At 39.8% G+C, this 68189-nt stretch overlaps 12 protein-coding genes across 16 annotated transcripts; 7 read left to right on the top strand and 5 right to left on the bottom strand.

Annotated features, from left to right (window-relative positions):
- Positions 1-27409: 27409 nt before the first annotated feature.
- LOC115760704 (pickpocket protein 28) lies at positions 27410-29661 on the bottom strand. Its single transcript, XM_030702169.1, has 7 exons — positions 29522-29661; positions 29265-29465; positions 28917-29207; positions 28751-28866; positions 28602-28690; positions 27764-28349; positions 27410-27705 (listed from the first exon to the last, which is right to left on the bottom strand). Exons 1-7 carry the CDS (start codon positions 29659-29661, stop codon positions 27410-27412), a joined length of 1719 nt encoding a protein of 572 aa, XP_030558029.1.
- A 1196-nt stretch (positions 29662-30857) lies between these two features.
- Positions 30858-32129, top strand: LOC115760910 (probable palmitoyltransferase ZDHHC24). Its single transcript, XM_030702481.1, has 2 exons — positions 30858-31092; positions 31160-32129. The coding sequence occupies exons 1-2, from the start codon at positions 30861-30863 to the stop codon at positions 31789-31791; spliced, it is 864 nt and encodes a 287-aa protein (XP_030558341.1). The 5' UTR covers positions 30858-30860; the 3' UTR covers positions 31792-32129.
- Positions 32130-32430: 301 nt separating this feature from the next.
- On the top strand, positions 32431-33518 carry LOC115761003 (probable palmitoyltransferase ZDHHC24). The gene is made up of 2 exons (XM_030702614.1): positions 32431-32718; positions 32780-33518. The coding sequence occupies exons 1-2, from the start codon at positions 32487-32489 to the stop codon at positions 33370-33372; spliced, it is 825 nt and encodes a 274-aa protein (XP_030558474.1). The 5' UTR covers positions 32431-32486; the 3' UTR covers positions 33373-33518.
- Positions 33519-33755: 237 nt separating this feature from the next.
- On the top strand, positions 33756-34827 carry LOC115761002 (probable palmitoyltransferase ZDHHC24). Its single transcript, XM_030702612.1, has 2 exons — positions 33756-34090; positions 34142-34827. The coding sequence occupies exons 1-2, from the start codon at positions 33841-33843 to the stop codon at positions 34744-34746; spliced, it is 855 nt and encodes a 284-aa protein (XP_030558472.1). The 5' UTR covers positions 33756-33840; the 3' UTR covers positions 34747-34827.
- Positions 34828-34836: 9 nt separating this feature from the next.
- On the bottom strand, positions 34837-35403 carry LOC115761004. The gene is made up of 2 exons (XM_030702615.1): positions 35169-35403; positions 34837-35110 (listed from the first exon to the last, which is right to left on the bottom strand). The coding sequence occupies exons 1-2, from the start codon at positions 35349-35351 to the stop codon at positions 34910-34912; spliced, it is 384 nt and encodes a 127-aa protein (XP_030558475.1). The 5' UTR covers positions 35352-35403; the 3' UTR covers positions 34837-34909.
- Positions 35404-35826: 423 nt separating this feature from the next.
- LOC115760638 (28S ribosomal protein S29, mitochondrial) lies at positions 35827-37331 on the top strand. Of its 2 annotated transcripts, XM_030702095.1 has the most exons (2): positions 35829-35965; positions 36047-37331. In XM_030702095.1, exon 2 carries the CDS (start codon positions 36076-36078, stop codon positions 37189-37191), a length of 1116 nt encoding a protein of 371 aa, XP_030557955.1. In that variant the 5' UTR covers positions 35829-35965; positions 36047-36075; the 3' UTR covers positions 37192-37331. The 2 variants fall into 2 exon arrangements, with proteins under 2 accessions (XP_030557954.1, XP_030557955.1); XM_030702094.1 differs by having other exon boundaries at positions 35827-37331.
- Positions 37332-39256: 1925 nt separating this feature from the next.
- Positions 39257-41192, bottom strand: LOC115760637 (KH domain-containing, RNA-binding, signal transduction-associated protein 1). The gene is made up of 4 exons (XM_030702093.1): positions 40425-41192; positions 39733-40306; positions 39565-39665; positions 39257-39504 (listed from the first exon to the last, which is right to left on the bottom strand). Exons 1-4 carry the CDS (start codon positions 40651-40653, stop codon positions 39266-39268), a joined length of 1143 nt encoding a protein of 380 aa, XP_030557953.1. The 5' UTR covers positions 40654-41192; the 3' UTR covers positions 39257-39265.
- LOC115760635 (KH domain-containing, RNA-binding, signal transduction-associated protein 2) lies at positions 39412-44020 on the top strand. 4 transcript variants are annotated; one of them, XM_030702090.1, is made up of 6 exons: positions 39412-39441; positions 41326-41701; positions 41764-42268; positions 42587-42688; positions 42745-42929; positions 43655-44020. In XM_030702090.1, exons 2-6 carry the CDS (start codon positions 41437-41439, stop codon positions 43798-43800), a joined length of 1203 nt encoding a protein of 400 aa, XP_030557950.1. In that variant the 5' UTR covers positions 39412-39441; positions 41326-41436; the 3' UTR covers positions 43801-44020. The 4 variants fall into 4 exon arrangements, with proteins under 4 accessions (XP_030557950.1, XP_030557952.1, XP_030557949.1 ...); XM_030702089.1 differs by lacking the exon at positions 39412-39441 and adding an exon at positions 39982-40028; XM_030702092.1 differs by lacking the exons at positions 39412-39441; positions 42587-42688 and adding an exon at positions 39980-40028.
- Positions 44021-44123: 103 nt separating this feature from the next.
- LOC115760924 (DNA polymerase epsilon subunit 4) lies at positions 44124-45448 on the bottom strand. The gene is made up of 2 exons (XM_030702499.1): positions 45186-45448; positions 44124-45110 (listed from the first exon to the last, which is right to left on the bottom strand). The coding sequence occupies exons 1-2, from the start codon at positions 45385-45387 to the stop codon at positions 44824-44826; spliced, it is 489 nt and encodes a 162-aa protein (XP_030558359.1). The 5' UTR covers positions 45388-45448; the 3' UTR covers positions 44124-44823.
- A 164-nt stretch (positions 45449-45612) lies between these two features.
- Positions 45613-47804, top strand: LOC115760923 (KH domain-containing, RNA-binding, signal transduction-associated protein 3). The gene is made up of 6 exons (XM_030702498.1): positions 45613-45769; positions 45831-45952; positions 46007-46371; positions 46438-46524; positions 46681-46766; positions 47020-47804. Exons 1-6 carry the CDS (start codon positions 45613-45615, stop codon positions 47157-47159), a joined length of 957 nt encoding a protein of 318 aa, XP_030558358.1. The 3' UTR covers positions 47160-47804.
- Positions 47805-49814: 2010 nt separating this feature from the next.
- On the bottom strand, positions 49815-54631 carry LOC115760736. Its single transcript, XM_030702211.1, has 3 exons — positions 54378-54631; positions 51108-51302; positions 49815-51034 (listed from the first exon to the last, which is right to left on the bottom strand). Exons 1-3 carry the CDS (start codon positions 54436-54438, stop codon positions 50724-50726), a joined length of 567 nt encoding a protein of 188 aa, XP_030558071.1. The 5' UTR covers positions 54439-54631; the 3' UTR covers positions 49815-50723.
- Positions 54632-58803: 4172 nt separating this feature from the next.
- Positions 58804-67883, top strand: LOC115760645. Its single transcript, XM_030702107.1, has 3 exons — positions 58804-59448; positions 67123-67344; positions 67402-67883. Exons 1-3 carry the CDS (start codon positions 59379-59381, stop codon positions 67713-67715), a joined length of 606 nt encoding a protein of 201 aa, XP_030557967.1. The 5' UTR covers positions 58804-59378; the 3' UTR covers positions 67716-67883.
- The last annotated feature ends 306 nt before the right edge of the window (positions 67884-68189 follow it).

Genomic DNA, 68189 nt, shown 5'->3' with positions numbered 1-68189 from the left:
CTACATACGAATTTTGGGGTAAGATTTGGACATAAATTTCGACTAAAAAATCGGTGTTCAGATTTGAATGCCAGATTAATCTTGAGGAAAAACCATGAAGAAAAAGCCAAACTTCGTGAAAATCGGATGAGATTTGGCCGAGATATGGGGGTGGTAAATTTTCACGCATGTCTATATACGAATCTTGGGGTAAGATTCGGGCATGCATTTCGACTAAAAAATCGGTGTTCAGATTTGAATGCCAGATTAATCTAGAGGGCAAACCATGAAGAAAAAGCCAAACTTCGTGAAAATCGGATGAGATTTGACCGAGTTATGGGGGTGGTAATTTTTGACCCATGTCTATTTACGAATCTTGGGGTAAGAAGATTTGGACATGAATTTCGACTAAAAAATCGCTGTTCATATTTGAATGCCAGATTAATCTAGAGGGAAAACCATGAAGAAAAATCCAAACTTCGTGGAAATCTGATGAGATTTGACCGAGTTATGGGGGTGGTCATATTTGACCCATGTCTATATACGAATCTGGGGTAAGATTTGGACATGAATTTCGACTAAAAATCGGTGTCGAGATTTGAATGCAAGATTAATCTAAAGGGAAAACTATGAAGAAAAAGCCAAACTTCGTCAAAATCGGATGAGATTTGACCGAGTTATGGGGGTGGTAATTTTTGACCCATGTCTATATACGAATTTTGGGGTAAGATTTGGACATGAATTTCGACCAAAAAATCGGTGTCGAGATTTGAATGCCACATTAATCTAGAGGGAAAACCATGAAGAAAAAGCCAAACCTCGTGAAAATCGGATGAGATTTGGCCGAGACATGGGGGTGGTAAATGTTCACCCATATCTATATACGAATCTTGGGGTAAGATTTGGACATGAATTTCGACTAAAAAATCGCTGTTCATATTTGAATCCCAGATTAATATAGAGGGAAAACCATGAAGAAAAATCCAAACTTCGTGGAAATCTGATGAGATTTGGCCGAGATATGGGGGTGGTAATTTTTGACCCATGTCTATATACGAATTTTGGGGTAAGATTTGGACATGAATTTCGACCAAAAAATCGGTGTCGAGATTTGAATGCCACATTAATCTAGAGGGAAAACCATGAAGAAAAAACCAAACTTCGTAAAAATCGGATAAGATTTGTCCGAGATATGGGGGTGGTAATTTTTGACCCATGTCTATATACGAATCTTGGGGTAAGACTTGGACATGAATTTCGACCAAAAAATCGGTGTCGAGATTTGAATGCCACATTAATCTAGAGGGAAAACCATGAAGAAAAAACCAAACTTCGTAACAATCGGATGAGATTTGTCCGAGATATGGGGGTAGTAATTTTTGACCCATGTCTACATACGAATTTTGGGGTAAGATTTGGACATAAATTTCGACTAAAAAATCGGTGTTCAGATTTGAATGCCAGATTAATCTTGAGGAAAAACCATGAAGAAAAAGCCAAACTTCGTGAAAATCGGATGAGATTTGGCCGAGATATGGGGGTGGTAAATTTTCACGCATGTCTATATACGAATCTTGGGGTAAGATTCGGGCATGCATTTCGACTAAAAAATCGGTGTTCAGATTTGAATGCCAGATTAATCTAGAGGGCAAACCATGAAGAAAAAGCCAAACTTCGTGAAAATCGGATGAGATTTGACCGAGTTATGGGGGTGATAAATTTTGACCCATGTCTATATACGAATCTTGGGGTAAGATTCGGGCATGCATTTCGACTAAAAAATCGGTGTTCAGATTTGAATGCCAGATTAATCTAGAGGGAAAACCATGAAGAAAAAGCCAAACTTCGTGAAAATCGGATGAGATTTGACCGAGTTATGGGGGTGGTAATTTTTGACCCATGTCTATATACGAATCTTGGGGTAAGATTTGGACATGAATTTCGACCAAAAAATCGGTGTCGAGATTTGAATGCCACATTAATCTAGAGGGAAAACCATGAAGAAAAAACCAAACTTCGTAAAAATCGGATGAGATTTGTCCGAGATATGGGGGTGGTAATTTTTGACCCATGTGTATACACGAATCTTGGGGTAAGATTTAGACATGAATTTCGACTAAAAAATCGGTGTTCAGATTTGAATGCCAGATTAATCTAGAGGGCAAACCATGAAGAAAAAGCCAAACTTCGTGAAAATCGGATGAGATTTGACAGAGTTATGGGGGTGATAAATTTTGACCCATGTCTATATACGAATCTTGGGGTAAGATTCGGGCATGCATTTCGACTAAAAAATCGGTGTTCAGATTTGAATGCCAGATTAATCTAGAGGGAAAACCATGAAGAAAAAGCCAAACTTCGTGAAAATCGGATGAGATTTGACCGAGTTATGGGGGTGGTAATTTTTGACCCAAGTCTATATACGAATCTTGGGTTAAGAAGATTTGGACATGAATTTCGACTAAAAAATCGCTGTTCATATTTGAATGCCAGATTAATCTAGAGGGAAAACCATGAAGAAAAATTCAAACTTCGTGGAAATCTGATGAGATTTGACCGAGTTATGGGGGTGGTCATATTTGACCCATGTCTATATACGAATCTGGGGTAAGATTTGGACATGAATTTCGACTAAAAATCGGTGTCGAGATTTGAATGCAAGATTAATCTAAAGGGAAAACTATGAAGAAAAAGCCAAACTTCGTCAAAATCGGATGAGATTTGACCGAGTTATGGGGGTGGTAATTTTTGACCCATGTCTACATACGAATCTTGGGGTAAGATTTGGACATGAATTTCGAACAAAAAAATCGGTGTCGAGATTTGAAGGCCACATTAATCTAGAGGGAAAACCATGAAGAAAAAGCCAAACTTCGTGAAAATCGGATGAGATTTGGCCGAGATATGGGGGTGGTAATTTTTGACCCATGTCTACATACGAATCTTGGGGTAAGATTTGGACATAAATTTCGACTAAAAAATCGGTGTTCAGATTTGAATGCCAGATTAATCTTGAGGAAAAACCATGAAGAAAAAGCCAAACTTCGCAAACTTGCAGCAAACTGGCCAATACCAAAACGCAACTAGGCCAACTGCAACTCAAGTCAGCCGTCAATCAAAATGCAAACCCCTCCAGTAGTTCCACACCGACCTTAAATCAATGGAAAGGCATATGCACTTCGGTGTTCGGTTGAAAGAATTTTGACCTTGTTTTTTCACTTTTTGCACTTTTTGCTTTGGAATTTCGTGCAGCCGCAGAAAGAGAAAACATTCGGCTTTACACTCATATTTTTTTCATTGCATTCAGCATGAATTGAAAGAAAAATAAACCAATGTATAAATACAAACAGGGCGAAAAATCTGCGGTAAGTCCAACCTGAGCCTATTTGCGCCGATTGCCCTTTTAATTGAGAGCCTCGCTCAAAATTGTTAACAACAAAACACTTTATACGAACTTAGAATAATTGCTTTATAATTGAAATGAATTTAGATATTTTATATTAATATAATTTTTACGGGGAAAACATAAACGAAAGAGTTTATACTTAGTTAGTTAGAGACTATATCCTTATCAGCTAAACTAATGAGAAGGATCTCATCTCTTGTATTGATTTAAAAATTATGTACAGTAGCTATTAAAAAGGCACGAAAAGGGTTTAATTAAGTGCTGCAAATATGTATGTGCATCAGGCATATCTCCAATCTATATATCCGAGTGCATCAGTCTGGGTGTTCTATCAGGTCTATGACTGGAAATTTCCTTTAATGAATATTTCTAGTCCTTTTAGATGATTTTCTAGTCCCGGTTTAAGAATCACTGACTTGCTGTTACAGTTCTAGACTCACCAAACTTAAAGGAAAAGAGTATTTTTATAATTAGTTTTAAGCCTTTGTTTCACTGTAAATAGTTAGAGTATTGCACAATCGGTTTCGCTCGACTTAAACTGGTTTTAAAATTCTTTTGTCTTTACATTCAAGAATTTGTATAGCATGAATACCTCGTAAAGAAACAAAGCTTTCAAGTAAATAACCCACATATGCTGAATGCATCCTAGTTAATTTATCATCATTTACCATTAGTCATGCATTAATTTTATTGTTTTTTTTCAAGTTAATATTTCCTTTAATTCATGCTTAAATATCGCGTTTACGACATGCTGGCGCACATCTAGAATTTCAATTTTTAGAATCCATAATTTACGCTCACATTTTGACTTGGTTTTTAGCTTGCAAACATGTAAAGTCAGCAGAATGAATGGACAAAGAATTCTCAGTATTTCCAGCTCATCAATTGCCATTGAATACATTTAGCTATGGCCAATATATGGAAATCGATTCGCCGTCTCATTAAGCTGCTGCTGCCAGTCGGTTGACTGAGCCCTGAGCCATTTATCAAATGTGCATTGGATGCACTGTGCTGTCCGTCCCGCCCATGTACAAGACTCAAATAACTCCGATGTCGCCGCAGGCCGCAATTGCTGCACGTTGGGCGTCTGCCTTCAATTGCAGCCAAATGGGGATGTCAATTAAAATTGTGGCAAACTCAAGTGCCACTCACACACGCGAATCAGTTATGTTACAAATATAAAAAAGTTGTAGAAACACGCCAAGCCGAAGCTTAAATGCCCTACTAGACAAGCGGGTTAGAAATGATTTTAAACGGAAGGTTTTTGCAAGAGTTGGATTTGATACAGCTTGAGAAGCTAATAAAGCTTATTATTACAAAGTTTGTTCAAAATATCTTGAAAAAAAAGGTGGGCTGACCAGTGTGTTCCTGTGGAGCTATATGTTACAGGATCATATCGGATGTTGATAAGATGCTGTTCATTTGTGGCTCTTTGTCAAAATCTCTATGCGATATAGGAGGTCGACCCGGCCGACGTCCAAAAGGTATGCCTGAAATAGAGATAAAGGATAGACGTAGAGTTCCCGTAGTGCGAATATCGTAAGATTGACAAACGGACATGACTATATTAATTCGTTTATAGATCGGAATTGTCTGCCCCTGCGTTACACGCTTCATCTCAAGAATATAATACCCTGGGAAAGGGTAAGAAAATATAAAAACAGGCCGCATCCACAGTTGCAGCCAGGAAAGCGGAAAGCATTCACATGCAGCAGCCAAGTGGCATTCACATTCGCATGAATGTGCATATGTAATTGCGGTTATTTGACTGAGAGAGAGACAGCCCGATTCTGCATCATTGCTGTGATATGTGATAGGTACAGCTGAGGGGGGAGGGCTGGGAGGCGGGCTGGTTGTGCCATAATGACGGGATGCTTTTCTGAGCGCACAGCTCTTCAATAATTCAAGCGTTTTCACACTTGTGGTCAGGTATTCCCATGGACATGATTTCCCTGAGTGGGCCGGGCCCGCCCAAAAATGGGTGTGGTCCCTCGAGTGGCCAGTTATATGCAAATTTTGCATTTGCTCCACAGCTGAGCTGAACGTAATCAATGCATGCTTGCGTTTATTTAAATTCCTGCAGGGTAATCAAAAGAAGTGCACTCACAAATATTTACATACGTACGTATAAATGTCCATGAATGCAGGTGTGCAACTATCCTAATTGTTGCACACCTCAATCAATGTTGTTTTCCGATAATTCTGCATTTGTGTAAGGAAGCGTACTCGTAGCATGCTAATTTGCTGCCGAATTTAAGTGTGCTCTACATTTGTTCGCATACTAAAAGAAAATACTTGCATATATGATTATTGATGGGATATTATTTAACTGTGCTGTGCTGTTCTGAATGTTTGAAACATTCAATCGATTGTCGAAGTCTTCGTAGCCGGTGTCAGTCGAGTCAAATGAATACGCCTTGTTTGTGTAACTTGCGGCAATTCGAGCTAGAATTGCAAATGGGGTCGGGGTCGATTTCTTGCCCACCTTCAAGTCGAAAGGACATTTCTGTTAAATTTTCATCTGCCCAGCTCTTGCATTGGTCACCATTAGCCAATCAGTTGTTCACTCAATCAGAACAAGCTCTTTTATATTTATTGAATATATATATATTTGCCCTTCACTTGCCGCAATTCCATTAGGGAATTGCCATTCATTCGAGCTAATGTCCAATTTCCAAACAACAATTAACCACAAAGAGACTCTCGTTTGACATTGAAAACTTTTCAATGGGGAACTTTACTTTTCCAAACGAACTGTGCCTGACACTCACTTAACTATTATTGCTGAATGGACGGAGATTCGGACTCCTGCTGGGCGTCCAGGTCGTAGTGTTAAGTATTACTGCTGATCGCTCCATTGAAGTGACTTTGTAATGCAATTGAACTCATTTTGTTAAAGAATGAACAGCAAAAAAAGAGAAGGGAAACGTGAGTTGCCCCGCAACAGTTTCCCGGGCGGAGAAAAGAACATTTCACTGTGAATGGAAGGGAAACACGCATACAAAGGCAAACGTCAAGTATTCAATACTTGGTCGCGCATTTAACGAAAAATCAGCAAAGAGCACGGCAAAGAGAAGTTGATTTTTCATAGACGACGTGCAGTTCGAACTGACACACCCACACACAGATGCCAAATGGTAAGCGAGGTGCCAACTGGGTAGCCAGCGATACGCCCGGAAAGGGAAAGCTGCTTTGTTCGCTTAGTTGCGTGATATTTCAATGCTGCCTGACTGCTTAATCGTGCGGTGGCACCAGGACGAGCAGACGAGCCAACAGGAGCCGGGCAGGGGATTCCAGCTGGTGTCAAAAGTTAATGCCAATGCGGCGATTTCCATTTGACCTCGTTACACGACTTCCACCACGCAGAACCGTGGATTCAATGACAAAGAGCATCGCAAATTTCATTGTTTGATTTGAACAGTCTTTTTTTCTCCTTCCAGCATTTCCATTGTTTGATTTACAAACAAACAAAAAAATGTTGTTCGCACTTTTTATATCACCTCCGCCAAATGACATCCATGTCCCAGATACATTTATGTGCACCGGGAATGGGTACGTAAATGGTACGTGGCGTGAATTTATGTTTGCGCACTCTGCTGGTCACGAATTTTTCAATGTGGATTTACCAGATGGATGTGCTAAATTGCAATCTTTAATGCCAGCATTTTGACCGGAACTCTGATGGGTCACTTTGATGGGTTTGAGCAGCTCTCAATGCTTACTCGTAACAAGTGCCAAAGTGTTCGACAAGGAGTTACCCTACAATGACTTACTTTTCTAAAGTAAATGTACTTAATCTGCTGAAAGGGGTTTCAGCTGTAAACAATTTGATAACTAAGTTGAGTTTATTACTAAATGTCCTGGGACTAAATATACCCAAGTCGATAGCATTCAAAATAGCTGAGACTTATTCGAAGGTTCAAGCCAATGCCACGCCTTAAGGTTCGTTCCTGAGGCCAGGATTTGGTTCGAGAACATGTTCCTCATAGATATAGCTCACAATTTGTGATCATTTTTCTACTCTTGTAGAGGGTAATAATTGTGCATAATGTGATTATAATATTGTATAGTAATGTCTGTCTGTTCTTTCTGTCTTTTGCCTATGTCCGTCTTTTTGTTGCAGTCATATATCGGACTCGATCGGACCGGACGACTATATCATAAAGCTGCCAAAAGGAAAGATCGGTCGAAAAGTAGGTTCTAGTATGGAAACTCTTTTGCTTATAAAGATATCTTTACCAAACTCGGCATTTATTAGTTTTTACGGTGCTCCCTACATAGTTTTATCAAAATCGGAGCATTATATCATGTAGCTTTCATATGATCCGTCGAAAAGTAGGTTCTTGTATGGCAAAATACTCTGTGCTTCAGATATTTTCGCCAAACTCAGCATCAAGGAGCTTCACTATTTTCACATATCTGCCGAAGGCAAATATCTAGAAGGGTATAAAATTTTCGGCGTTCCAAATATATCTATTCTTTCTCAATATATATTTAAATTTCTTAAAATTAGTTGCTGAATTGTAGCTTAGTTTAACCTTAGAATTTAGAATTTCGTTTGCAAAACGTTTCGTTTCAAAGTCGGCACCTTGATGTGTACCTTAATAAATATTTGCAATTGATTATTTTTTCCTATTTGCCTATTTTTGGTATCTCGTCAGCTCAAGATTATGTGAATGGAATGTAGGCGCATAAGTGAGGCTTTTTGAAAGTCATGGCACGATTCCGTTTGTGGCCTAATGAGTAATCCAGTGAGCTCCAATACCGTCGATATATATATATGTATGTATATATGTTCCTTTTATTCATTTCTTGCTGGATGAATTAAAGATTGCCTGATTTATTGTTACTTACCAATAGAATAGGAGGGCATTGTTGACTGTTGCTTTGATTGTTGGTATGCCATCAAAGACAAATACACATTGTTTGCTCTAGGTAAAGCCAGACAGATCGTGTGACATATGACTGGCGCGTATTATGTTTGTGTTTCAAGTCAGCGCACAGCGCGTAACTCATACGCCCCATGGCATAAGGCAGCTCTGACATTGACTAACCAGCCAAAAAGCGGCCGCGATTTACATTTAAGCTTCAGCACATACATTTAAATATAAAATTTGTAATTTCAAATGGGCGGATTGGACGGGCTGATGAGTTGGCTTATGCATGTGGCAGGCAACTTAAATACTTATTGTGATTACAGAACGCCAAAAGGCAGGCAACAAAAGAAATTAACAAAAAAGTTAGAATGTTTGGGGCGATTTGATGGCTTTATAAGTAATTCGGGGCGACAGCTGCTGGTAGACTGTGGGCATCATTTCACAGTGCACGTTCATAAATTGCTGCTCAAATTGGCGTCACTTTTGTGCTGCTTCACATTACCTGGCGCATCATTCAAATTATTTGAAGTTGCCGTCTGTGAGTTGCCATCAAACTGAAATTTATCTCGTTAGCCCACTTCTGCCAGCTCCGGCTCAGACAGCTGTCACTGCAGGAGTAGAGAAGAGCAGCTAGGTGCCGGGGGCTGGTGGAATTGGGGGTACAGGAAGCGATGAGTTGTTGCGACACCCGGCGACAATTTTCAACGAACACAAATTATGAGCCAGAAACGGCAGTCGATGGCAATCGATACGAGTCTGGGTATAAGTAGATGATGTCATCGACAGATGCTTCGATTCGTTTAATGAAAACAATTTAATTATTTATCTTTTTCTCGTGTCTCATTTGCATATTTATTAAATATAACAATTCGTTAAGCAGAAATATTTTACAAACAATTAAGTTGAAAGTTGAAAGAAACATATTCGCATTGAGCTGCAGGCATAAACGCGCTGCCACGTAAATATTTGGTGTCTGCCAATTGAGGCTTAATATTCCATTTATAAAAATAATTAAAAACTAAATTAACAACATCGCATTACGATCGAGTGAATAGTAAGGTCTATCTGAACTCGAAATATCCCTTGAACTCGTATATTACAAATGTAAGGTATTCTTATGATGATTAAGCTAATTATACCCTGAAAATGGGTAAAAAGGGTATTTTGTTTTCATGCAAATGCATGTTTTATCAGCATCAATAGTCTAGTCGATCCGTCTGTCTGACTGTCCTTAAATATGAACGCCACGATCTCTAGACCTTTGCTAGAAACTTGAATTTTGAAACGTAATCCTCCTACTGCCCTCTAATAACGAATTTGTTTAATTTATGGTAAGCATTTGGTGTGGGTAGCAAAAGGTTCAGGGTATCCCCTAGCTGATCCCCCTAATTGTTTTATTTCAAATAGTTGGCTACAGGGTAACTGTTAGTCGTGTACTCCCGACTAGAGCAGTATATTTGAAATAATTTTTAAATAAGCTAATCAATTCATATAATATTTAATGTTTTTATATTCGCCGCGTAACTCTTGTAATTCACGTAGAGTTTTGCGACGAGAAGTTGGCAATTCTTTTGCGAAACCTAGAGATAACTTTTGACAACTTTTAATGTGACTGATCGAATTTCATAAGTATAAAGCGAAAGCATTTTTAACATTTATATATTGCCATAGCTTCAAGTCCACATCTTATCCACATATTTTCATAAGTTAATATAGATTTTACTCCTCAAATAAATCGAATAATTTCTTAAAGATACTTGTGTACCATGCGAAAATACAATTTATTTTCAAGTCCGGCAAGTGACATTTTCTTTGGAATTAATTTTTTTTTCATGTCCATAAATTCATGTACATTTCTCCAGCCAAACAATATTAACTCTTACTCGCACCACGTGAGATATTTGGCTTGTATTGTGTGTGGGATGTGCCGTAAAAAAAAGGGAAAAAGCAAAAAACCTTGGCTTTTACAAAAGGAATTTCATATGAAATTCCAGTAAACGAATTTGTGACTTTTTTAATGAAGCTAAACAACAATTATTACAACAAATTCACATGGGATATGCGTGCTCGGGTGCGGGGTTCGTATTAAAACAGAATGCTTTATTTCTTTTATGGGCACCGTGAGCTGTTGTTACCTTAACATTTGCCCAGGGCCTTTTGTGGGTGTGCTGTCATCCAAAATTTTAGGTGACAAGTTGGCGCCGCCCTGTTACGTGCACATGTGTGTGTGTGTGTGGCTCTGAGTGTCTGTGTGTGTTTCTGGGTGTGTGGGTGTGAGACAAAAGATGAGGGACAGCTAAAAGTTGGCTTTTCTATCTGTGTGAGCGTGTTGTATATTGCCGAAAATTAAATTTTAATTATTCATGTCTGTGCTGGTAAATTTTAATTAAACGCTTTTATTGCCGTCTGTTTTGAATTTTTCTTCTTTTTTTTTTTGCCAGTCGCGGATTCGCGTCTGTTTTGCAAAAAACGCGACGCTCCGGCTAAGGATTATGCCGGAGCTCTGCCGGTAATTACATGCATGCGAAATATTTATTCACCATGCATGCAAATATTTATAACTTGGCACTTTGAGCACATAATTGAATCTAAAGCTCAAAAACACGAGCTTGTAAAATATGAGCGCATATATGGGCAGCTGCTTTGGTTAGCTTTTGCGAAATAAATTCGTTGCTTTTGCTGTGTTTGGGACTTGGTCTCCTTTCCCCAGTTATTAGGTGGAATAGTACGAGGAGCTGTACATGTGTATCTCGCATGGATTTAAGGCCAGCAAAGATAATTAACCAAGTGGCATTTTATTGGACTTTGTCGCGCTTGCAGCTGCTGCTGGTTATTGTCCAGCTCCAGTTACCAGATTGCATCTCCGCGACAAAATGGCCAAGGCAGCTATTGGACAGTGCGCCTGCATGTTCGTGTTTTCGTGTTGTTCGTTTTTATTTGCCCGCTTTTGTCCAGAGGACAGCAAATGATTCCTAAATTTTAGCTGGCCGCATCGCTTTTGTTTCGCATCGTGTGCAATTTCAATTTTCCGCCAGCGCTTTTCGCCATTTCCATTTCCTTGGGCTGCCTTTTGTGGAGATACAAAGCTAGTTAGAGCGTGTGCCTGCGGGCACTTGTACAGCATAATCTGATTCGACTAGTTAAATTTATTCCGCATTTTTTCAACGTACTCGTAAACTGCGCACAAAATGCCTAATAAGCCCGCACGGGCTCGGAAATGCAGCGAAAAAAAAAAACTTAAATAACTCGTCGAGCTATCCATTAAATCTCAATTATTTTAACTGAAAAAGGGCCAAACGTTGATGCCATTATAATGAATTTGACGCTGACTTCGACTTTGAACCTTTTTATGCGCAAATAATTTAAGCTCATGTATTGCATGTTGAAACGAATTTCCGCATGGCTGCCCGCCCACAAAGCCAGCCCAATAGCTAACCAGCACGGACAAACACATGAGGGCTGCCTCTGGCTTGGCATCGAAGCAGGGCTGGCCAAGATTTGGGTGCAAGTTTTTCTAAAATAACAGACTCGATACAGCCGCAGGCGCTAGAACCGCCAACACCAAAATAATAAACAGCCCGGGCTGAGCTCGACTTGGAGTTAGCCTGGAACGTCGCACTTCTGATCAAAAGTAGTAGCTAGATTGTTACTCAAATTAAAGGTCGAGAATTGAGTAAAATAAATCACAAAATTGTAAAGTTAATATTTTGTATTTATTTACAACATTTTAAGACCTTTAATGATAAGCCTTAAGAAAATGCCAAGTATTTGATTTATTCTAAAATCTTAATTATTCCCTTTTACAATCGATTCTAAGACTTCTTTTCTTTTACTCTTTTTTCAATGGGCTACAAATTGTTCAAATTCGAATATGTTACGAATATACCCAAAGTTCTCGTATACCCAATTTGAGCATTGCTTAAAAACTTGCTTAAAAAGAAAAGTTTGCTTTTGTGTAACTTTTGCGTTGTGTTGTGTTTTAATAGGAACAAACTTGGTTTCTGCCAATTTATTTGTTCCTTTGTTTTGCCAAATGCTGCTCTGTATTCGCTTCTCCACATCTATATAAATATATATATATATATGTATAGAGTATATATATTCCTTGGCCAAAACACCTTCGTGGGATAAGCTGAAATGCATTCATGTGTAGGCAAGGCTGTTGCCGGGGTTTTTGATAGCTACAAATATTGTATAATCCGTGGCCGTGCCATAAATTTGAAAATTGTTTTATTGCGCCTAATTTGGGCAGAACAAAAGGGTACGCTCGTCCATTGATTGTTGACTCACATTGATTCATGTATTTTATTGGCTAATGCATTCACGAGTTTTACGCTTGAATAAAACGATTTTCGGTTTGAGTGTTTTGGTCTTTAATCTTAAATGTGCTGATTTTGCAATGTGCGTAACTTGTTTTTCGCGTTTTCAAAAACACAGCCATAAATAAGAAAAACTTTACTGCACTTGCGTTCTAGTCAAGTAAGTCAGGCTCCTCTACTTGTATTGATAGAATGAAAACTTTCGCAGAACCTTGAAAATTTCCTATTGAAGATTATATACTATATATATACACAATTGTTCCCTTTCGCTGTCTCTGCAACTGATTTCCTACTTACGTCTTAGGTGTTTATCGTCTTTCTTTTGCGCTTTTTCACTTCACTTTCCAGTTTTCCTCGAACGGGGTCAAAGCGAGTAGCCAGCAGCTGGGAGCTGCCTGCCTCAAGCAGTTATATGACAGTCGACTTAAGGATTTACTTTGCAATTGCTTAAAAAAACACTTTTCATCTTCCAAATCCTTTTACTATCAAACCTTAATTAAATAAATTTCAAAGTTCCACAAGAAAGTGAATTGGTATAAATGATAAATTTACTTCATAATGTAGTTTAAATTTCTCTTGATTAGTTTTTTGGATGTTTTTAAATTAACCCAAACATACTTTGCTATATGTGAGCAAACTCTTTTATACATCATCCTATATATATTACAGAAATCTACCGCATATAAGACTTATGTATGTCTACTCTAACGTAGTATACATCTTCGCTCTATCAATAATATTTAGTTCAGAGTCTTGTTTGCGTTTGAATATAATTAAGTCATGTGCTCGGTGTCAATATCAACTAGAAATTAATAAGAAAATTCCAAGAGCCTCGGCGTGCGCAATTCAATCAAAATATATCTTCGTCTGTCCGACTGTAGTTCAAGTCCTCAGAGAAAAATAAATAAAGACTCTGAGAAGAAGAGCGAGCGAGATGTGCAGAGGAGAGGCCGTGAGTCGACTGGACAGCATGCTGTCCATGCCACACACGGAGCTGTAAGAAAAATGTTGCATGCCACTTGGATATTTAATGGCGTTCGGTACAAACACAAATACAAATATAAATGCGCACAAGTACAAATACAAAGCCATAAGTAGACGTGAGAAATCAAAAATGTTGCGATAAGCGCAAGGACTAGCTATGTCCTTTGGCTCGCCTTCAGCTCAGCGACTGCGAATCGAAAGCCAAGTGCTCGTCAGGCATTCGAAAGTGCGAGAGTACTGCAGGATTATCGAGCACGTACACAAAATCGAATCGAATCGAATCGCATCGCACCGAATCGAGTCGAGTCGAGTCGAAAACTTCAAATTTAGATTGAAGTGCCTCGCGCCGAATGGCAACAACAGAAAAAATGACGCAAGCTGGCTAAGCTTCACCTTGTTAGCGGCTTGTTTGCTTTTCAATTTTCGGGCTGAAGCCGAAAACGGCAATAAATCCTGTCCCAAGTGGGCGCACAAAGTACCACTAGCATCCTTCACTGGCGCGTCAACTGCAAGTGCAGCTGAAGTGCTCTAGGAGCGTTCCCTATACCACCCACCTTGCCCCCTTTTCAACCCCCTCCATTGAGCTGCATAAATTAAAATGTGCCACCTGGCATCGACGCCCACTTTGTTGCTCCCAAGATGGATGGATGGGCCCCAACTCAGTGCTTCCCATGCCATAGATCCCAGCTGCTTGCAAGTACCTGCATGCGCGTATTGAGTACGCTTCGCATTTGGGCAACTTGAGCCACAGCTGCAGTATGTACAATATTTAAAACAATTCATTAAACTTTGACGGCATTTCGAAGCAGTTTTGTGTGCTCCATAAAATTCTTCATCGATATAAATTAATAACATTAATTTATTAACCAAATTGCAAACTCTAAATTGATATGCAAACCGAGAAAGTAAGGAAATCTTCGGAGGGTCGAAGATTTGGTACTCTTGTAGACATTTCCCTTTTGTAGATATATATAGAAGCTATAGATAAGAAGCTGCTTTTCGACTTATCTTTCCTATAGTAGCTATATGATATAATGGTCCGGTGTTGATCAGATTTTGCATATATTTAGGGAAGATGGTGAAACTTATGCCGAGTTTGGTCAAGATATCCTGATATAAAAAAAGACCATTCATAAATTAACAACAATAAACTATTAAACGTCTTCAAAATCGACCCAAAATATACAGATGTATATGCAACATGCATGTTTGTTCAATCATGATGCAAAGTTATCTCGTGCTGTGCTACATTCTTTCGAGCTAATCAAACTTGAAGTTGTGGCATAGTAAAAGACGTCCTAGAACATTGATAGAAGTGCAAAAGCTTGAGCTATAAACTATTGCAAGTACATTCCTGTGGCGAGTACATGCTCGTTATTTAAAGTTGGCATTTCGAAGACATTTCGCCAGCTCATGAATGTATGCATTTCCATGGAATCGGAATCGGGGTAATAAAACAGTTAAGAGTGCTGCCAAAAGCCAGGCGAAGTCCATCAATTTGTGGCGATTTGCTGGCTTCGCTATCGATGCCCCAGCTTAGGGGCAAACGTCCATTGAAATCAACAATTTATCCGGATGCCAAGCAGTTGGCACTATTTAAGCCGGTTGGTCGGTCTCGCGCGTCATAAATATTGCATTCTTCATTTGTATGCACAGCCACGTGTTTTTGACTTTCAGCTAGTGTTTGCTGAGAGCTGCGGTGCCGGCATAATAACCAGGACCAGGACCAGGCCAGGGCCTGGTCCAGGTCCGTCGGACCAGACACGAAATAATGTGATGCAAATTTCGTGTAATCATATGCAAAGTCGCCTGCCGCACTGCGTTGTCTGTGCGCTTCAACTGGAAGGGCTTGCAGTAGGATAAGGAGAAGGAGGAGGCGGAACATCGTCAACGACAACGAAAGTTTATGTACTCGACAACTGGGTGATGACAGCTCGTGCTCTCAGAGGTTCACGAGGTCAGTAAGATGTCAAGAGGTCGGTGCTGCGTGCAGACAAATATAATGAACTTATGTGTCCACATAAATATTCATTAATTTGCATCCGAGTCCCTTTATGTTTCAAGCAGTACTTATAGTAGATAAGTAGATTGTCTGCAAATGTGTGCAAAAAGCGCAACGAATACCATTTTTAATTTTTAACAGCCGCTGTTGCTCTGGGCTAATGAAAGGCTCAACGAAGCCAAGCTGCGATGCTTTAATCTTCCATTTGCAATTCACCGAAAATGTTTGCGCACCCATCCAAAATTTACAGCGCATCTCATTAAAATGTAATTTCTCAACTTGTTACTCAACAACTTTAGATAATGTGGGTCAGGGCCAACATCAGCAGCAATTTTGTCTTAAACGTCCGCAAAATCCAGCCCTCCGCCATGTGACACCTTTAAGTTGGCGAACCAACGTGCCGCAATCTGTGGCAGCCACCCTCCGGACCCCTAGATGATTAACAAATTGTGTATGCAATCTGTTAAAATTTGTTGATTTCAATTAGGCCGCAAAGTGCAGGCGTTAAATTTTGATTAAACGAATGGCGTCAACACAATTAGGTCGGCCCTCCAGTTAATTGACATGCAGCTGAACAAACACAACCAATGCAGCAACAGCACCACCTTAACCACCTGCAGCACCTACAGCACCTACAGCACCTACAGCACCTGCAGCACTTGCAGCGCCAACAACACGAACACGAAACGCTGCGGCATCGCTCGAAACCGCAACACAAATCTTTAATGGCGAGTCGACCGCATATGCGATTGTGCATGTCGCACAGTGGGCCACAAAAAAAGATACTAAAGCCAGCTGTTCATCATTTAATTCAAATTCAAGTATTTCTAAAAGATTCCGAAAAAATTGTTGGCCTAAAACATTTGCTGGAATGCAAAAATATCTGGGCTCAAATACGTGCGATTATAATGATACGTTTGTTATTATTATTCATTCGAAAATATTAAAAAAAAAAAAACTATAAGGGCAAACATTGTGTTAGGAAATGTGTTCTACAGTAAATATTCGCATATTTTCATAGAATTTGGGCCCAAAATAATCGTCAAAAGTTGTGCAAAGCTTATATATTCGACCCAGCTTTATTTACTTTCAATTTTCGTTATTTGAAGTACACGAAAAAAGGCAAATTACGCAAAAGTAAGCGGATTATCGGCGAAAAACAAAACGGAATAAAACTTCAGTTTTCTTTTAAATTTGTGCGTGCGTTGCCAACAACCTTTTGCGTACTTTAAACGCTTTCCAATATATTAAGTATACGTAGATTATAACCAAAAACTGTTTGTTTATTTTAAAGAAGCTTTAAAGCTTTCCTCCTCAACAATATAAGGCCAACAGCTAAGAACATCATTTGATTTGAGATAGATATAGACTGATGATAAATGATTCATATTTGTAAGAGCATAATTATCACAGACATCGCTTGCATAAATTACTTTCAACAGTTTTAGTGGAATGCATACTTGTATAGAATATTTAATAATTCTCAAATATTTCGAGCCCAGCTCGATGAGTTGTAATCTGCATAATATTGATGGGAATTTCTGAGAGCATTTTTTAAAATGTTCATATAATTCTTTGTCGTTTGAGATCAACCCACGCCACGGTGCAGTGGGCGCCCGTAACAGGAGGGCAGTCAATTGGACGCTGGCCGCAAAACTGTATTGAAATTTGCGGTCAATGCAAAACAAATCCCAACTCTATTGAACGCCTGGATAAACAGGGAGCATGGCGCTAAGAACGGATGAGGAGGTTGTGCGAAGGTTGTGAATCGCCGTTGAGTGAAAGCCAATTGCGAATTGTGTTTTCAATTGATTTGCTTGAAATTGCATTTGGCATTGCATTGGCATTGGCAAACAGGCCCCGAAACATTGCGAAGCAGCCATTGAGGAGCGTGCCAGAAACCGTATCCTGCCGTCAACTCTTAATCAAAGAGTAGCCCCAACAAACCCAGACCCGGAGCAGTGAAAGGCCGTTGGCCAAATGCAAAAAGACGGGCATTCCTAATTTATAGGCAACATGGCATTAAGTTAATTATTTATATTGGATCCAGAACCGGTTCCAGAATAAATGTCTTGCAGCTAGTCCATCTCGTCTTGTGTACTTTGTAACCGAAAAAAAAAAACAAGGCAGTGGCAAAAGGAGCCTAGCTGACTAGGACTAGGACGACAAGGACAACAAGGAGGAGGACACTTCACTCCCAAGTGTTGTTCTTTAATTTCAAAGTGATAAAAAATTAACACGACAGCGGGCGAAATTCGGTCCGCCCCAAGGGGTGTCCAAAATACACACACACACACACACATTCGCCAAGCTCTGCGATGAGAAATGGGCTCTTATTGGTGTCTGCGACTGCCATTAGTGCGTCCGCCTTGGACGCAACGCCAAGTGTCCCGCATCCGGATCCGCACACTTGAGGTGAAAAAAACTGTAGAAGGAGCCGCAGAAGTCGCAGCCCGGACCGAAAGCTGGGCTGTGTTTGGGAGGGCGTGCTTTCGCTGTCAGCTCTGGAAATGATTTATATTTGTTATTAAATTTGCAGTAGCATTTGAATACTGAAGCCCTGGCATTTGATTGCCATTATTTGCCGACAGAATGAGGGCAATGGCGCACAGTCAGGGGATTTGCCGGCGGTCGTAAAGTGGCCGGCCCGAGTCCATATTGAAAAGTTGCAATCGTAGCAGCCGACCCGACTGACCCGCCCGCAAGTGACATGGAAATTCGCACAAATTTCGTGCCGCTTTAAGGCTGTTTTTTCTTGAAGTGTAAAGAAATCTTCGGCACGGCTTTCTCATTATACATATATGTATATAAAAGACGGTAAGTATGTTGCGGCCAAATATCAATCAGGCTAACAAGTTTTATGCACAGCTGCCAGCTGTTCCACAGCTCAACGGAGCTGTCATCTATCACTTGCCCTTCGTGTCAAGTCGAGCCTAGGAAAGATATTCTCTGCCCAGCGCAAGCTGAAATCATGTTTATTTAGTGGATTTGTTGAATTTTCCAACTGCTAACCGAATAGATTGACCGACAGCTTGATATACTAGAGAGCGCATTTGCCCTCCAAAATTGGGAACGAAATCAATTTCAATTATGCATAATAATATAATTGAGTATTTATATGGAAATGTCGCAGTTGCACAAATTGCTCAGCTCTTCTTCTGGACGTGCAGCGCACGTTTGTTGCCCTTCACATATTTGCATACTAACGTTAGACCTTAATATTTTCATTTTTCTGTATATATTATTTGTATTTTTGTTCCTTTTCCACTTGCCGGCTTCTCTTTCATATGCACACACACGCCCACACAATTTGATGCCTTTATTGCCCAGAGTATTTCACACGGGCGCTCCTTTTATTGATCCCATGGCACAGTAGCGCAAAGTAGTCCAAAATTGAAGGTAAACAAAAGGAAATCCCTTAAGTAAGACTTGCTGTAAGTGGATGCCGTTAAAGGAATTGTAAAATATTTAAAGCCGAAACTAGTTTTGTCTTGTCTTGTGATATATAGCCCAAAAAGTCAGTTCTTACTATACAATCCAATTTAAATCTGAAGTTTCTATACTTTTTTTTCATCTCTCTTTCATTCCGTCTATTAAACAGGCAAAGAGCCGAGGGATATTTATTATTGTTATTTAAAAAAGTTTCAGATTTGTTTAAAAATTTAATAATTTAAATGAAACACAGCTCACTGTGCCAAAAAATGCCAATCGTTTTAACACGGCAATGACTTTGCGCACCATAAAATAGAACGACTTTCAGATGAATTTTCAGTGGAAGTGTTAAGAAATATGTTAAAGCAAATCATAATCGTCTAACAAATCAAACTTATATGCGCTCTAAAGTCCTATTTTATGAGACTCAGCCCAACTGAGCTCTATAAGCCCGTAGCAGAAATCAGGCTACAGCATAAAATACGCACTTTTGGCCATTATTTGATTTGGCTTTTTCGTGCGGCACAAAAACACACTGGGGAAATATTAAGAGGCAAACGCAACGTAAATGGAAAGTCACTATAAATGCTCTTTAATTCTCAAGTCTTAAAGTATGGGTACATTATTATGTGATTGGAACTTTGTTGAATGCATTTAAGTGTCGCTTTCCACGAGAGTAAAGCCCTAATCGCTTTTAAGTGTATAAACTTAATGCTCGTATCTATGGGTTTATAAGCCATTTTACAGCTATAGCAACACATCAATAATAATAATCGCATTCATAGCTGCTCACTACACATGTTTACATGACCAGCTGTCGACACACAGCCGCGGGCTGCTTCTCCGGAATATACGAAAATTGCGCGAAAAAGTTTCCCTATTGCCTTAACATGTAGTACGTGACGTCGCTTAGAAAGTTTCTTATATACTTTTTTTTATTTTTATATCTCTTCCATCAGTAGCTGCAGGCAGTTGAAAAAAAAAATGGCATCAATATGTATGCAATGTCTCAAGTTGAAACAATATCCGACAGACATCAATAGATCAGCCCAGGGGCAAAATGCACAAAGTTGTGCAGCTAATGGATGAAACATATATTTCTATAACTTATAGAGCTTTTGAATTTAACAACTTTATTTGCTATATTCCTAAAACGGCTTGAACAGACGAGAAGTTCCATGTTTGCTTATCCCTGACCAAAAGGGGCAAAGCTGGCCGAAGGCGCAAATTAAATACCAATTAGAAATTTATATATTCTGATTAGACTTTCGGGTGTTTATTTTTCTATTTTTATGCATTACTACTTAGGTTGACCCTCGCTATGTCGAAGGCGACAAAACCTTTCCACTTAACTAAATTGGAATATTCTGCTTTGTCTTATAAAAACTAATATCGTGTCTTGTAAAACCATTTCCTTTCAATCAATCCTTTTATTGCTAATGTCTTAGAAATGAGGAATAGTTCAATTAACCCTTAAGAACTTCTGAGATGCTACCAAACAACTGACACAACATTTAATCTATGACAGCTCACATGTAGCTATGCATACTTGTTTTTGCAGAACCATTTCTAGCGTGAAATTAAGGCATTTGGTCTTGCAAGCGATGCGCTGCAACTGTTGGATCCATTTTCGATTGCACATGCCCATGCATATAAAGATAGGTCAAATGTCGCACAAGCAAGCCAATGCTCATCCGCCAGATATTGTGCAGCGATGCTATGCTCGTAATTACCCAACCAGGAGAAGCACTTCAACATGCCATTGTTGCCAAACTGTCGTTTGACAGATTTTTGCATAGTTTCACGGCTGCCATGGCAGGCATCGCTCTGATACCGAGCCCAGGCCCAGTCCCAGTCACCAGGCACCTAGATTCCAGCTTAGGCTCGGTAGGCAGCCCATTCACTCATTGCCATGTGCCGACAAGCACTCACTACTCGAGGGGCACGGGACTAGCAGCAGGACAAGAATGATGAAGGAGAAGTGGAGAGGAAACGAGGCCTGGCATTTACACAGTCGGATGATTTAGATAAACAAGACATGAGCTGTCACACAAAGCTACAAAAAATCAAGTACTTTTGCTTCAGCTGAGAATGCGCGACTAGCAGACATCCTGTTTTAAATACAAACACAATTCGGATTCCTTGTTTTGGGAAATTCATTCGGAATGTACCTCTTCTGCCTGATCCACACGTGAGTTAAGCTTTATCATTTTAAACAATTTAACTTAATAGGGTATATAGGAATAAAAAAGCAATTATTTAGTTGTCAAGTCTGGGCTTAAGGGATAAGCTGTTCCTAGGCCTAAACCATTATCTGATCTAACCGCATTATTAATATTATTCATGTGTATCTATACAAACCAAGTTATTATATTTAAGATATAAGCCTTTGCCTCCTATATACCCCCTCACTCAATCTGCCTAGAGGGTATACAAAATGGAAAAGGAAGCCGGAGCAACTGAGACAGAGCCAAGCTAAAGTAGTAGTTATTATTACGCAGGATAAAGCAAAGAGATTAGAACAAATCTGTGATTGTGACTGCGATGAAACAGTCAGATTGTAGACAGACGTTTGTTTTTTAGCCTTTTTAGAAATCAAGCTACAATAACCGAAAATACGAGTGATTTAATTTCAGGTTATTTTGCGTATGCCTTTTAATTAACTCTCACATTGGCAACTTTAAGCTAGAATTGCATATTAAGACAAGCATTTTAACTAAATAAATGGCAAAGCTTTTAGTTGGCTATTTTTGCCCTGGATTTATCACATATTCTTATATTTGATAGCCCACTAAACTATGGACAAGTGATATTTGGCCTTAAATAACAAAGAGCCTGTCGTATAAATAGAGCTGGCCGTTAAATTCGGCGGCACTTGCAGCCCAAAAAGATGGTGTGATATTGGGTATATGCGTGGGTGTTAGCATAAAATATGTGAGGCAGATCATACATGTAAGCTGGGAAGAAGAAGAGCTATCAGTATAAAAGGGGCTGCCTATTGGAGCAGAGTCTTAGTTGAAGCTGCGACGCGGTCGGGTGCAGATGGTGTGTGTGCATGTATGTGTTTGTAGAAAAATATGTGAGGCAGATCATGCATGTAAGCTAGGAAGAAGAAGAGCAATCAGTATAAAAGGGGCTGCCTATTGGAGCAGAGTCTTAGTTGAAGCTGAGACGCGGTCGGGTGCAGATGGTGTGCATATGTATGCGTGTGTAATGAGAAGCGATCATGCATATTGAGAGAGGAGCCAGCCGTATAAATAGAGCTGCCCACTTTAGCTAGATTTTAGTTGATGTTGCGACGCGGCCCGCTGCAGGTGGAATGTATGTGTATGTGTGTGTGCATGTCTGCTTGCATAAGAATATGTAAGGCCGATCAAGCATATGAATATGAAAGAATGAGAGGCAGCAATACGCGGCGGCCCGCTGCTTATGGGGTATGTATGTATGTATGTGTGCATAATATTATAAATGCCGACCATGTATGTTAACTTAAAAGAGATAGCAGTATATATAAGGCTATTCATTGGAGCTGGGTTAGTTGCAAACGCCACGCGGCTATTTTATTTGTATAAAAATAAGAAAATATAGATCATAAATATAATATAGCATATAATATAGGACTGCGTTTTAAGTAAAGTTGCATTTAAGTTGAGACCATATTACTGAATTTCTATTCATATAACAATTTGATTTCCGTACATAAATCCAGAGAGAGAAGAGAACTTAAGAATTGTCGAAGATTCTTTGAACAAAGAATCAAATGAGAATAAGATCGAATATAAATAAGAACTTTAAACATCGTCTGGGTATTGACCCAGGACTAAATTAGTTCTGTGGAATTTTAAATAATTTTTGCTAAGTGCTTTGCTTAACTGCAGGAATTGCCAAAAAGTTCGCATTTTTCATTTACAACCTGTTGGCGAGCGACTGTAACATGTGCTCGGCTCTGATGGCATCAAAGCACTGAGCTCCTGTCGTTTCGTATAGCTCGCATTTACCATCCCCAACGTTCCGAAGTTGCGAAGCTTGTGGATGCTGTGCTCTCTTTTGCACCATTTTTCGAGTCTGCGCAATACAAAACACTGGGAACAGTTTGTTGTGCCTTCAAATATTTGTTTTGTTTGAGCAAATGCGACCAATGCAACTGAGATAATTCGCCTGATAATTAAGAGACATGGCGATCAATCTTGTCCGAGAGATAATTACCGTCCCAACAGTTTACACTGGAGCCGATTTGGAATATTTAAATCCATAATAGTGCAAACCAAGAGTCAAATCGTTATAATGAAATATTATGAAGCGCATGGGAAATTGCGTTTGGGCTTTAGCCCTTTCCTTGATTCCTGATTACGGCTGCTGTTGTTCTGGCCCCGTTTCAGGGTGTTCGCCGGCACGTCCGTGCGCTATTGTGGGATTAGCCTAATGAGGTGTGCTGGCCACCCAGTGGCCGTCTGATTGATGGTCGTGATTATTCAGCCTGACAGGCTTACCAGTTGTCCAGCACACTATCCGCAATCCCGACGCCACCTAAAACCCAGCCAAGCGGCGAAACTAACTGCAAACATTGCTGCCCTGCATATTATCTGTCCAGTTGTAACCAAAATACATTTTCAGTCCTGGCCAAATGTAATGCGTTGCCCCTGGCGCTGTTCGCATATGTAAAATTATCCAATTTCAAATGCATTTTGCTGCATTAGGCGGGCCGGGACGAACGTGACGAGCGGTGCGGTTGCGGCGACAAATTTGCATATTTACCGCGGGGCGTCTGTGCGACGCATTCTTGGAACCCTTTTTGGCTTTGGCTCACCTGGCAAATATTGCAGGTGGGCTGACGTTTTCTTTTGGTGGGCGGGATGGCTGTTATTACTGTCAGCCATTTTATGGCCGTGTTGGGGGGCAAACAGCAAAACGCTCGCTCGAAGGTTCCATTAGCCAAATGTTAGATACGAGCATTTGGCAAGCGAATATTGCGTCCTAAGTGGTTGCCATTAAATTCAATGCTGTGATCAACATCTTTTGTGAAAAACAAGTTTATTCACTTAAAAATCATAAAATAGCTGAACAGAGAAAGAAGCTTCAAGATTCTTTGGTAACTATCTCAATTTGAACGAACGCCAGTTTAAGACATAGAAATTTTCAGTCTGTTCAGATTAACATAAGCATTAAAAAGTGACGTTTTCTGGATCCAATTTAAGTTAGTCGACAAGCGGCAGCCTACAATTTATATCAGCAATAATTTCACACAAGCTTTAATATAAGATACGTGTTCTTTAATGCGAATGTTTAACCATGTGCACTAAAACTACATATTTCTCCGCAAAAACAACATTTTAAACATTGTGTAGTCATGTTTATAAAAATACTATGCACTCGCTCTTAATCACGTACATGTATTTGTAGGCCTATACCAATTTTTACTGCATTTTAAATTATTGAGTTGACTGCCGCAAAGTGTTGCGACATTCATGTATGTGTATGTGTGTGTGGGTGTGCATCTGTGTGTGCACAGTCTGGGCGTTCGCACTATCATTATTGAGGAAAACACATCATAAAATATGAACGTACATTTCCGAAGCTGACTAGAAGTTTTAATTGCTTTTCCGTATGCAACTTATGGGCATATGCAGCAGCAGCAGCAACATCAGCAGCACCCAAGTAGAATTTGAGCGAACCCCCGCCCGAAACCAAGTTCAACCGCCATTATTCAGCCTTATACCATTCTGGGCAGACACGTGCCAAATTCTGTTGTTGTGCATTAACGTAAGACATTCTCCCAGCTGCACAACAACAACAACAACTTTGGGGCTCTGTGCATAACGAAGCCATAAAGGAGCTCTAGTTCAGGTGGAATGTCATAAAGTTGACAATGCTAAGGGCTGTCAAGATGCCCCCATTTGGTACACATACCGCAGGACGTAGGATGTGCAGCATAACAAACCAGCATAAATTATTTACATCTTAATCAAATCCGACCTAGTCCTTATTCCTGCTGTGTTAACTGTGCTTGCAGGGGCAAAACTTCATTGCCAACTTGACAACTTTACTTGGAAAATTGGTTGTTAATTACTCGAACTCACGTGCATTCGAGCCCCTGCTCCGCTCTAGCCTATCAAACTTGTAAATTATATTGTGTACATATTCATACAAAATGGCATATTTAATACACGCGTTAGCTAACCAACTCGTGTTGCATCCAATATGATGCTGTAAATCGCCTGCAGTTCGTTTCAGTTTTCTACAAATGTAATGGTATCATTTTTCATTGAGGGCCAAAGCACGGCTGGGACTGCTGGGACGAGCAGCAGTTACTGTCATTGGCTTGGTAAGAACGCCGTAAAGAATTGAATCTTGCTTTGTTCCTGACATTTATGGAGCTGTGCTGTAGATGTACAGAATTCCATGAACACGTCGTAATCATTTGCACCAGTTGTCTTATCGCTGAAAGCTGGGTTGCTTTTACTTAAGCTATATATAACACAACCCAAACCCCTTGCCAGTCATGGCACATCAGTTTCTGTTTCAAATCTAGTCTATTTTTTGTGCTGGTCTTGTCTTGTTCTCATGCCCGACTTGGCCACATTGTTGACTTGCCATAAAAACACCGAGCAGCAAAAAGAAAAAGGAAAGCAGATGCAATGCACGTGAAAGCATCAAGCGCTGCAATTTCGCAAATTGTCTTGAAATGCAAGAATGCATTTCATTCCTTTTTTTGTGCCCAACCAACGGCCACGCCCCCTGCACCTAACCATCCGCTTACACGCCCACTTATCAGCACGCACTGCTCTAGCTGCACCGCAGGCAACTGCTCGCCGGAATTATGAAAGTGGGCTGGGCCACGCTTAGCACTTGCCCAGGCTGAGTTGCCAGCGCAGCTTCTGCAATTCACAGAGACACAAATCAAGCTGCTACGAGGTTAGTTTCAAAAACTCTTCAAATCGATCTCTATTTAAATACGTGCATGCTAGTGCATAAGAATATATATAATATATAATAACCATTCTTTGATCATTATTGATCAATGCCATTTTATGGTATTGTCAGGGCTGCAACTCTATACTCTTGCCTTTAGGCTCGTTTCAAGAACCTCATTTTAAACATCTTTGACTCCAGATTTTCTATATTTTATATCTTTGTATCTTGGTTTGAGACTTGGTCCAACATTTTTTATTTTTAACCAAAGCCTTGTTAAAAAAATGTAAAATTTGAATATTGGGTTCAAGTCGGTTAGATTAGGTTGGTTTACCTTAATCATAGCCATATTATTTATTCTATTCATAATCCTAGTAATGTTAGAACAGCCCTCAAATCAAGTATATTATATACGAACTAAATTAGTCACTTTGTGTGTAGGTCAGCAATTAACGTTGAAGAACAAGTCTGCCATGTCTAGGAGAAACAAGAGCCTTTGCAAAAGATATAAAAGTGTCCCTGCTCCGACACAGTGCCAAAACTGGTGCCACAATGGTGAGCCACAGAAATGCTTGGGCTACGAGTGCCTTACAACTCCAAGGATAACTTAAAGAGCTGCGCAGTTACATACAGTTGGTAGACACTGTATAACGAAAATATTCTTGTATTCTTGGTTACAGAAAAGCAATTTCGCAAAATGCGCTTATATTGGCATAAAATATAATACGAGCAGCTATGTTCTGTGCAGGCACTCGGTAACCAAGGCCTTCTGGCCCTTTTTTGTTGCCCTTTTTTTTTAATAACTGAACTCTTAATTACAATCAGTACTCTCGTCAACATCTGCTAACACACAAACTCACACACCACATTTGTGCTAGTTTTGCTTAGTTCTTGGCAATAACATGAAGCACAAATTAAGCCAAAGTCCGAATATTGCCTTCATTATTGTGCTTGCCTAAAGTACGAGTACTCGCATGTGAAAGACTTTATACTCGCAGCACTCGCAAAATACGCATCTAAGATAGAGATACAGAGAAAGCTTAAGTTAAGTTATACGTTTAATTATCTCGTCACACTCAAGGTAATTAAAGTTTGCATACTTAACTAAGTCTCTGCTATTATAGGTAATTGTCTAATATAGTATTTACTTTTTTTTTTTGGGCACTTGCGTCCCTTTGCATGATATTCCAATTCAAGGGTCCTACTTCGTTGTAACCCAAATAAATATTAAAATGTCATTGTTGGTATTAAATATTGAATATGTCGATGACATAGCAACTCTTGACCAACATGTGGGCTTCCCTATATCAACCTCACCCTTTTGAACTCAATATTATATATTGCAGTTGTGCAAATTGTTAAAGCCTGTATATATATTCTTGTTCAACTGTCTCTGTCTGTCCGATCGGGGGAATTAGTAATCCATATTACAGTTTTTCACGCATGTTCCGCTGGTGACGGTGAATATTTCGAAACATTTACTAATTCTTTAAATATGATTTTACAGAAAAGCCCTTTTATCTAGCCTGTCTTTGATGCGAAGATTCTTTGTAGTTTTCCTGCTCTTTGCTGCGATTCCCTTGGGATACAGTTCTTTGGTATGCCATATATTTTTGTTTTGGTTGAATCCATACGTTTCCGTCACCTCCAATGGATTATGTTTAATGCCATCCAGTTTTTTACTGCGCTTCCATGATATGAGCTCTGAAATTGGTTTCAAAACTAAAAAGTAGAGCACTTCGGCAATTGAGATCACGCTGAAACCCATAAACAATCCCATGACACCGCCAATATTAGCTGCATAGAAAAAGCGAAATGTTATTGTGCATAGATTTTTGCTGAGCCAAGTGCATACACAAGAACTCCGTAAAGCCGATATAGACGTTCTTCATACTGCCGTAATAGGCAGATTCCCGGTAGTACAAATTCATGACGGCAATGTTCTCCAGCACATAGGATTTGTTCATATTGGCCACCTGTTTGTTAGCAATCCGGAAGTCGCGTTTGGCCAGGGGAAAGTATAGCGCATCGGCTGCATATGATATATCAAAGCAGCTGGGCAGGCATTCCTTCCGGCATTTCGACGACTCCGCCCGATTCTCCGGACGCTGGGCGCGACGGATGCAGATCGAATCCCTCACGCTGCAAACGCTCGCATTTCTGTAAATATGCGGATAGGTGTAGGGTATGCAGTTGCAGGACTTGTACAGAAACTTGGCGATGCATTCGTTTTCACAATATTTGTGTGTGTAGATCTTGTGGTAGAGCAGCTCCTTCTCGTTCTTAAAAACACACTGTCGATCGTCGCGTGATATGGAGCGAATGGTCGGCATCGCTTCTGAGCTGCTAACCTCAAGGCGAAAGTTCGTCTCGTAGCCAACGCCCAAAACAAGGCCCTCCTCCTTAACATTTGGCATTGTTATGGGATTGTGAAATAGGATCTAAAAATTAATTTGAATTCCTTATAATTAAGCCTATAAAACTCTAGTGTATACTAATTAAGCTATATTTATGTTGTTTAGTTGAACTTGACGAACATATTGCTAAATCTCTTTGAGAATTATAAGCATATTAACATATTATTCATTTGTGTACGATATGCTATTCTATTCTAAATTATGAGTTCCGTTCCCAAATTGAACCTGTTTTTTACGTAATCCCTTATTAAGGAGCTTATAGATTTATATACAGACCTTGAAACCAATTCCGTTCGTAGAGGAGCAATAATATTCGCTCAGTTGTGCATCCAGAACAGCCGTAAATCCCATTGTTATGCCGGTACCTTTATGAAATTTGGCAGTCATAATACGGTCATAATTATGCTAGAACACAAAGCATTTACCAACGGCCGTTGTTGGATAATATAATCTTGGCAAGTTGTCGGGATATCCGGTTTCTGGGTCCCAAGCGACGGGCACGTGTCCAAGTCTTGATGTTAAGTTTCTGCCACTGTTCGAACTGAGATAAATGATTATATTGATTCATCTTGATTTAGTCAGGCCACTTACTAGGGCTTATATAAAAACTCTGAAGGCAGAAAATTGAATACACAACATAAGCCCTCATCAGTGATAATTTGGCGGAATAATTGGGCGCAATCATACTCCACGGCACTAAATCTGCAATACCGCAGCATTTGTCCGCAAGGCTGGGAATGATTGGTCACAAAGTCGGATATTTTTAAGCTGTTGTTGCAAAAAGAAGTGGACCACATCATTGGGTCAGTATCAACAGATTCCTCAGTTTCGGCCGACTCGGGACTGCAGAGCAGTTTCAGAACATCAAACTCACTCGAACCCCTAGTTTAGGCAGAAATCAATGAGTGGTAATCACATATAAATACTGGAAGCACTCACTTCTTGTATTGCAGCACTTTGCTGCGCTGCACCTGATTCATGTTGCATATAGTTATGGCCGGGAAGGGCACCTTCAAAATCGATGTGGCATGCGGACTGATGCCTATGATAACTGGCGTACTATTCCACTTGGCATAAATATTCGCTATCAGCTGACAGGTCATCACGAATGCGGCCAAGAATGCAATCAAGAAGAAGGATCTGCAACTCGCCAGGACTAAATCGCAGCTGGAGTATTATTTAGTGTAAACTTTTACCTTTCCCAAATGCTGAGCGTTGAGTCGCCCACAAATTTGAGTCCATGCAGTCCAGTTTCCCTTAGAAACACATTCAGGCTTTTCTTGAAACTATTTAAGAAAAATGCCAAACTCTTTTGACTCTTCTGTTTGGCCGCCATTGCGTCTACTGCGTCTATTTGGCCACAATTCGGAGCTACTTATACTCAAGTATGCTCAAAGACATTGAAAATCCCACAGGGCGATTAAGCTTGGTAATTACTTGCTTCCAAGTAAATGGAGCTGGTTGCATAATAATTAAAGCTTATTGATTGCAAGCAATTCACCTGATTAGTTTTGTGGTTTTCGCTGCGCTCTCTAAAGACACTAATTAGATATGCAGGACATACACTCTTCGAACGAAGCGTGTGCTAATTACTGAGAACTTGGTTCACTTCAATTTTGACAAAGCGTGACCTCTATATATAGCCTACCTGTCATATATATACTCAAAATATCTGGCCAATTGTTGGCAAAATGAATCAAATAAAAGGAAGAAGAAAGAACAAGGTTTTATTATAGCTACATTGTCAATTGCGTAGCTTACCGGACTTGGCGCTGGCATACACTAAGCACGAAGTGCCGACGAAATAGAATATTTAAAGAAAAAACTTCCCAAAGCATGTTCCCCTGACTTACTAATCAATTGGGAAGAGAATAGAGTAGAGTCCGAAGACCTAAATATCTATATATATTTCTCAAGTTTTTAAGAGATATGCTTTACTTCTTATTTGTTAAAGACTTGTTTCATAATTTTCAGTAAATGCATTGATATACATTTAAAAATGATTATTTTTTCAATAATTCAATATATAAAGCTATGTGCATTATGGAGATTCTGACAGTCATATCAAAAAATATACTTCTTGGCTAACGTATGCCTTATCCATATGTAGCTTGATAAGATAAAGAAAATGTAATCAATATTTTTCTTGAGTTCTTATCACTTATTGTTGCAACAAATTAAAGCTTATGCATATCAAAAAAGCACAAATATGAAAGATTAGCCAAGTTTACCCGGCATTGCACGACACAGATTGATCATTGGTAGATCAAAGTTGATCAATTGAACTAAATACTTAGTTTTATGTGCGTTGTCTCAAATCTATCATCTATTTATAAGCACATTTATACAAATATCTATAAGTATAATTGTGGTTAATTATGTATATCTTTTACTCTATGGCAAGCATTTTTATTCATTGATAACAAAGCTTTGCTGCTCAGCTAAAAGCTTCTGCACGTGATCACGAACCGGTTATGAGAGGCCGGCCGAAAGTTGTTGGGCCCAGTTAATCAGTTCCATTTCGGTTTGATCGCAATGAGGGTACGACGAAATCCGCTCCCTCGGCGGCTGGTCGATGTTCTGTGCTATCTAGTTATTGGTGTTTTTCTGCCCATTGTATTCATATTTGAAATAATCGTTGTGCTGCCAGCTATACACGAACCTGGGGGCTTTTTGCACACCTTCACCTTTCTAATGGCCATGTTTCTGTTGTTCAACATCAAGGGCAACATGTTAGCCTGCATGGTGATCGACACCAGCGTTGACCGTGAGTGAAGCTTCAACTAAATGCCAAGATTTCCACCTTACTCGTTTGTAATGGCCCTCGTTTTCAGATGAGCATGTCAAGGCGCCGCCAGATAGCGAGGCAGTACGTCTGGGGTGGCGATATTGCACCACCTGCGATCGATTAGCACCTCCCAGATCGTGGCACTGTAAGGTGTGTGGTGTTTGCATATTGAAACGCGATCATCACTGTCTCTTTACGGGCTGTTGCATTGGCCATCAAAATCATCGGTATTTCATGTGCTTCACGATGTACCTGCTGGTGGGCTCGATCTACGCCCTGGCCTATAATTCGGTCTATATGTGGCTGCTTAATGGATCAATTTACTGCAACTGGCTGACGGCCGTGAAACTAGTGTGTCCCATGTTCATGCTCGTGATTGGCAGCTTCTGGACAAACATGCAGCTGTTGTTCTATAGCCTGAACATCTTGGCGCTTTTGTATGCCAGTGTGATATTGGCATATCATGTGCCCATTGTGCTGCGCGGTGAGGTCTGTGCAGAGAGCGGCAAGCAGCACACATATAACAATGGACTCTATTGTAATCTGAAAAGTGTTTTTGGCCAACGTATGCATGTCGCCTGGCTATCACCTTTGGTAAAAAGCCAGCTACCCGATGATGGCTACACCTGGACGACCAACTCTGCTGAGAAGTCAATGGAAACCAAGAAGTCAAATTAAGTTTACTCCGTTGAAGTCAGAATGATGCAAATGACTGCGCAATACTCTTTCTTCTTGTACCTCCGGTGACTCTAAGACTGTAAGCACCACGCAGTCACCTTCAAACTGTGATGTGAGGAAATATGTACATCTTTAGCAGAAGTCATAAGTATTTGGGGACTCTAGCTCTGTATGTTCCAAATATTAAGTCCCTTTAGCTGACTCTCGGACTAAATTAATATACTCCTATTTCGCCTTGCGAACAGAGTATAATAAGGACAACATAAAATGTAAAAGGACTTATTTGTAGACCTATATGATCTATCTATATCTAAAAATGATAAGAATCTTACAAATTTGGAATTAAAAGTTGCCATATAGCATTTTAAATTGCATTTCTTTAAAAGAATGGATAATGCTCTCACGATAAAAGTACTTTGTCCTTTAAAGCTTTTAAGTAAGGAGGTTTGTTTATACAATAGTAGGGAGCATAAGGAAAACCTTTTACTACCCTGGAAGGAATCTCGACTAACTGGAGGCTACTCAAGACCCTTTTGCGAATTCTCAGAAAGACGCTCCGCTAACAAATGTTCTTAGATACAGAACCCATCTTAGTATGCCTGAAATTTACATCATAAGCAAACATATATAAATCTATAAATTATTAGAGAACATTTTTGTATACCTGTAAGAATTCGTAAAAAAAAATTATTCATATGAAGTTTCAACGAAATCCCATGCCACGACTGTTTGGCGACTTGCTGTGTCTCCTAATTATACTCGTACTCTGGCCCCTAGTCTTTATATATGATTTCATCGTGGTACTGCCGGAAATAATTGAGCGGGACAATATTTTACACATATCAGCGGTAGTTTTATTTATATTCTCATTTGTCAACATGATCGCAAATCTAATGGCATGCACCTTGGTTGACACAGCCGTTGACCGTGAGTATAAGTTCGAGCTGGGATTAACCATGAACCCTTAGTTACGTACTTTTACTTTTAGGGGAAGTTAAAGTACCTCTTGATGAGTCGGCCGAGTGGATATATTGCCAAGTCTGCGATTGTGTAACACCTCCCAGGTCGTGGCACTGTAAATTTTGTGATGTTTGCATACGAAAACGCGATCATCACTGTGGATTCACGGGCTGTTGCATTGGCCATCAGAATCATCGATTTTTCATCTTTTTTCTCTGGTATCTTTTCGTCCTGTCGGCAGTCGGCCTGGTCTTTAAAGCAGCCTATATGTGGTCGAACAACGACTTCATGCACTGCTGGAAGGCATCAATGGAGCTGACACCCATCATCTTAATAACTGGTTGCGGTGTTTGGATTCATGTTCAATACATTATAATTGTGCTTAACACTTTCTCATTAATATGCGGATTCCTTGGATTGGCGTGCCAAATACCCATGCTATTGCGCGGCGAGACGTGTGCCGAAAAGGGAAAGCAAACCAAATATAATTGCGGCATCTCCTATAATCTGAAAACTGTATTTGGCGAACGGATGCATGTCGCCTGGATATGTCCATGGATCGAAAGCCAACTACCTGATGACGGTTACACAACCAACCAGGAATTTAACGCAAAGAACTAAGTCGCACTGGAGAAGACTGGACGAAATTATCCCTCCAAAATTATCATAACATATTAAACAAAAGTATATACTAGCTCATTTTATTTGCCCGGGCAAATCCCGTCCTTTGCCCGTGAGAAAATAAAAATTGACATGTTTTCCTCAAATCTCCACGTTTTAAGCTCATCTTTCGACCATTTACTGTTTTGTTGAAGTACATATACTTCATTTGATAATGTTTTGCTGAGTTTCATTTGTGGCAAATGAATCCTTCCTGATACAATCTTTGACTTCCATTTCCCATTCCCGATAAATCAAATATCATTTTTGCTCACAAAATCTTTGAGTACTATCCCTGAGCACACTTTTCTCTACAGCTACAATTTAGGTGAACTACAAATTCAGCTTTAATTCATTCACAACACGTTAAACTTGTCAAAAATAAAAAATAACAAAGAAACAAATTTTTGGTTCTAAAGAAATGGTTCTATGAGTTATGTTTTTCAAATGAAGTTTCGACGCAATCCACTTCCCAGTCGGCGAATCGACATTATATGTTTCTTAACTGTGGGCGTACTGATACCCATTGTCTTTCTATTTGATATCCTAGTCCTGCTGCCGGAAATACATGAACCTGACGGTCATCTATACACTTTCACACTCCTAATGGCCATCTTTCTCCTGTTTAACATCAAGGGCAATATGATAGCCTGCATGATGATCGACACCAGCGTCGACCGTGAGTAGAGCCAAATTCGGAAATTTCCATGTAATACCTCTCCATTTTCAGTTGAGCATGTGAAGGCGCCGCCAGATAGCGAGGCAGTGCGTCTGGGCTGGCGACATTGCAACACTTGCGATCGCTTAGCACCTCCCAGATCGTGGCACTGTAAGGTGTGTGGCGTTTGCATTCTAAAGCGCGATCACCATTGTATTTTTATGGGCTGTTGTATTGGCCAGCAGAATATGCGGCATTTCATGTGCTTTACATTCTACCTATTCATCGCAACGGTCTATGCGATGGCCTATGAATTGTATTATGTATTTGCGAGATATATCGAGGATATATTAAGTGCCTTACGTAGACAGATTTGGGGTCCATTTGTATGGTGTTTCAATTCTTTCGAAATTGCACTCAAAGTTACGTTTTTCCTCAAAATGCTATCGGTTATTGGTGCTGGCATAGCATTAAGTTATTTTGTGCCGCTCGTTCTACGTGGCGAGGTGAAGGCCAACAGGGGAAAGCAACACAATTACAATTGTGGTATCTACGAAAATCTGAAAAGTGTATTTGGCCAACGGATGTATTTGGTCTGGATATCTCCTTTGCTGCGCAGCGAATTGCCTAATGACTGTTACATTTTAAAAAATAACGATCCTGAGAAGATTAAATAACTTGATCTCTTTTGTTTACTTGATATGCAAATAACACGAACATGACCTCACTAGACGATATATGTTTCATTAAAAATATTCAACAAGAAATTCCATCCACTCAGCAATTGTTTTCTTTATTGTACTGTGGAGCTTCATTTTATTCGTCAATTAGTGGTTCTTCCTATTGTTCGATGGGAAGGCCATATATGAGGACAGTTACTTTGGCACTTCTGGGTTCGGCATCCGCAAACTGAGCGCAGCTCAAACGCAATGTTGTATAATTGAAACCAATACCGCCTTGGACTATAGCTGTTTTTGTACCCGATTCCGATTGCCTTTCATCAAAAACCAATATCGAATTTATTGCAAATTTGATATTGTCCTTTAAAATGACCAGTCCATATCTTTATTTAGAAACTAGAATACTTTAAGCTATTTACCCCGTTCAACGCTTTGTCGGCATACTTCATGTAGCGATCGGCACAGTCCCAACTAATCTCGGCTTCATAAATGGGCACTGCAGCTGGATGCATATATCCAAATTGACACGAGTATCCGAAAATTTTGGATATGAAGCCGAATACGTAGATGCTATAAACTGACAGCAGTAATAATGGAGACATGACCTGATTCTAGACAACATTGCCGAATGCCTGGAAATGGTGACACTCTCTTCTAGAAAAGATCTTATCAACAAATTAAATATTATCTAAGTTTCTCTGCTTTTAATGTAATTGATTTTATATTTCTGGTGCATAATAAGCTGATAAGAAAAACTACTTACAATTAACGTACTCAAATTAATAAAAGAAAAAACTGGTATTTAAAAATTTGTACACATTTGCTTTATTGACGATAAAGACTCCTTTTTAAATTTAATATTATAAAAAAATCGGCTGCTATAGAATATCTTAATCCTTTACTATGACAGCTATATCAAAAATGAATGTATAGTTCCGATATATATAATTTTATGAATTAAAAATGAAATATTAAAATATGCCTGCATATTTCAGACATTAACAAATTGATACTTAAAAGTAATTAACGTTATTTACATTCAACAAGAATAAAATTCAAAATGTATTTATCGGCGGTTACGCTAACAGCGATACGTGAATATCTTATCGATTGCTATCGACTATCGCACGCACATGTAATCGGTTTCGATAATTGCCAGCTGATTTGCAGGTCTTATTCAATACACACGCTCGCGAGCTAAAGTTCGATTTGCATGGTAAATTGTTAATGAAAATGCTTCGCAAACAATTTGTTAACTTGTCGCGCGTCTCAACGCACCTGCCTCGTAATGTAATAGCATCCCGTACGGCGAGCCGCGGTGCAGAAATGTCAACAAATGTGGCACCGGCTGAAACGGCAACCGCACCTCCCCCCGTCATCAATGAGTTTCGGACTGGCGTAACCAATCCCGGTGAGCACTCGGAGCTGCATGTGGCTAAATTCTATACCATACCCATGGAAGAAAAGAAGCAAATCTTTGGCGGAGGCGGTTTACCGAAGCAGTACGAGCAACAGATAAAAACATTTACAGAAGCCTGCCTAATGGTGCGCTCTCCTGCCCTGGAGCTGTTGCATTATATCAAGAATGCGGATCTGACGAAACCGGCGGTACGCTATGTGCTATATGGCGACAATGGCGTGGGCAAGACCCTGACCATGGCACATGTTTTGCATTATGGCGCACTGAACGACTTTCTGCTGGTGCATGTGCCTTGGGCACCCAACTGGATGAAGCGGCCCAAGGAGGCAGCCAATTCAGCCAGCCAAGAGGGCTACATTGATCTGCCATTCGATGCTGCCGCCTGGCTCATACATTTTAAAGCGCAAAACTCCAAACTGCTGCAACGCTTACAGCTAAAGACCAGCAAGGAGTACGTGTGGAGCAAGCGTGAGAGCACGCCAGCTGGCGCTACACTGATAGAGCTGGTGGAGCATGGCATTGCGCGAATCAAGTATGCCTCGGAAACGACAGCTGCGCTGATCTCGGAACTGAAACAGCTTGCCACTGCCGGGCAGTGTAAGATCATGGTGGCCATTGATGGATACAATGCCTTCTTTCATCCCATTACGCGCATCTTTTCCGACAATAAGCAGCGTGTGTCTCCGGATCGCATAACTCTAACGCAACCTTTTCTAGACATCACCAGCTACGACTGGACCAATGGCGTTTGTGTTCTGTCCGTTGACAAAATAGCCATGACCGAGGGCTACATGGCTTCATATATGCCACGCTATCTGCTTGGCAAGGAGGGTTTCGAGCATCTGGATCCGTTTGTGCCTGTCCATGTCGGCAACTACACGGACAAGGAATTCATTAGCTATATCAATTACTATTTGGATCGTCACTGGATCTCAAAGACGCAGCCGGGCTTCGAAGAGCAGCTTAAATTTTTGAGCAATATGAATCCCTACACTCTAATGCGGCTCGTCAGAGGCCTATAGTTCAGCCAAATTGTCCTCAACAGCACTGTTGTTAGTTTGTAAAAGTTAATTAAATAAAATACACGATTTCATACAATCTGAACAACCTTTCCTACTATGAAACTATTTGCAATATTTGTCAATATCTAAAAAATAAAACTGTATTTAAATAAGCATTTGTTAAACATGGAGCAGGTTTTTGATTTGCCAAAGTAGTCGAGTAAAGTTTGAAGTGAAGGCAACTGATTTAAGATTTTCAAAATTTGCTCGTTGCTTTCTTTTCATCTCACATAAATGTCATCATAGATGAAATTTCCTCTGGAGCCAATTAATCCTCCTTTGTTGACAATTTAAGCTCAGCCTAGACAAAAAATGTGTAAACAGCAAATTAAAAACGAGTTGTTTTGGATTCAAGTTTATTCAACATATTCAATTCAAATTGTGAATTTATTTAACGATAATCAGCAATATATAATAATGCACTGTAAAATAAGTATAATGTGTAGGTGTGTGTGTGTGTGTGTGTGTGTGTGAATTTAAATGAAAAGAAATGTTTTGTCGCTTCATAAGCTCCCCGTACACACCATCACATGCATAACAGTTCAATTATGAGCGTCTAGTTCGTGTGTGTTTTTTTTGTTTTATAAGAAATGCATTAAACAAAAACAGAAACTCCAATAACTAACATATTGAAGTGTGTAGATGCCGTATCTTAGGTGTACATTTTTTGGCGTGCGGTCTAAAATCGAGAGTACGTCTCGGTCTACGTCTCCTTCTCGGTCTCGGTCTCGGTCTCGTTCAAAAATAATAACTAAAGCTGCAATTTAACATTGTCACCATATTTGTATGTATATTTGCATAATTCTATTACAATTTTAGTTGCTTTTAACAACAATAACAATTATGTGTGGGTTTGCGTTCTTTTCATTTTCATTAAATGTATTTTTATCCTTTTTCTTGTTGTTTTCTTGTATTCTTTGTATGATGTGATAATGCTAAGCTTGTAAGGTTGTCGTATTATCGTAGTCATAATCGCGCTCTCGTCGATATATGTTATAGATTCGTGTTTGCATTGTTAATTGTTGATTCTATAATTTTTTTTTCCTTTTGTGTTTTTGGTTTATATTTTTTTATATTTATTGTATGCTTGATTATATGTAGTAGGTATATGTATTAATGTATGTGTGTACGTGATAAGTCATATACTATTATACTACACGCAAAGTAAAACATGTTTCTGTTATGTCCGACGCGGATTCCAATTAAAGTTTGACTTGTCTGCGCAACGTAACAAATAAAAAGCCTCCTCGTCGTTAACGAACTTGTAAAAAATGGTTGCATTGAAAAAATAATTAAATAAATTGTTAATTCGTACGTATGCATTAAATATATATATATATATATATAAATATGAAATGATAAACGAGCAAATGCGTCAATAAGGATTATTAAAAAAAAAGAGGAAACAAAACAGAAATAAAAATCAAGACACCTTGGGGTCCGTCTGGATAACAGCTACGATCCACAACGAAAAGTTCTTCACAAAACGCTCGCAGAGCAGAACGCACAGTTAAAAAAATAAAAAAATAGAAAATGAAAATACGGAAAGCTTAAAAAATGGCATCTAACGAGTTTCCCGTCATCAATCGAAAGCCCAATCAACGTTTGTCAGTGTGTGTGTGTGTGTGTATATATATATGTATATGTAAGTGTCATTGTGTATGTGTGTGTGTGTTCATTTGGAGCATTCGTCTACTTAGGCTAATTTCTTAAACGTACATTACTCATTTCATTTCGTTTTGGTTAGGTTTTCCTCTTGTTTTCCACTCTCAAAATCTTGTTAGAGTCAATGTGTGAAAATTTAATGTATATGTATGTGGTGTGTGTGAGTGTGTGTGTCTCTATAATTATTACATCTACCTTTGGAGCAGTGTGTGGCGTGATCCGGCTGTGGCCTCAGCCGACCAAAGCCCAATCAAATGGCGGCGCATGCACGTGCACATGCACATTGCTAGGCGGGGCATGCATTTGGATGAGATGATGACAAAATGGTGAACAAACAGCGAGCGGCAGGCGGCGGCGCATTGCTTCTATATTATTTCTTGACAAATTGATATGGGGCAGCGGGACGGTAATGCCTTATAGGCGGCACAGCACCACCAATTCCACCGCCAGCGGCAGCAACAATGGTATTTGCCATTATCCCGCCGCCGGCATTGCCCAGGCCAGCGTTGCGCCCATTAAAACTGGCCGAGCTGACCACCATGCAAGGTGAGTCACGCACAATTCCCTGCGGCGGCAAGGTTGTATGCATTGTATTGCCCCGCTGGGCAGCTGAAAGAGATTTTGGAAACGACACTCAACGAGCTGCACAGCTAATTAGATGGCACTCACCTGGCACATAGGGCTTTGGCTGGTGATAGGCATTGTTATGTGAACGGTAGTAGACAGTCTCGTCGTTGTGATGATAGTGCGATTGCTGCTGATACTTTTGTCTGCAATTGACGAGCATGTGGATTGGTGGCTTGGCGTAAATGGGATGAGGTTTTAAATGCAATTCACCTGTAGTTGCCACCGGAGCGATTGTTGCCGTTGCCGCTGCCACCGGCAGCAGTTGATTGTTGTTGTTGCTGCTGCTGTTGCTGTTGTTGCTGCTGCTGCTGTTGTAATTGGCGCAGGGTCAACTTTTTGGCAGCTTCTGGATCCTCCATGAGCTCCCGGTACTGCTCCTGACGAATATCATCGTGCTTATCGGGTATAAGATACCGCCTGATCTCGGCCAGTGCATAGGCAACACGAGCGTACGCCTCGGCTGGTGGCGCTATGGTGGACACTTCGACGTGGAGCGGCAGATTCAGGTGGGCATATTTGGCGTCCGCAGAATTACGTAGCTCCTCCTCGCGTGTGCGATCCTTCATTGAGAATCGCCCCAGAATAACAATTTTACACTGCGTCTCCTCTTGCAGCCGGCGCAGCGAGTTGCCCTTGGGGCCAAGCAGCTTGCCAACATAGTTGAACTTCTTATCCTTAATCGGCACGTGCACCTTCTGCGACAATTTAATCGTCCGCTGCTGGTACACATCGGCGTACTGGTCTCTCGTCGGGATGCGCCCGTTCAGCTGCACCCTCTCCAAAGCTGTAAGATCGGAACAATTACATATATACACACACACACGGGCAAATTTATGTATGTATGCATCAGTATTTACCAGTCAGTGTGTACATAGGGTAAACAGATTTAAGTTATTTCATACCTTCGTCAATTAGTTTTAATGCCAATGGAAATTGGCTCTCCATGCGCGATCGCTCGCTCATCAGTTCCTGCATATATTTCTGGGCCGATTCGTTTAGACGCGCCGGCTGCACCTTCTCGTTGTCAGCAGCATTGTGTTCATTCTCGTGCTCCCCGTTGCTGGCGCCAGCATTCGCATTGACAGCCGCCGCCGATGACCCTGGGCCGACACGCATTCCGTTTTCCGCCATTTGTCCTGCTTTCCCTAACGGTGCCCGTAGTCAATTGATGTGGCGAATATTACCAAAAGGAATCGGCACAGTGCGTGGCGCGTTTTATCTTAATGGCCCCGTCGCCGAGCAGTCGATTTAATTCGAATTTATCAAATATGTTTGCAACCTCTTTGTGGCCCTAATTTTTTCTCTCTTTTTCCATCAAAGTGTGTACATATTTGGCGAATATAGAAAAAACGCGCTTTCCATCGTAAGCTATCCAGCCCTGCCAAGCCCAAGTGCCAATTTGACCACCACTATACTTGAATTTTTCAGATCGATAGTATCGATTAGCTATGGCCGAGTATCGATTGCTCGCGACCCTTGTTACTTTCAATGGTACCATCGTATGTGAACAAAAAAACCAAAAAGTTATTTTTTGCAAGAATATCTTCATGTTAGAAAGGTTAAAATGTGAAAATGTTGTTAATACACGCTTAAAGTTGCAAAAGTAATAATACGTTAAAAAATAAGACAAAATCAAGTATTTTGTCGCGACAATTAAAAAACTTAAGTAGTAAAGCTGAAGCAAATACCTTGCAAATAATACTGTTTTCAATTTGCATTAGAAACAGAAAATACCAAATAATGTAGGACAACAACCAAAACGGCAACACTGATTACCCCATACATAAAAGAAAATTTTTTCAGGCACATCAATTTTACAATTGAACTTTGAATTTCGCTTTGGCTTAATTAGTTTTACCAAGCGATAATTGGCCATCAAGTTATAGATAATTAAAGTGCTTCAAAACAATTAAAATGCCGCGCGACTACGACAGAGACTACAATGAGGACACCGCGGCCGACTACAAGCGCAAGCGACGTGATGATGAGGCAGCCGGCGCCGGCGGCGCAGCAGACGCTCCCGAAGTAGATGGCAGCCATGGGCACACAACTAGCCACGCCCCGCTGCATGACACGCCACAGCTGAACGAGAAGACAAACGCATACCTGCAAGAGTGCTTAATGGAGAAAAAAACACTCGAAAAGAAAAATGTTATAACAAAGCGTCTGCTGGACGATGGTGCGCACAGTACACGTAAGTCATTCTGAGCACAATGCGTAACCGGATTTGCTTACTTGCAGAGGTGGAGAAAATCTTGGTCAGTGGTCGCATTCCGAAGCCAGAGATATACGCGAATGTGTACAGCGAGAAGCCAATTAGGGTGGCCCAAAAGGTGCTGTTTCCAATCAAAGAGTATCCAAAATTCAATTTCGTTGGCAAAATACTGGGGCCCAAGGGCAACACGCTGCGCCAGCTGCAGGAGGAGACGATGTGCAAAATGGTCGTTATGGGCCGCAATTCGATGCGGGATCACGGCAAGGAGGAGGAGCTGCGCAGCTCTGGCAATCCAAAATATGCACATCTCAGCAGGGATCTGCACGTAGAGATATCAACAGTAGCGCCACCAGCTGAGGCATATCATCGACTGGGATATGCCCTATGTGAAATACGTAAATTCATGATACCTGACGCCAACGATGACATTCGTCTAGAGCAATTACGCGAAATGGACGGCAAGGAGCGCATGTATAAGAAATCTCATCACTACTCCAAGTCGTATGGTGAACATGGCGCCTATAGCACTCGGTAAATATAAACGCCTGCCGCTGCACAGTGTGGCAAAAGTACACTTCTAGCAGAATTCAATATGTTGTATTAAATAAATAGACAAGCGCTCAGCATATCTAGGTAAAGTCTGATACGTCCATAAAAAACTAGTTTGAGACAATCCCAATTCGCATATTTCTCTATTTTAGAAGCATTCGAGTAAGATACTTAAATATATTTCTGTTGTCAGATGAAAAGTTTAGCTTACGCTTCTTTAGACCGCCAGAGATATTCGTTTTTTGGTCTTCTATAATTATTTTCTTAAAATGTGCACTAAATAATTGTATTTTATTAAAGCACACCACCGCCAGCCACATCTAAGCCCAAGGTGTATTCCATTCTCGAAAAGGCGCGCTATGTAATGGACGATCCCAATTATGGGATTGTTAAAGCTCATAGGTAGGTTTACAAATAACAACCAATTATTACATTGACTTAATTGGTTTTTCACATAGGTCACGGGATCACGAGCTATACGATCACCACGGCGAATACGATCGATATGCGACCCCGCCGCCGCCGCAGACGTCGAAGCATTCAAGCCATCACGCCCAATACGACAGCAGCTCATATGAGCGTGACTATCGTCGGGAGTATCATCCGCACTCGTCTTCATCATCGTATGCGGCGGCCTACACAGGTAAGGGTGTTCGTAAATAGATAATTAATGTCTTTCCCGCAGCTGGACTGTTTGCAAACGAATAATAAATAAACCGCGCGCAACTGTTGACAAAAAAAAAAAAAATCGAAACAATTCAACTGCGTTGTAAAGCACCTGAGTCGAACACAAAAAAGAGAACAAGAGAAACAACAAAATACCAAAAAATATATATATCAATGTAAAAACGCGAATCAAAATCATGATAAAACGGAAGTCTCACCCACATATATATATATGAATTTAACAAGATTTTAAATGCACTACGCCTGACAGAAGGCGATCAAACGACCGAAAATCACAAGCTCAAGACAAACTACTAACAAGATTCGTTGAAAAGCATTCCAAACACACATTTAAAGCAAATATTATTTATTCAATTCGCATACATCAAATAAATGCCAATATATATTTACCTACTTCAAAAACAATCTGTGATCAAATATTAATTAGTAAAAGTAATTTTGTATGAAGAAAATAACCAAAAAAAAAAAAAAAAAAAAAAAAAACTGGGGCTAGTGCATTCAAAAACGGTTAAACTACTTCTTTTTATTTTTTTTTTGTTATGTATCTTAAGGCCAATTAAAACAAAACAAAAAAAAAAAAGAAAAACATTTAAATAATGCAGAAAAAGAAATAAAAAAAAAAAAACAAAGAGACAAAAACAATTGAAATCTAAACAACAAATAAAATTCTTTCCAAAATAGCAAAACCAAGCAACGGTCGTTCTTCATCGTCATATAGACCAACGACATCGGGCTCGGGATCACATTCATCGGCACACTATGAAACTGGATCACGGTCTCGTGAAAGCGTGCGTTATCGCTCGGCTCCATATCCAAAAATGCGCTAATTTATTTCCAAATCCAAACCCAATCAACAAAGTTAAGTAGTTTGTATCCATCGACAAGCAAAAAACAACAACCAACAACAACAACAACAACAAAATATCAAAATATATTAAAGTCCAATAATCCAACCAATAATACATCAAATCTATTCATACACTTACTTATAAATAAAAACCAAACAAAATTTAAATGCAAAACCTTTTTATAGTAATTGTTTTTCAAAATATTTAATTTGTGTTAATCCAAACAAAAAACAAAACCCACAAATATTAATAATAATGCAACAAACCTAGCAAAAAAAAAAAACAAAAGATAAAAAACAGCTATATCAAACTTGAAAATATTTTGTAAAAATCGTAAAAAAAAAGAAAGAAAAAAACAATTCACAAAATCAGATATAATATAAGAAAAGAGACAAGAGAACAAAACAAAAACATTATACACACACCTATATGCAATCGTAACAACCAATCCCTAATTATTCTTAACAAAATGTTAGCGTAAGTTTTGGAATTATTTTTCAAATAAGTTTATGAAGATAAACAATACAAATAAAATAAAAAAAGTAAATGCAAAAATAAAATAACAGAAACACCCAACGACAAAGTAAGTATGAGAAACGGCTTCAATAAATAAAAACAAACATAAAAGAAAAAGCACATCATAATTAATTTTCCGGCTTCGTTTCCATTCAAAGCTTTCCACGTTATCCATGTGAATGAGAATGAAAAACATAATTGTCTAATATACTTGATTATTATTTATATAATTATTAACAAACATGTGCGCATTCAAAATAGAATGAATCAAATATAATACTTAAAATCTACTTCTCTCTCTGTTCGACGAACACTATCCCAAATAAATACAAATTATAATAGAAGCATATCATAAGCGTTTTCTTCATACTGTGGAGGAGCTGCATAACAACGAGTGGATATACAGCTGCATATATACACATATAATAAAACATAATCAGAAGTAATTGTAATATCACAATAGATGCAGTTTATTATTTCCTGTTGTTAAAAATTCAATGCGCCATCCAAGAACATAAGGCTATCCACAGCGGATATGGCTAGATCCACGTCTCGCTTCTGTACGGTCTTCTTCTTGGCCTGCGCCGTATAGGTGAAGGCCTCGCGCGCTAACGATTCTATGAACAATTCCACGGCCTTTGTTACGGCAAAAACAGCCTCATTTGAGGCGATTTGGAGATCTGGATCCAGTTTCATTATATTTCGAATGCGACCCATCGGCAGCTGTGTGAGTTTAGCGTCATGTTCGTGCTCAGATGTCTTGTTGGCGTTGCCTAGAAGAATATTAACAATTTCAAACAAGTTACAAATATCATTCGGTGAATTGAATTTAAGCGTAAGCTACTAACTTGTTTTTGCCTGTTCAGTGGTCGTGGAAGCCGAAGGATCAACATTCGCGGAGCTCGGTATGTTAGTTTGTTCAATCGCCTGCTCAACCTGTTCAGCGCCGTGTTCAGCCGCCTCTATATTCATTTCTTCGCCTTTATCAAAGTCCTGCCCCAGATCGGGTTCCTCGGAGTAATCATTTTGAAACAAATCCTCACTTGCCATGGCAACTTTTGTTTTTCCGCTGCTTTCTGGTAAATAATGCGTTTTGCTTTATCCAACAGTCTGCCGCCGCCAAAAAAAAGTATCGACCTACCGCCATAAGCATCGATAACATTGTCGTGTCAACTTGCAATCGCCGACAACTTGACAAGTTTAATCGAAGAAGAAGAATAGCGTTGCAAACTATTATACACAATTTTCACGAGAATTTAATTGAAAAATCTTAATATGGATAATTCGAATAGTGAATTTAGCGAAAAACCAGCTCCACATGAGCATCAGCCGCGCTTAAACGAAGTAGCGCAGAAATTCTTGGCCGATTTAGATGAGGAACGCCAGCGCCTGTCCGCCGAGTTCCCATTATGCGCCTTGCTAATTGACGAAGGTATAGAAAAAAAACTAACATATAGCTTGCATACTTTACCTACATATGTTTTTAATTGCAGCCGTGGATCGTGTGTACTGCACAGGTCGCATACCTGGCCGCGAGTTTTACGCCGACGTTTACAAACAGAAGCCAATGAAAATAACACAAAAGGTGTTCGTGCCAGTCAAGCAATACCCAAAGGTAATACCAACAGAATATTTAAGTGCGGCTTATACAAATCGGTGCTACTTGCAGTTCAATTTCACTGGAAAGATTCTGGGTCCCAAAGGCAACTCACTGCGTCGCCTGCAAGACGAAACACAATGCAAGATTGCCATTAAAGGGCGCAGCTCCATACGTGACCGCAGCAAGGAGGAGCAGCTGCGAAATTCTGGAGATCCGCGCTATGCTCATCTACAAAAGGACCTCTTCCTAGAAGTCAGCACTGTGGCCACGCCAGCTGAGTGCTATGCACGCATCGCTTACGCCCTGGCCGAGATCCGTAAGTATCTAATTCCAGACAAAAACGACGAAGTCTCACATGAACAGTTGCGCGAGCTCATGGAAATGGATCCGGAGTCTGCCAAAAACATTCACGGGCCTAATCTGGAGGCATACAGGTACGCACCGGAATTGCCCAAATCTTATTTGTACACATTGAAAATGCAATCAATTCTTAATTGCAGATCCGTTTTTGACAAGAAGTTCGGTGGCAGCAGCGGCGCACCGAAATACTTGAATCTTATCAAGAGAACAGCGGAAAATCCGCCCGAGTAAGTTACTTGTAAAGTATAATTTTAAATTAAATTTTCTGTAAGCATCAAATAAGCAACGGATACGAATCAAATGAGGCAGCGTATAACAAATTTGAGCTTTAAACTTGTTGCTAACATATTCACTTCGTTTAATATAATGCCATCCATTTTTAGAGCTGAGGAGGCTGAAGAGGTGGCCTACGAGTATGATCATCGCATGCCCAAGCGTAGCGCACCATCGGGCTATGAATACACCAAACGTAAGTTGAGCCAACGATTTGTAGCTAGAAAACCCTTTAAACAACTTAATTATGGGGGGTATTCTTTTTGGGTATTGGGGTTCAACAAAATAAATAATATCGATTGCATTGATTGTGCAATTAAACTATTAAAATAAAAACAAGCATTTGAACGATGACTAATTTTTAAAATAACAAATTTTCTATTTATAACTTTATATACCTACTGAATATTTACGTACATATAACATATTAAAAATGAATAATTTTATAGCACGCCCATCAATAATACCAACAAACGCAGCTGCATATAAACGGCCTCAGCCATACCAAACTGACATGAAACGTATGCGCGAACCTCCCATCAAGTCTTATAAACCGAATACGTACACCATTCTGAAAAAGTATAAATAATACGCAAATTCTCTAAGAAAATATAAGTTGAAAATACATATACATATAAAAGGACAAGCGAAGAAGCGATGTAATAGTTAAAAAAAAAAAAGAAAAAACTTCAAGAATAATATTAATTTGAAAATCAAGAAAACATTTCAATTTATTTTGGCCTTGGATGGAAAGACACTTTTGAAATTTCCAATGCTAAATAAATATGAAATATATAATACATTAATTAAAGGATAACAAGTTTTTAATTTCTATTATAATGTTCACGCCTTATCACACTCCCTGTAAGTATTCACATAATTCGGCACGTTGAAGGATGTGAGCATTCCGAAGGCCAACCAAATTATTCTTACTTTCGAAATATATTTAACTAAGTATGGAGTGAAAGAAATAAACGAAATAATTTTAATAAACTAAAAGCAGCTGATAAACATTTGATTATAATAGATACAATACAAATAACGCCTTTCCAATGAGTTTGTCACTAGCAATAGAATTTATAAATAAAATAAAACTTTTATAACAGCCAGAGTGCTTATTAAATCAGCATCAAAAAGTACAGTACCACTTTGTTTATAAACAATTAAATTTGGATAAATGCATATATTTAAATATCAATGAAAAGTTCAAGTTTATAACAAAATATGCGCATATTTCAATAAGATAATAAAGACTATCAAATAAATTTATAAATTTTTTAAATTCCATTAAATAAATAATATGCTCAGCACAATAACAATTATTCGACATTCAATGTAAAATTTGAACCAAACAAATTACTTTTACAGCTGGCTGAGATCATTTCTTGAGCCGAGCGAGTCTCTATGGATGATCTGACCTCAGATACCATTGAGTATTTTCCACATAAATATCGTTGTCATGTTGCAATTCCATGTCTGAGGTATGTACATATATATATATATATATATATATATATATATATATATATATTTGAATGATTTTTGATTATAATACAATGGTTTTAATAAATTCAATATTTAAAAAAAAAATAAACTAATTTATGCATATTTTTTTTCTTAACATATTAATCAATTTGAAGGTTTCATGTTAACGTAATAAATGTAGCAATTTTTTTTTATATAATCAACTCGTTTTTTTTAAGGGCAAGAAAAGCCTTCAAGCCTTTACAAATTATTTAAAATTCTCAGCTTTTGATAACAAAACGATAAGCCACGGACTAATTAATTCAATTATTCATATCGGTATATGATGTCATATTATAGGTTTTAGAAAATTGATCAGTCCAATATGTATATAATTAGGTCCCTAAAAATTGTCAGCTTCATTTAATATACTTAATGTGTATATTTTATATTCTTGTAGGAGGAGACAGCTGCGAGCATATAAACATACAAGTGTCGGAGACTGTCGTAACGGACAAGTATAGTGTATTGCCATAGGAATAAACGTTCGAAAATCAAAGATCTGATATGAGCAACTCTTTGATTTGATCTTAGCCTGCTTGTTCCATGCTTATTATATAGGCGCCAAATCTTATGAATATCGTAAAGATATATCATCGAGGTTTAAAGAAAAAGCCGGTCGAAAATGTGATTTGATACTCATATTTTTGTAAATATTTCACAATATTCCGCATACTTGCAGACCCGAAAGCCACCAAAGGGTATTTTATATGCGTTCATAGCCGTTCTTTCTTCTTCGAAATTAATTCTTAACGTATCGGGCTACGCGCGATAGTATAAATTGCCTCCTGTAAAGGCTGCAATCCAAATTTGTTTCAACACCTCGTCGTACGGATTTTGTGCATAGTTGTAGGCTTCTTGGCAGGCTGGTTGCCTTTGCATATGCTCCAATATTCTGTGATAGACATCTGCCGCTGTCTGGAGCCGATTGCAGCGGCTTTCCTCGCATAAGTTTCGCTCGCTTGCGACAGCCTCACAGCTCTCCTGCGCCGTGGCAATGGTTTCTGTGTTTGGAATCATCTGAAGTGAGAGAGAGAGATCTGAGATCTGAGATCTCAAATTAGTATAATCCTTAATTTTTTGCTATAGGTTTTAACTTACTTTCCGGTATGCAGCAGCACAGATTTGATTCGATGACTAGATGTGTCCTGGCCGCGTTGCAGTTGTCGACTGCCGCTCGCAGGAAGCTAAACATGTTTCTGAGCCGCGCTTGGCTTGTGTCGCATGTCGGTTCCACCACCCTGGCCTTGGTGTGCCACTGAGTGGCCCATTGTGTTGTTTAGCCTGCCCTGCCATATGGCCTGCATGTCCTGCGCACATTGCGGAATTCCTACCCACAAGCTGCAGCTGGTCGGCTGACGCCCGGCGAGCTGCCTGTGCGAGACAGAGCCCGCGTGCATTGTTTGTCCCTATCGCGCGGCCCTCTACGCCGTGCCGTGCCGTGGCGGGTGTTTACTTCTTCAGCCGCCCCTATCCGCTCCACTATTCAATTCGAGCTGTCGAGCGCAGCCAAGCAAGCGCTCACTATGGCATTCTGTATGTCTCCATAAGGGTGGGTTTTACAGCATAAAAGGCTGAAATTGAAGTTTTAAACGATATCTGCATTGATTGCGCCGCACAATTCCTTCAGTTCTGTGCAGGCTGCATTTTCAGCCATTGTCTTAATGATTATATCATTAAAGTAAAATAAACAATTAGCCTTTGTGTGTGTTTGGTACCTCCAATTTATTTCACTTTCTCTGAGAGTTTCAAAATATTTATTTTCGTTTTTGTATCAACTTAAGTCACTTGTCCTCGTACATTTCATGTATTTGTTTAATTACTTTGTTCAACAAAATATAATAAATATAATTTGCACATATAAAATTATATTTTCCATATGAACATTAGCTTTGATATATATTTTTCTGCTCGAATCGTATATTTAATCTAAATACTTAATCGCAACATTTTAGAATACGTGCAAAACAAGCTGTTAACCCTTTTTGTTTATTTGTTATTTATCTTGAATTTGATGGGCATTACGTATTTAAGAACTTGTGCACATTAAATATTTTTGGAATTTAGAAACTTGCTCGACCTAACTTTTTAGGCTAGGTTCAGAATATATAGCTGCAATAAGTACAAGGGAATAACATGTTTAATTGTATTATTTCCGTGGACATATAGTTTTAATATTTTTTGTATCTTCTCGCGGTTTTAGTTATTGATCCTATAATATTTCATAAGCATTTCTCACACACATTAGTTAAGCAGGTCCAGCGCTGAGATGCTTGCACCTTACAAACATGGATTCGTCCATTTAATAGCTAGTCGCAAAAGTAGCTTTAACATTTTACCACTAAACATATTGGTATGTATATATCCTTATATACATGCGATGCAATTAAATATATTATTTCTTATATCTATATTCTATAATAATAAAGCAACACCTAACATAATTGTATAAGCAATGCTCCAATTGCATGGAAATGGAACCAAGGAATCTTTAATTCGAAAATCAGCTCATTTAACTACTTGGATTCAAGCTCGTCTTTGAGTGTGCGCAGTTCTGTAAGTCCTTCTGCCATAAAATGTTCAAGTGCCGGTGGTGCATGGGCTAAATGTTGTTTCACATTTCGGATATTCAAAAACGGGCTGATGCAGATCGATAGATGAGCGGAAGCGCGCTCAGGATTATGCAGTTCACAGCTGCTGGCCATCTGAGGTTTGGGGCTGAGCTCGGAGGCGGGCTGGTTGGCGGCAGGCCAAGTTTGATGGTAATCTGGCGGCTCACATTAGCCGGTATCACGTTACATTCGAACTTGTGGCCAGTCGCGTTGGCCAGCGGCACATTCAGGACGAACTGGTTGTCCAGACTGTAGATGTTGATGATCGACTGGTTGCCATTCACGACGAGTTGCTTGTCCCGGTACCAGAGTATCGCATGGTGTATAGCTAAAAGCATATGGAGCACGATATATGACAATTAATGCCCAGCTGGGACACACCCCAAGTGTCTTAAATTTACCATCATAGTTTTTAACCGGGCAATCGAGCTTCACATTAGTCGCATTGGGCTGCACATAGATGACTGCCGTCTTCTGATCGAAGTATGGCACCATTGGAGTTGCTGTGGACTTGGCCAAATTGCCGGGCGAGCGCGAGGCGTCATCATCATCGTAGACATTCTCATAATCGGGGCTTGTCTCGCCAGCGGCGTGTGCTGTGGAGTACATACATATGTATATTATAGGATAGAATGGATAGGTTAATATATATATATATTGACTGAGCTGGGCGAGGCAAGGTCAACAACAGTAGCCAGCACACCTGGATAACGTAATTAAGGCCCAATTATGCACTGAATACCCACTCTATGCTGACTGACCACACTCTACAGATTTTCGTGTCGTGCGATAATCGAGCTTATCCGAAAATCGGCTAGGCCGAAGCTTAGATTCTCTAGCCGAAACCGTGACCCACCCACGCCCATCTGGCGACGACAGCATAAAACCATTAGGAAAAGGGCGCAGCCCAGGTGGCAGGGTGTCAACGCCCATTTGGATGACTAGCACGGCACATGCTCATATTCCACGAGTCTTCACATGCCATGCCAGCTCCTCGAGGTCATTATAAGTTTATGGCATAGCAGCTTCAGCACACGGGAATTGTCAGTGAAGCGTTTTCGGGATTTGGACACGGACACGGACACCATATACTTGTATATTGATTTATGCCAAGGCTTCCCACACAAGTATTCACAATATGATGGTGGGGATATGTATTCGAATTGCTTGCGTCATTTGCACTTTTAGTCCAACGCTTAGGGTCCTGAAATTGGCAACCCACACATACAGACACTCAGCGTGCGGTAAGTTATTTGTCCTGTTTATTAACACACATCGAATATCGAGCGTTTATGTATCTAGGACTTGTGCTAGTCAAACTCAAATAGGTCACAGTTACAGCAGCTAACCATGTCTGTGGCTCAATTTATTCATATGATCTATTTATTGAACACTAGCCCACATCAAATACAAATATGACAAAGAATTCAAGAGGGCTACAAGCTCAACTATTGCTTTCTTATCCTTTTCAATAGAACAATTAAATGTGCTTTAAATAAAAGTAATTTTATTCAACTGGATTTATCCCAAATAGAACAAAAATATCTCTTAAGTCAATCAGATTTTTTTTAAATATTTTTTGGTTCGGGCTTATCTTAAGCCGGCTCAAAGATTGGTTAGTTGTAATTACTGGATTTCCGGGCCTTAACTACTTGGGCTCTGGGATTGAATAATAGTTTAGAAGAAGCAAGATGTGCGCATCCGGGACTGGTAGTCAAAGGTAACAATAAGGCGACTGTTTCCACTCTACGAGATACTCATTTAATATATTAATAAACATAAACACGAAAAGCTATTCATTCTTGCTGGATAACCCTGGGGTGAGCCATTCGAACGATGTACAGTCATTTTGTCGTGTTCATTCAACAGCCCCGGCTCCCAGTAGCTTAATTATTCAAAGTCACTTTAATCATGCTGATATTTTTAACAATGTGCTCATTGCCCCATTCCATGGTTGAGTCTGCGGTGGCACTAATTTGTCCATTGGTGTCCAACCACATAAATACCCTGCTCAGCGCTGTCAGCCACAAGTGGCTCCCGAATTTCATTTAAGTGTCATTGTTATGGTAGCCAAGACGCGTTTCCCATCAACGATGTGCACGAGCTCGTCTCGGTCTGTAAGGAAATTCTCTATTTCCAAGTACGCTTATACGTATATACGTGACCATGATGATAGATAAGCTTTATATGTCTCTATTCCCATAAATAATTGCGAATATGTAACTATTTGTGAATACAAAAACATTTGTTTATGTTTATTCATTAATATTGTGACAGTTCGACATTTGCAAGTCGAGAGACTCATTCAAAGATTTTCACTCTGCTACACTTAGAGAAAAGCTGTGAACTTTCGTATATCATTCATCATTAATACAAATTGTTAAGGCTTTGAGCGCGTACCAAGTATAATTCTTACTTAATTTGAGATGAATCAAAAGAAAAAAAAGTTATACTTAAAACAAGAATTTTTACTTGAATCAAGTTTTGATACTGATTATTGCGATCTTTAGACAAGCAAAGCTATATATTTGTTAAAAAATGGAAGATGATGCGAGAAATGGAAGATCTGTGGACGGATCATTTATAACATTTATCTGGATAATATGACCAAAAACTAAACTGTAGAATACCTTGATCTTAATTTTTATCAGTCATGTCTAGTTAAAAGATTTTCATGAGTAATTTTGATCCAGTATAGTTTAAATTTTGGTTCCTTAGTTAATATATTATAGCATATTTTTGGGTGTATATAATTATTCCAGTTATATGTAGTTGAGGAATTTCTCTTAGCATTTTCCAAGTTGCAAGCGAATCAGCTAATGGCTTTATTTTAGTGGCCAGAGAATATTTTAGTTTTTGTTGCAGATGCATGGTTAGCGGTTCGTTGCGAAAGTGCAATGCTCTTGGTGGAAGAGGGGGTTGGGTCGTTGGGTTAATCCATCGATTTTGTGCCTTGCATCCAGTTGGCTTGTGGCATAAAACGCAGGCACTTTGTTGAAGGGCTCTCCCTTTATCGTTGTTCTGTAATCTTGGGATTATACAAGCCGAAGGATTGTGTACCCAGCCAGATATTATATACTCCTCAAGAGTAGGCGCCATATGGAATCGCTGCCGCGGGCAACACAAAAGCTACTTTGAGATATGTGTGTGTGCAATATGTGTTGCGTATAGCTACTTGTGCCATAGTTTTCGCATGGAAATAAAACGGGCTAAGGCTATTTAAAAATGAAAAATAAATGGAAAATATGGCCGAGATTTGTGCACAACACATGTGCCAATTGGCAGATCTGTCAACATGACGTATGATTGATAAACTTAAAATGTTTCAGCCCAATATTTGTTTGGCAACTCGATTGACCAAGCAATATAAATGGGATTTGCTCAATAGATGTTTTCAATGTGAATAGTTTTGAATATGTGTGCATAAAACAGATGCCAGAGATTAACTTAAGCTGCAAATATATGTAAATATATAAATATATTCACATGAATGCCACAGCTATAAATAATTGTTTGTGCGTGAGTGAATGGACCTGCAATATGCTTGAATAATTCGAAAAATAAATGCCTAACTGATGGCCAGGAATCCATAAACAATAAACAGATACAAGTTGAATTTCTTGAATCGTTCGCAAATGCAACCAAGATGAATCAGAGCAATGGATTTGTACCTGGCATTTGCAGAGATCCGATGATAGCTGCCAGCAGCAAAAGATGCGTCATTCTGGACATTTCGAGTGTAATTAAGATAATTGCAGCTGCTTTAACTATGAATCCTTTTCACTTTTCTGTGCGAAACGTACTCTATATTGTTTTTGTTTTTTTATTTTTATTTATGTGCAAAAATGAGAAGCGCGAAACCCGTTCACTCGGAGCGACACTGAGACACTGAGAACTTTGCGTGGGTTGTTTTGGTTGTTTGGTCGGTTTGCCGTCGCGCGGAGAGCACACCACGAACCGTGTAGGACGACTGCTGGCGAATGCCAGCAGAACTCGCGATGCAGCATAAAAAATGTACACATATAAAAAAGGAAATAAACGAAAACTATGCGAACGCTGTTGACGATGACTCACAATGCGCTCCCAGACTTGCGGCCCAATTGCGAATTGGCGCAAGCTTCACAATGAGGATATTGGACATGTCTTTGAATCGCAGCTCTCTTTTTCTCTCCCCCCCCCCCCCCCCCTCTCCATCTCTCTCTTTCTCTGTGGAGCCACACTGAATGCTTCGTCGACTTCCATTTGCCATTTCCCCATTTTGTATTCATCGCATGCCCATGCGCAAAAGCGACCACTAAATGAAGTTACGGCTCCAGCAAACTTCACAAAATAACAACCAGTCCGTGGCCTAAATGTCGTAAAACTGTTGACTTATGGGGGGTGTATATATAAATGCATATATGTATGCACTCATAAACACTGCCCAGGTCAGTGCGACACACATGTTATGCTCTACACTGTACAGAAAAGGGATACAAGCAAATCATCCAAGAAGTAGGTAATCTTTAATTAAGAAGATCAAACTTCAGTCAAGTTCAATAATAATCTTCATTTCTAATCATCTAGTGAACTCTTACGAACAGATCGATGCAACAAACGCAATTTAAATACACTCCTTTAATTGGAAAGCGAATATAATGAAGAAAAATTCGTCGAATTTAAATAAAGTCGACATTTTTCATCTAATGTTTTTTACCCTGCAACAGAATTCATTATGAGTAACTTTTCACTGGTCCGAAGCTCTTATATAATAGTTTTTTTACGAAGTATTATATATATGTGTATATGCGTGTGTGTGTTAGTACTTATGTACTTATGTACATATGTATGCATGCATGTTTGTTTTCTAATACAAAACGCAGATCAAGCTTATTTGTCGTTGCGCTGCAAATTTAAATTTTTACCAAGTGCTCTACTCCTCGATTCTCGAGAACTCAAGTAGGCTCTGCTCTAAGTATGTGCTCGTGTACATATGTATGTGTGTATGCATGTATGTAGGTATCCGGACATGTATTCATACATGTGCGCATGAATGCATGCTTGCATATATACATATATTTAAAAACAGGCATACATATTCCATAATGCAAAGTTAAAACTTCACCCAAAATATCTTTGAATTGCATTTCTACCGAGGAAGCTTGAATTTGAATGTGAAACACGTCTTACATTTTTTTTCCTCATTTTTCCACACATGCGGGTGGAATTTCCCGAAACCACATAACCACAGTGAACATTGATCACTAATCAGTCAGTCAGTCAGGAAAAACATTTTTAAATATAGAGATCTAAACAAAGTTTTTCTTAATATTGAAACGCATCTACCCAGTATCTCTTTCAATTAGTGCATAGCTGGATAAATAGAGTGATATAATAAAAATACACGATTTCTTGTAACTACCATAAAAAGATGGCAAATTATTTTGTCAGTGTATGTTTACATATGTATTATGAGTGTTTACTTCTTTTTGCTTTGTAGAAGATTGAAATTCTTTAGCACATTTGCTGACACTTCCAATTCCAAACAATTATTTCTGTTGCCTTTGCTGGGGACTGTGGGTCCTGTTTCATCCATTACGGGCTGCTCTTTTGCACAAACACCAGCAAAACAACCCCCGGCACTCACCCACGTCCACACACACACACCCACGTCCACACACACACACAGACGAGATACTTGTCTGGTTTGACATACACGTATGCGCCGCGTTGCCAACTATGCTAAACACAGGCGGCATACCAATGCTTAGCTCTAGGTTCTAACGCTCTCTTAAATGCGCACGGGCTCTCTTAGCTGCTGCGTACTAATGGAGTCTGCGCGGCGACTGAGATGAGCGCCAGATACATCTATTAAGATCTCTGAAGTGCTTTATGCTGGCAGCGCGCAGCTTTTAACCGACCGACACACACATACACACGCACATTCAACAGTCACATAGATATATATGAATTGTCGCGGTTGTTTATTTGATTAATTTGTTTCCAAAGTTGTAAAGAAAATTCTCAGAAATTCGGTGAATGCCGCCGCCCAACAATGTGTGCGTTGTCTACGTGTAAATATAAATATTTGATTAATATCCTGAGCATTGCTTAGCTGCAGGCGCGAACATGTGCAGCGGTCGGGGTGTTGCTGGGGGAGCTACAAAATCTCAGACTGCTGACTGGCCCCAAATCTGAATTTGCGGATGTTTACAAAAAACTTGGCACCCAGGCAAGCAACCAGGCAGCCAGGCCCAGTCCCCAACAGAAGACAAAACACAAACAACAAGATGAATGTGAAATACACACAAATACATGCGCTCGTAATGCATAATGCATCCGCGAGATACTCTCTCACTCACACAATACGCACTTTGTTTTATGGTCGTAGATTAATTTTAATTGTTTGTTTGTCTCGCTTGCAACTCGAAACATATCAGCAAATGTTGCATTGCACATTACATGTGTCCACAAGCAGAGCACAAACATGACACTGTCTGACAGTCGTCGTCATATCTCGCCGCAGACTGCATCTGTGGGATGCGATCCCCCAACGCACAGAGCCACCGCTGCTGTGGTCTCTCCAAAGCAAGTAAATCACAGTGCCTGCTAGGGCAATCGACTGGCTTCCCATACAAAACGCTGGGAACGTTGCGATTTCATTAAGCAAATGCACACTGTAAAATGGAAAATGCCAACTTGAGATGTATCCCGGTTCTGCAGATGATTCCGCAGCGCTTCTGGGAACTTCCATGTAAGAGGAGCATGTAGAACAGCCAGAGCATATTAAAATGGCGAGCAGCAGCAGAAGGCAGTTCGCAACGAAATGTGCAGTGCCCAATAAATTAATGGAATTCAGCACAGGAATGCCTAAATAAGATAAACATGATATAATTACATTTTTTATGCCTTAGCGAGTTGCATGGCAAATTAATTGCTAACCGATTGCCTTTAATTTAACCCACATTTGCTGCAAGCCAGGATGCTGTCGCTTTCACATATGTTTTTATTGCCATTTTGCGCAAACCACAATTCGTATGTAAAACTGGACACATATATTACCCGGCTTGGCCTGGACAAAGGTTATTTTTTTAATTTGTTTCTCATTTATATGCGGCATGTGCAAAATTCGAATAATTTTCTTCTAGCTTAAGCTTTCCATTATTACTCGGCGGCATAGAATTCGCATTGGGTGAATCGCGTGCTTGCAAATTCCATCGAATGAATGAAAAGTTGTAAGCAATAATTTCCGCCCGATTCTTAGGCACTTCTCAAATGAATTTTTACAGAGATCTTTGAAAGTGAGTTTGAATCCGTTCGGATGGTTATCAGTTTCTACTGAAATTGTCCAAAACTTTGTCTTTTCTAAATACATATTTAGACACGAGATCAACTCAAGTGGTTAGACCTTGGTACAGAATTGCATTTACGCACGTTAGCAAACCAGAAGCTAATCTGCTTAGACCTCACAATTATGCATGTTGTTTCAAATTAATCATTTGAAAATAAATAAATTCGAATTACATTTAATAACAATTCAAATTCTAATTATCTCCCAGTTCGCGTATCAATAATTTATAGATTGTATAAAATATTAATCATACGCCCTGTTGTGAAATATTCTAGAAACTTAGAAATACGCGGATGTTTCTTATGTTTAGCAACTTTTTAAATACATTTCTTCAGTAATTGTAATTTATGCATCCATATCAAATTAGAATTCAGCAACGCTGTTTGATTGCTTCCTCAAGTATTTTGATCTCATATTTTTAATATATATGCAGCTTATTATTCAGCGAAATCCGCATGATTATGGTTGGCCTAAAGCCAAATTTCTAATAATTCATACATGTGCATTCCATATTTATATTATAATTGAAAGAACTTGCTCAAATTCTAGGCAAATAGCGCCTGAATCGCTCTCAAAATTCAAGTCAACGCATGTTTCTCTTAGACATAGGTGCGTCGCTCTCTTTAGGTAACTCTTTGGCCATGCCGCAGACTGTGCGCTCTCGCCCGCTCGCCCGCACGTCCGCTCGCCACCACCGAATCACCGCCGGCCCAGCTCCGAGGTCGACGTCATTTGTTACTGCACTCTTGTGCCGACCAGTTCGAGTGCGAGTGTGCGTTAAAGCCGAAACGAATACCCGAAACCGAAACCGAAACTAGCCGAGTGATTGGAAAAGTTATTTCATAAATTCGCGCCTACGAAGACAGTCCAACAGTCAAGCTTTATGCGGAGATCACGGTGCTTGAATTCGGAAACGTTATCGTCCAGTAATTAGTGGAACTTTTCCCTGGATTTCCTATACTTTGTTTATCTGTGTCAAAGTGTAGAGCGTGCGGAGTGCCGAGTGAAAGAGTTGGAAATCAAAATACATAACAAAATAATTACAAAGCCCACCAAAAGAAAAGTGCTGAATATGTAGGCTGAAAACTGGGACGCTGAACTCTTCGAAATCGACTTGAAATTAATTACTCGGCAATAATTTTGGTTGATTTTACTTTTTTGGAAAATCACAAGAATAATAAACACGCGATTGAACAAGCAGCCAAAGACGCTAACGAAGACGACGTGTGACACAGTTTAACATTTGGACGACGTCTTTGGAATAGTATATTATTCCCAAATACATTATCATATTACTTTCGAGTGTCGAACAGTTAAGAGCGCTCCAGAAATCAGACGAAAAATGGTGTCGAGCACAGCCCTAAATAAAGTTCTTATATCAGGAGTGCTGCTCATCACGGGATGTTGCCTGGGTAAGTTGGATTCCGGCGGTATGATCGTATGATCTATGTGCAACGGAAATCTGTTGCAATTGTATGGTTTATGTAAGTCGAGCACTTCGGCACAATCTAATCTGTGTGCTTATTGGGACCCTTTGAACTGACTTAATCGCATGCATCAGATTCACATGCATCGAAATGCGTTTTCGAGCATCTAAATAAAAATGATTGTGTGTCTGTGGAATGTGTTGGACAAGTTCTGACCTATATACTTATATACATATAAGTGTGTTCAATAGGTCTATTCGAAAGCCCATCGCATTGAGTTTGAGTATACGAACTATTTGAACAGCTCGAACTGAGTCACACTCATTCCAGAGGATTAAATAGTATCATGTATATCCTGATTCATAGTCACAGATTGTATAAAGAATGTCTGCATTAATTTTGGAGGTATGACAATCTTTCTACGTGACAAAATTCAAGCGAATACGTTGTATACTGAATGTCTTGGAAGTCAAAATGATTCACATTCGGGGTTACCCAAAATACTCATTAAATATATTGAAGCGTGTTAGAATGACATTTCATTGGAATAATGTGGAAGCTGTTGGCATTTGAAAAGCAGTAAACAAGTTCCGCACTCAAAGGTTGGCTAATCAATCTTTGAACTATTGCTCAATCATCGCAAACATTAAACGAATAGATAAGTGTGATTGCTACCTGTTTGTGAATATTCGCGTAGCATGTGTTGTGAATGCAGCGCGCTTTTCAAACAGTTAAATCTCATAATTTATTGGCGAAAGCTGTCACATTAATGCAGTTATTTATTACGATCAATATACCGAGTGCAGCTTGCACAAAACGAGCACTCCCTCGTTCAAGCAGGCTCTCATTCAATAGGAAGTGAATATGCCAATTTTGAATGAATGGTCGCCAGCTCGACGGGGAGTGCGATTCATTCGCGTATCGGTTACGCTGTTAATTATTCCATAGGTGCCTAATAGGCGACAACACAACAAAAACAACACCAACAATGCCTCAGGAAGTAGGCAACAAGGCGCTGTGCAACAGTAACCAGGTATACCACCAGGTAACTGGCAGGGTAGGAAGCGAGTGCGAATCTTGACACACCGCAGCTCCTTGGTTCGATTTCGGTTAGGCAAGCGTGTCGAAGGAGCGTGAGAATGTGTGTTTTTTGCAGCTCGTAACCTCCCTAACCTCCCTTAACCCCTACTAACCTTAGGCATTCTTCTCTCTCCTCTCTGCTTGCGTTACCCTTTGGCCATAAACAATGCGATTGCTATCGGTTTGATAGGATTGCAGAGCTTGGAAGAATCAACCATTATGTGTGTTTTACTTTCTCAAGGCAGCCAGACTACCAAATGGCCATCAATTTCTGCTCCTCACATTTGGGCATCAATATAATACTCAAATCTAGCCTGACATGGGTAAATAAGCTAAATGGATCATCAGCAGCACAAACCTTATCTGTGCGCTTGTTTGTCTACCTTTTCTTGTGCATCTTCGGAGCCTCCTTTTCGGGGCGGGCATTAAATTTCACGAACGCGAATCCAAGAAACCGGAGCGCACAACATCCTCGCGCTGTCTCCCAGTCACGATACGGAGGGGCTCAGTCTGTGTCTTTTGCATAATTCTCTGGTATTTGCATACATATGTATATTTATTTTGGAATCTCTGACTCATGCCAGAAACATAGATGTGGCTGTAGCTGTTGCTGTTGCTGGAATTCGTGAGTATATATAACCGGAGATACAAAATGCAGATACGACGAGTTTGCTGCTGTCGCGCTGCGCTTTATGTTTAGCCGCCCGATTCATTCGCATTTTCTCATTCTCAGTCCAGTTCTGTCTCTCTCTCTCTCTCTGTCTTATTCTCGTACTCGTTCGGCGGGTGCATGCATCAGATGGGGGCACAATGGTATGGGTAAGGGGCATGCCGCAGAGCAGCAAAGCGAGTTAAACCAACTCGTAACCAATTCTCGACAATTAAAGAATCAATTTACTTAACAGAGCTGGCGAATTGGCCGCTGCCGCTGCCCCCTCCTCGGCTCCTGCTAAAGCTACTGCGGTGCGGGTGCCGGCTTGAGATACTGGCAGGGTTCGGCTCGACTCTGTGTGTGTGTGTGTGTGTGTGTGCACTCAACTGGGGCAACAACAGTCAGAGGCGGGTATTATTATTTGAGCATGTGTGTTGGCATGGCGACTCCCATGTGCAGGCAATGAATGAGTACTCGAGTGCATATACAAAGTACTCGTATATACTCATACATACTCATACGTGCTTATATGTACTCGAATGTACATAAATTGTGCCACATTAAAACATAAAAATTAATCGCTTTGATCGGCATAATAATGAAGAGCTCTTCATGTTGACGATGATGATGATGATTCAGCTGCAGCAGAAGCCGCTGCTCAGCGAGAAAGACAAATTTATGCCGAATATGGCCTCATAAAGAGTTAAGCTCTATTGTATTCTGATAGAATTTCGAACTATTTCATTTAGCCGTATGTTTCGATTAATTGAATCAACAAACATTGGTGAATATTTTGTTGAGTTATGAAAATGTCATAGATTCAACATGCTGTTGTTTATTTAACTTACAAATAACGAAATCTGAAGTTTTCATTTTAAAAACCACTTAAGTTGTCCGATTCGAAATGGGATTTTTGCGATTTCGACTGCTTTTTCTTCTGAAAATTTTAGTTTTTGGGCTGAGTTGCAATACGATATCGGGCTCTATTGGTTGTTCTTTGGATTATGTATGACAGCACATGAAAGGGAATGGCCGAGGCCTAGCCATAAATAACAGCAGAGAGAATAGAACTGAAAAAAAGCAAAATAAAAGAATTGCTGTTGCCTTTTGCGCTAAATAGTTGGCGGTGCTGGAAAAGGAGTGCCGCATATTAATTATATGCCACAGCCACTTGAATGGAACACGAGCCCTGGGCCAAGCCCTGCCCTCCAGCCCCCCTCAAACCTAAGGGTACCCAAAACGCCATTCGCTGGTTCCCGGCTTGGAAATGAGAAGCATTTTAATATGCGCTGAACGTAGAAGTACTTGGACTTGGACTATGTTTCGACCATTGCGATGTCTATGCTATTGTTGACCTATTGGATTTGCTGGGGATACATGCATATATATACATACCTAAAAATATATATGTATATATATAGACACGAGTAGCTGCTGCTGCTGCTGTTGTGGTTTTTGGCTATGTGCCCGCATCCCACCACTTGCCCGACTCATAAGTGCCGACACGTGCACTTTGGGCAACGGGAAACTTTGTCCATGCCTCTTGGCTCCGGCTCTGCCACTGCCACCGGTTGGGCCTCCCCTCGTCGGTGTCTTCGTGTGTGTGCTAGAAATTTTAAGGCGCTGGCTGGCGCTGATCATAACTCTGGCGGGCAACTGTTGAGGCCAACTTCATAAGTGAAATCAATGTTCTGGGCACTTCTCTCCCTCTCTCTCTATGTTTGGTTTGTCGCTTTTGTACAAGTGTAAGTGCATATGCATGTACCGAGCCGTAAATTTGTAATTTATATTTCGAATCGAACTTTCATTTGCATTTCTTTGGGGTTTGGGCACTTGATCGCATTTGCGGCCCGCTTCAATTGATAATCGATTATGGGACAACACGCCCAAATCAATAAATTCGTTTGAGTACTCATTCGATTTGCATTTTCGATTCGAACAGCTTTCAATAATTGCCAGAAAATTCGTTAGTTCGACATCTGTCGATTTTTCTAATTTCGCTAAATGCAATCCCCTCAGTCAGGCGTAGGACACGCGTCCTTTCAACTCCAATTGTATGCGAATATTTTGTGTGTGCATCTGTGTGGGTTATTTGTCAATGGGTGTCTGTCCGTCCGACCGTCCGTCCATCCGTCAGTATCTGGAGTCTGCGTCTGCGTTCGTTGCACATCTGCCTGGGGCAGTGCGTAGGTAGACCTGGTTTATGGCTGTGTCGGTCTCTCCCTCGGGCCGTAACCTGATCGTTCTTTCACAGAACCAGAATGCCATTATCATTATCCGCTTCGCTTCATGTCTCTATCTGCCACCACGCCACACAAACAGCATAATTTTCGGCTCGTATAACGCACTCGTCAGTTGGCCAGACGGGCTAACCTGGACGGAGACTGGCAAAGAGACCGTCAGGGTCAGTCACGTAGGGGCAGAAAGGCAGGCAGGCAGGCAGGCAGGCAGGCAGGCAGTCAAACAGCCAGACACGAGTGTCAGTCAGACAGACGGACAGACAGGCAGCAGATCAAAGATCAGAGCTGCAAATGCGCTTTTAGGCCGTTGCCACAAATGAGGCACTCGCGGGCTTATCAGGTAGTAAAAATGCTGCACTTGGATGATTCCAGTGACTGGGCACAAATCCAGAAGCGGGCACTGGGCCTTGGCCCTGGCTAACCAGTGGTCAGCGGCAGCGTCATTCGCATCGTCATCTTCAGGCGCATTCGGGTCAGCTCTAGGGGTTATTAGCCGAAATTTTCAGAATCATTGTGCTTATGATAAATTGTTTTAAGCCCAATTCTGAGTACCAATTAAAACAGGAAAACGAGCTGGAAACAACAACAAAAACACAATCAGATACAATTGTTATCTTAAACATTGAAAACATGACAAAAAAATAAGAAGAAGCTGATTCTCATGAGAATACATGAGCCGAGGCCTAAATATGGAGCATTACAAGAGTTTTTTGGCCTAATGATAAAAAATATGCTACTCTGATTTTAAATTTTGCTGCATATGTACGTGAGATAAGGTGTTGTAGATGGAATATGCTTAAATTAATAAATAAAAGATTAAAATAATAAATAAAAGGCAGCTGAATTAAAGTAAAACTTTGAAGAGTTCAAATGAAGCTCGAGTCCTTGTTTGTCAGTTACAGAATCAATTCGAAAACCATTTCAAGAACTTTTTTAAAAATGTATAAATAATATATTATAATTCGAAATGAAACCCGAATATTTTCACAAATTATTTCACACTTTTTATCATATGAACAAAGTGTAAACAAACATTTTTGGACGCTGCTTTGTGCAATATTTTAAGTCCCTTTGGCTCTGTGTTCCCGGTTCATTGGCTTCTTTCTGGGAAGTAGAAGCGACCATTTCTTGTTATTGTTGTTTGTTTAATTTTATGGCTCAAGTTTACGACAAAGAGAAGTCGACGGGGTCAATGGGTAAGTGTATGTGCATTTCACGTTGTTTTATGTTTTTATTTGGTAGTTGAGGAAACGTATTCGCACAAAATACGTCCAACAGGAATGCATCTCGAGAAACTTAATTCATTGAAAGAGGGGCGGGAGCTGCTGTGGTTCCGCCTACGCTAAAGCAATCCAAGTTCAGTCACCCACATTCTGGCACATGTCTGCGTATCCGTATCCGCAATGCATTAGCTGCTGAAATCCAAGCCCACTGAATGTAAATACCCTGTAACGTGGGTAAAGTGGGTGTGTTATTTTAAGGGAAGCAGCTTTCTTTTCGTTTATATTCATTTCAAGATCTCTGCTGCTAACAAAACAAACTTCTTTAAAATAACCAATATACACATTTTAAACACTTTCAATGGGCATACGCGATAAACAATTGAATAAAATACTTCAACCCGTTACTCTTATTTAACTTTTAAAATCAATTGTGATCCTGCATTCGCAAATATCTTATGCAAATCTCACAGGGTATTCTTATAGTCGCGCATTCTGCTGAAAGCTGTTCCTAGCTGTTTGTTATTGTGCGAGTGTCCGATCTATATGCGAAGTAACAATTTCAACACGCAACGCTGAGCAGCCGCGGCGACAAGGAAAGCGACAAAAGTGACTATAAAAAAGTGTGTGCGGGTACGGGTGTGTGCGTGTGTGTGTGTGGCAAAGAATAATACAATAAAGACAATAATAACAACAACAGCAATAACAATAACACAGTCGGCAGCTCTAACACACACGCACACGCACACACACTTAAGCGAGACGCCAGAAATGGCAGAAGCGAAATACAAATGTAAATTTAAATTTTTTTTACAATCGCCCCCCGTCTCTTCACTCCCGACACTTTGTCTGCCCCTGGTAGCGAGGGTGTGATATGTCTGCGTGTGTGTACGAGTGTGTGTGTGTGTGTGAGTGCGTGTGTGCGTGTGTCAGCCCGTGCAATGCAGTTGCCAGAATAAAAATGGACATTGTTGTGAAATGTTTTTCGATTTTGTGTCCACTGTCGACACCACTAAAACAAAGTGACGCCGACAGCGACTGCGACGCCGGCTGCGACGCAGACGCCAGCAACGACATAGTGGCAGCTACTGCGCGTATAAGCCATGCCAACAATGTTGGCCGCATTCCCCGACCCCTGGACCGAGCGCACATGCACATGTGGGTGCGGCGATCGGCCGACCGACACGGGGTGGGGTTGGCGGTCTGTTTTCTCTTTCCATTCGCTTATTTTAATTTCTGTTTTTCGTATGCCCCGTGCACCCGAGTTTCATGTGACCCCATTTCCGTGAAATGTTTTTCCATTCGGCTTTGACAAAACACTCGTATATACACACACTCATATAATTCTAGATGTGTGTGTACAAGCGATGAAAAGGAAACGGTGAATATTTGAAACGGGGGAAAATGCGAATTGTCTTAATCTGAAATTGCAGCTGCTGCTCCTATCTGTATCTGTATCTGTATCTGTATCTGTATTTGTATCTGTATCTGTATCTGTACCTGTATCTGTATCTGTATCTGTATCTGTATCTGTATCTGTATCTGTATCTGTATCTGTATCTGTATCTGTATCTGTATCTGTATCTGTATCTGTATCTGTATCTGTATCTGTATCTGTATCTGTATCTGTATCTGTATCTGTATCTGTATCTGTATCTGTATCTGTATCTGTATCTGTATCTGTATCTGTATCTGTATCTGTATCTGTATCTGTATCTGTATCTGGATATGTATCTGGATATGTATCTGCATCTATAAATCTATCTGTATCGGATGTAGCAGTGGTGGAAATGGATATGAGCTGCGAACTGTTTAAACAAACATCAGCAGAGCACTTTGATGAGCAGCCCTAATGCATTGCCAAAACAAAATACGCCGGTTTGAATTTCAATTTAATTCAAACGTACAAGTGATTAGCCAGCAGGAAATGTGGGTCATAATGCCCCAACCCCTGCTATGGCAGCCACCGACACGCAGTGTCTAGTTTTCATAGCTGTTTTTATTACCCTATTGTTTTTACCAATGATCACATTTTGTTTTATGAAAATACCCTGCAGTTCGAATGCTCTCGTAAAACTTAAGATGATCAGATCGTAAAATGATTTGAAATTCAAGGTTGAGATCCACCCACTCATTTTGTTTGATTTTGCTTTGTGGTTTCGGTCTCCCGGTATTCAGGAACCTATAAAAACAGATCTTTTTGTAAAAATTTTTCATGACAATGTAATCAGCAGGCAATCCATTAAGTGAAATTATTTAACAAATTCCATAAATTCTTTATTGATTGCAGCGTGATCTTATTCATAAAATTTGACAGAAATTTTTTATTGTAGTAAGATATTTCAGGAAAATGTTCAATTTTCTTTATTATTATATCATAATTGATATGAAAACTATTGTAGTTTGAAAACGTTTGTTTCTTTCCTTGGTGCTTTTATTCAATATAATTCAATATTTCTTTTTGCAGTGCTCTCATACCCTTCAATCACGGAAGATGATGATGATGGAATGATGGCTGATGAGTATGACTACGGTCCCGATGATCAGAACGTTGCCAGTCAGCCGGTCAGCCAGCCAAAGCCGACAAATATTGCAAAGTCTGCCGTGCCGAAAGCCAACAGAACTGTGACCAAGACAGGAATACTGGGTGAAGATGTTTTACTAAAGTGCGATGAGAAGATAACAAAAGGTGTGTACATAAAACAAAATTGATTTATAGCTGATCTAATTCTGATGATCGTTTCAGATGATGTAATACTCTGGTACCAGAACTCCAAGCTTATCGCGAACGGTCAAAGTTTATTGCTTCCAAACTTCAGTCTAGATCCGAAGAGCTATGATCTGACAATACTGAAGGCGAGTGCCCAAAGTGCCGGTGACTACTACTGCCAAATTCTGCCCCAGAATGTGTTCATGCACACAAAGGTCATTTTGGGAGATCATTCGCTTGACGTCATCACGCCGGAGAGCTCCAAGTCCGCTCAGGATAGTTTGCATCGATTTGCGTTGATGTGGCTACTGACGCTGGCTCTGCTGGTTCTGCATCAGCACAAGCATTAGTTAAGTTTAATATTAAGCAGCGATTTATAAAACGTAGCCTGGATACACTGAAATTGCATCTCTGTCTCCCTTCTGTCTCCAAAAGCTAAATAAGAATTTTAAGTCTTGTTAATCGTGAATTTTTCTATTTTGTAAAGACAAACGATTTTATTTATTAAAAACCAAAGTATACAGAAGTACATTTAATTTCTATTAATTTCAATTGATTAGCAAACTTGTTGTTTTAATTGGTAGTTTTATGTAAGACAATTCTTAAATCGTTGGCTAATTCAGGTATCCTTAACTGAAATTGAAAATTTAAAAACATTACGTTAAAACAATACCAAATAAATTACAAACCTTAGCTTCAAATTGCGAGAGGGTCGGCTAAGGTTTCTTACCTAGTCGTAGCCTTAAAGTTCGGCTCGTAAGCCGGGCTTAACACGTCCGGCTGACTCCAGGATTTGGCTAAGGCCTTAGCTTATCATTAATTTA

Source organism: Drosophila novamexicana, unplaced genomic scaffold (genome assembly GCF_003285875.2).
Source record: "Drosophila novamexicana strain 15010-1031.04,08,12 unplaced genomic scaffold, DnovRS2.1 tig00000462-arrow-pilon, whole genome shotgun sequence".
In the NCBI taxonomy this organism is placed as follows: Eukaryota; Metazoa; Arthropoda; class Insecta; order Diptera; family Drosophilidae; genus Drosophila; species Drosophila novamexicana.
The sequence above is the reverse complement of the archived record's forward strand: the minus strand, read 5'-3'. Positions and strand labels throughout refer to the sequence as shown.

Coding starts and splice junctions, on each gene's coding strand:
- LOC115760704 (XM_030702169.1), bottom strand. CDS start 29,661: ATGGCGGCCAAACAGAAGAGTCAAAAGAGTTTGGCATTTTTCTTAAAT. Junction 29,208..29,264: donor AAAGTGCTGCAATACAAGAA/GTGAGTGCTTCC, acceptor TGCCTAAACTAG/GGGTTCGAGTGAGTTTGATG. Junction 28,691..28,750: donor TTATCCAACAACGGCCGTTG/GTAAATGCTTTG, acceptor AATTTCATAAAG/GTACCGGCATAACAATGGGA.
- LOC115760910 (XM_030702481.1), top strand. CDS start 30,861: ATGAGGGTACGACGAAATCCGCTCCCTCGGCGGCTGGTCGATGTTCTG. Junction 31,093..31,159: donor GATCGACACCAGCGTTGACC/GTGAGTGAAGCT, acceptor CCTCGTTTTCAG/ATGAGCATGTCAAGGCGCCG.
- LOC115761003 (XM_030702614.1), top strand. CDS start 32,487: ATGAAGTTTCAACGAAATCCCATGCCACGACTGTTTGGCGACTTGCTG. Junction 32,719..32,779: donor GGTTGACACAGCCGTTGACC/GTGAGTATAAGT, acceptor TTTTACTTTTAG/GGGAAGTTAAAGTACCTCTT.
- LOC115761002 (XM_030702612.1), top strand. CDS start 33,841: ATGAGTTATGTTTTTCAAATGAAGTTTCGACGCAATCCACTTCCCAGT. Junction 34,091..34,141: donor GATCGACACCAGCGTCGACC/GTGAGTAGAGCC, acceptor CTCCATTTTCAG/TTGAGCATGTGAAGGCGCCG.
- LOC115761004 (XM_030702615.1), bottom strand. CDS start 35,351: ATGTCTCCATTATTACTGCTGTCAGTTTATAGCATCTACGTATTCGGC. Junction 35,111..35,168: donor CCGACAAAGCGTTGAACGGG/GTAAATAGCTTA, acceptor GTCATTTTAAAG/GACAATATCAAATTTGCAAT.
- LOC115760638 (XM_030702094.1), top strand. CDS start 35,977: ATGAAAATGCTTCGCAAACAATTTGTTAACTTGTCGCGCGTCTCAACG.
- LOC115760637 (XM_030702093.1), bottom strand. CDS start 40,653: ATGGCGGAAAACGGAATGCGTGTCGGCCCAGGGTCATCGGCGGCGGCT. Junction 40,307..40,424: donor ATTAAAACTAATTGACGAAG/GTATGAAATAAC, acceptor CCGATCTTACAG/CTTTGGAGAGGGTGCAGCTG. Junction 39,666..39,732: donor CGCTCCGGTGGCAACTACAG/GTGAATTGCATT, acceptor CGTCAATTGCAG/ACAAAAGTATCAGCAGCAAT.
- LOC115760635 (XM_030702090.1), top strand. CDS start 41,437: ATGCCGCGCGACTACGACAGAGACTACAATGAGGACACCGCGGCCGAC. Junction 42,689..42,744: donor GGGATTGTTAAAGCTCATAG/GTAGGTTTACAA, acceptor TTTTTCACATAG/GTCACGGGATCACGAGCTAT. Junction 42,930..43,654: donor GTATGCGGCGGCCTACACAG/GTAAGGGTGTTC, acceptor TTTCCAAAATAG/CAAAACCAAGCAACGGTCGT.
- LOC115760924 (XM_030702499.1), bottom strand. CDS start 45,387: ATGGCAAGTGAGGATTTGTTTCAAAATGATTACTCCGAGGAACCCGAT. Junction 45,111..45,185: donor CACTGAACAGGCAAAAACAA/GTTAGTAGCTTA, acceptor ATATTCTTCTAG/GCAACGCCAACAAGACATCT.
- LOC115760923 (XM_030702498.1), top strand. CDS start 45,613: ATGGATAATTCGAATAGTGAATTTAGCGAAAAACCAGCTCCACATGAG. Junction 45,770..45,830: donor CGCCTTGCTAATTGACGAAG/GTATAGAAAAAA, acceptor TTTTAATTGCAG/CCGTGGATCGTGTGTACTGC. Junction 46,372..46,437: donor CCTAATCTGGAGGCATACAG/GTACGCACCGGA, acceptor TCTTAATTGCAG/ATCCGTTTTTGACAAGAAGT.
- LOC115760736 (XM_030702211.1), bottom strand. CDS start 54,438: ATGTCCAGAATGACGCATCTTTTGCTGCTGGCAGCTATCATCGGATCT. Junction 51,303..54,377: donor CGGATCTCTGCAAATGCCAG/GTACAAATCCAT, acceptor TGTACTCCACAG/CACACGCCGCTGGCGAGACA. Junction 51,035..51,107: donor CCCGGTTAAAAACTATGATG/GTAAATTTAAGA, acceptor ATATGCTTTTAG/CTATACACCATGCGATACTC.
- LOC115760645 (XM_030702107.1), top strand. CDS start 59,379: ATGGTGTCGAGCACAGCCCTAAATAAAGTTCTTATATCAGGAGTGCTG. Junction 59,449..67,122: donor CATCACGGGATGTTGCCTGG/GTAAGTTGGATT, acceptor TTCTTTTTGCAG/TGCTCTCATACCCTTCAATC. Junction 67,345..67,401: donor CGATGAGAAGATAACAAAAG/GTGTGTACATAA, acceptor TGATCGTTTCAG/ATGATGTAATACTCTGGTAC.